The 72,089-nt window shown below is 44.7% G+C and overlaps 1 protein-coding gene, 1 long non-coding RNA gene and 1 pseudogene across 2 annotated transcripts; 1 reads left to right on the top strand and 2 right to left on the bottom strand.

Annotated features, from left to right (window-relative positions):
- Positions 1-819: 819 nt before the first annotated feature.
- LOC115545041 (histone-lysine N-methyltransferase PRDM9-like) lies at positions 820-4,978 on the bottom strand (annotated as a pseudogene).
- A 2,730-nt stretch (positions 4,979-7,708) lies between these two features.
- Positions 7,709-8,898, bottom strand: LOC115545848 (uncharacterized). The gene is made up of 4 exons (XR_003977145.1): positions 8,774-8,898; positions 8,467-8,526; positions 8,023-8,140; positions 7,709-7,795 (listed from the first exon to the last, which is right to left on the bottom strand). It is a non-coding gene; the product is annotated as an uncharacterized LOC115545848 (long non-coding RNA).
- Positions 8,899-27,672: 18,774 nt separating this feature from the next.
- On the top strand, positions 27,673-53,012 carry LOC115545847 (NACHT, LRR and PYD domains-containing protein 3-like). Its single transcript, XM_030359314.1, has 6 exons — positions 27,673-27,723; positions 36,231-36,506; positions 44,493-46,293; positions 48,616-48,789; positions 49,942-50,115; positions 52,227-53,012. The coding sequence occupies exons 1-6, from the start codon at positions 27,702-27,704 to the stop codon at positions 52,537-52,539; spliced, it is 2,760 nt and encodes a 919-aa protein (XP_030215174.1). The 5' UTR covers positions 27,673-27,701; the 3' UTR covers positions 52,540-53,012.
- The last annotated feature ends 19,077 nt before the right edge of the window (positions 53,013-72,089 follow it).

The following is a 72,089-nucleotide window of genomic DNA, read 5'->3' as shown; positions in this document are numbered from 1 at the left end:
AAACTTAGTGGTCAAGCAAAGAAGAGGGAGGGGCTCGTTCTGCATACCTAATAGCCGGAGTGAATAACTAATAGCCGGAGTGAATGACTAATAGCCGGAGTGAATGACTAATAGCCGCGGCTATTAGTCATTCAAAACCGTACGGAATCCGTACGGTTTCCGTACGGAATTCTTGCCAAACCGCACGGAATCCGTACGGTTTCCGTGCGGTTTTGCACTTTTACCGCGCCATTCTAGGGCCGGATTGTGGCCTTCTTGGCTTTCCATGGGCTACCTCCAGGTACCCCCTCCATGCCAGGGCGCCCTGAATTTATGTTTATTAACAGCTCCTCCACCGGGGTCAAGACAATTTGAGGGCCAGATCCAGTCTGCCGACTGTCGGCCTTTTCACGATTGGCTTAAAAAAATGGCTTATTTAAATTTAAACCAATACGATGGTGGGAAAAGCTTACCAGTTTGTATGTTTTTTTTTACTCTTGTAATTTTTCGCAATCATTTGTTCACTGTATTAGCCTACCAAATCCCAGGCCTCTTCAACGGTTTAAATCAGACATCCTTTTTTCTCACTTCCATTGAAGGACGGTGAATAGTAATTATTAATGGAAGATTGAAACATAATTATCAATAATTAATTCAAAATGTCACTGAATCCGGGGAAGGGGAACATCTTCGTGGAGCTGTGGTTCCCTCTGGTGGTCAGTAACGGGACCTCAGCTCATCCTTTGAATTCTACGTTATACCTAACAGCATATAAAATTCATTCACCAATATGTCGGACGGCTTCTATTCTATCCAGACAAAACCAGACTTCTCCACACTGCATATCTGATTTTATTTGAATTTCTACAGGATAAATAAATAAATACATACAAATGAAATAAATATAACAATGACGTCAGAGAATAATTCAGTTAACATTATCTCTCTCAAACTATTTTTCTTCTGAACATTTTTCGGGTAAAAACCTTCACTCATACAGACCTGAATATAAATAAATACATAAAGTTGATAAGATAAACAATTAACCGTCCATGTGCCCTTTTAACATATAACAGCAAGAACCATGTTTGATTAGATTTGAATAACAGATGTCTGGGAACCATTTAGTTTCTTCACATGGTTGTTTTGGTGGAGACTCCTCTGTGAAGTTGTTGGTGACTCTTGAGATGACCAGATTGACTAAATGTTTTCCCACACTGTTTACAGTGGTAGGGTTTCTCTCCTGTGTGGATGCGTTGGTGTTCCTTCAGAGTATCAGATCTACTAAACGTTTTCCCACACTGTTTACAGTGGTATGGTTTCTCTCTCCCGTGTGGATGCGCTGGTGTTTCTTCAGATCACCAGATTGACTAAATGTTTTCCCACACTGTTGACAGTGGTATGGTTTCTCTCCTGTGTGGATGCGCTGGTGTTTCTTCAGATGACCAGACTGACTAAATGTTTTCCCACACTGTTTACAGTGGTATGGCAGAGTTCCCGTTGTCCGGTAATTACCGGTCTTTGACCTGTGATAAGGGGAAAAGCACAAGGTTATTTTTTGTTGCTCATTTTAAATGCATGTTAAAAACTCTAAATTGCAACGCCCAATACCATAAATTAAATTCAAAGCTTACCAACACTGATCAGGTATGCAAACATTCAGTCATGAGGAGATTCAACCTTTTCAATTGAGCAGAAATACTCTTGAATGTGTTCATTTGAGCCAATCCATGTAAAACAATGAGGGTTTTGATTGTAGCGTAGCCTGTGTGATAAAATAAATAAGTTGTTACATTTCGTGTACTCGCTCAAATTGATCGCTATAGACTACCGTAGGTTTATGAACTAAACGGCGGCAAGCTAGCGAAAGCCGGCGGCAAGCTTTGCGGAGTACCGGTATTTAACAACCATGGCGAATCAAAATATGATCACACACTTCTTCTTCTTCTTCTTTATATAGCCTGCCTATCAATTTCTTAAAGTGCAATAAACACGGACAATATCCGACCGATTTTTTTCCAATATGACCGGTAAAATGAAACCTTCCCGGTCACATGACCGGCACCAATTTCTTCTAGCGGAAACACTGTGGTATGGTTTCTCTCCCATGTGGATGCGCTGGTGTCTCTTCAGATGATTAGAGCGACTAAAGGTTTTACTGCACTTCTCACATCTGTGGCGTCCGGCTCCTTCTGCTGGAATTTGGCTCGTGCTTTGGACGGTTCCCGGGGAGGTTCCGATTGGTTCTTGATAGGAGGCTGCGACGTATGGGAGGAGACTAGGCTCCACCTTGATTTCCCCACTCCTCAGCAGTCGGCCGTACAGGTCAACATGGCTCCCCTTCACGTGTTTGTGGAGGAAGATCTGAGACTTGTAGGAGTACGGACACTCGGGACAGGGGAAAGCCTGTGCTGGTGTCAGCTGGGATCTCCCTCCTAGGAGAGAGAGTCATATGTATTTTATTTTTGAGAGTGCTGCTGATGACTGGTTTAAGCAGCCTCACCTGGTCAGAGTCAGGTGCTTTAGGCTTTGGGGCTTGATAAGGCTGCACATCCTAATCAAGCATACCTGAATTTGTATGATTGGATTGTTTTTTTGAAACCTCCATGGTAATGTATATTTCCCATTTAGACATTGTTCCAAGTAAGAATATTTTTCTATTATGTTGTCATCTTTTGTTTACTATTTCCTGCATAATTTCTTAACTGCTTTGTTAATGTAGATGTTTATTGTCCAAGCTCTTTTGAATTAAAATGAGATGTGGTCATGAAGTGCCGCATAGAAACCAAACCCTGATAGAAAGACAGACTTGAAGGTAGACCTTTAGTAGAGCTCTTGTTGTTCCACAGTCTATCAAATCCGATTCCCAGATGTCTGGCGTATTCGTCCCCATACCAGACCAAGAGCTCTGCTCCTGAAGTCACGAGGCCACAGGAGCGATACAGAATCCCTCCTTTGTGCTGAAACGCTATTAGGTTCTGTTCCTCTTCATTACGAGCACAATTGAGGTACCTAACACACAGACAGGTACGTCAACACACCTTTACAGTGTATCTTCTGCATATGTCATAGCAACACAGAAAATATTGTGGATCTAATCAGATAACAGACATGGAGAAATATAAATGTTATCAATCAAGTAATGTAAGTAAGAAAATTGTGAACATTATTCATGCAGTAGATGGTATAAAAGTGAATAGGGTCCTACCTCATCCAGTTAGAAAGTGTCTCTCTCTTTGCATCAATGTAATCATTGTGTCTGCTATTGTAGATCTGGAGAAATGTGTTAATCAGACTCTATGCCATCCAATAAACTCACACAAGCACACATACAAGACTAGATCAAAATAAATGAATACAAACACACTGACCTCCCAGGAGTATCCACTCTCCAGGGCTCCCTCTTCATCGGTCCTGTGTCCTTCGTAGGGTCCAAAGTGTGTTCCAATGGGAAGGCCACCGTCTCCACAGTAAAACACCCCTAGACCGGCCCCAGGGATCCCAGAATCTCTGATCTACCCCACATGAGACAGAGATGGAGAGAGGAGGAGAGTCGTAGAGTGAGAGGAATACATAGAGGGAGGGAGAGGTGGAGGAGGGAGGAGAGATAGAATACAAGAGGTAGAGGAGAGCGAGATGGAGAGGCAGGGAGAAGAGAGATGTAGAGAGATTGAGGCAGGGAGAGACACAGAGAGGTGAGAGGAATGGAGAGAGGAAGAGACGTGGTGAGATGGAGGGGGGGAGAGGAAGATAAGATATGATAAGAAATGAATGGAGATGTGCAGTTGGGAAACAAGTGAGAAAGAGAGAGATTTAGACAGGAAGAGGGAGGGAGGAAAGGAAAGAGGGGGTTGGGACAGGGGGGGGGGGGGGAGTTCAGAGAGGGAGTCACAAAGAGAGGCAGATCGAGGGAAATGGGGGGAGAGAGGGAGAGAGACGGAAAGCACGATTCAGGAAGAAGAACCATTGGGGGAGAGATATATTCATCTGCTTTGGCAATATAACTATAAATATATTTTGGCAATATAACTGTTCACATTACTATTTTTACATACATTAGCTGGGCAATGTATTAAACAATGAATGTTATACCGTCTCATTGGACGGGGAGAACTTTGTTGCGTTAAAGTACGACGTATACCTCAAACCCAGCGGGCAGCGTCTTCTTGGCTCGGTCTTTCTCTCTGACAGCAAAGGGGCGATCAGCCATGAAGACGATAGGACCGTGGACCTCGCACTCTTCGAGGAAGAAAGTCCTACACTCATCACAGACTGGAGAGAGTTCATTTATTTATTACGTCCAAAAGAGCTTCAGCTACAAATCTATATTAAATAGACAGAAACAGGAAGATTAAAAATTGGTTTGTGAATGAAAAAGAGGTGGGGAAAAAGAGGTGGGGAGAGACAGAGACAGAGACAGAGACAGAGACAGAGAGAGCCCTCTTACAGAAGTAGTCGTCATCCTTAGGTACTTCCGGCTCTTGGTAGTTAACTCTGAGAACATTTCTCAGGTTCGTCTCTCTTGAATAAATACTTGAGCCCTGCAAATGTTCATGGAGAACTGATTCTCACACACACACACACACACACACACACACACACACACACACACACACACACACACACACACACACACACACACACACACACACACACACACACACACACACACACACACACACACACACTCACACAGTTACAGACATACGTGCACAAAAAGGTGTTATTGCAGGGAAGCAGTGGTGGGATCAGAGCTAACCCAAGGAGACCTCCTCCTGGACTGCAGAGCCCCTCTCTACTCCTCCTCCGGGGGGGTCGATCTCTGGATGAGAAGGAGTGGTCCCTCCAGAGACATGGGAGTACTCCTTGTTTTATTAATGTGGGTAGGTGCTAGGGCTGTACGGTATGGACTAAAATGTACATCACGGTAGGGCTGGGCGATAACTTGATTACAATTATTAATCGCGATAAATCTCACGTCAATTACGACGATAAGCATTAGACATAAATGCTCGATATGAAAAAAAAAAAATATATATATATATATTTTTTTTTATTAAAAAAAAAAACATTTCTGATATGGATTTACCTGACAGCCAATGCGGCAGAAATAAACAAAATAGTCAGATCGCAGTTTTGCGGTTAATGCCTAAGTACACGCCCATTCCCTGGTGCATGTTTGAGCTTCCGTTACACACACACACACACACACACACACACACACACACACACACACACACACACACACACACACACACACACACACACACACACACACACACACACACACACACACACACACACACACACACATTATATCACGGTATGTTCATTTTATCTTCTAATTTCGATATAAATGCCTCTGAAGGGGGAGAAATACTGGAAAAAAAACAAAAACACTAATGTTTAATAGTATGGATTTGTTTCTCCACTTGCTTGCGGACCTTGCCGTATAGTTTTGGCATCTCAATTTGGCTGGCATGTAACGCGTACCTGGGATCGAGTGTTTTGACCATCTCTTTAAAGCCCTTTCTATCGACATTTTGAAAGGGAACCATGTCCTTAGACAGGTAAACAGTGACAATGTTTGTCATCTCGTTCCACCACTGGCATTTTGTTGTAAGGACTGGCTTTCAAAATGCCTGCGGAAGCAATGTCTGATTGCAGCGACGGCTTCACGCTACCAGCGTCTGTCTCGTACGTTGTGGAATGAGAGCTCGTGAAGGGACTATTGCGCAACGCAGGAGCGCTTGCTGCGCGCCTGCGTGCTTGCGCAATAGCATACGGCCTGAGAAGGCAGAATCGCTGTCAATCTGTCCCTGGGAAAAGTAACGTGGTGCCGAATTGAAAAAGGAACTATGTTTCGTTACCATATTTTCAGTAGTTGATCGTAACTTTACTTTTTACATGAAAAAGTAGTTAGGGAACTGTATTAACGCATTACTTACTTTGTTACGCGGTACACACAACATTGTCTACCGGTCACACCGGTAGACAATGCTGTTTATACCTGTACAGAAACTGCATCTGACGTACTGGGCTGCTGTTGAGACCCCTGTCTGACTGTTGGTGGCTTCCACACTCGAGCACCTGCTGACATAACTGGCTTTAGGTTAGGATGTAACCTGCTAACTATTACCAACTGACTATATGAGTTAGGATGTGACCTATTAACTACAACAAACAGACCATATGTAAGGATGTACTATATTAACTATGACTAACTGACTAAAAGGTAGCTTAGAAGCTATTAACAACCGAGGCAGTATAAAACCTATTACTATTAACTTACTATAAGGTAGTATTTCACTTTCTGACTTACGATAAATTAATATTTAAACAAATAACTACTTATTGACTCTAAGTAAGGAGGTATCCTACTGACTACTAACTGACTAAAAAGGTAGTATAAGCTACTAACAACCAATGAAGGATAAAACCTAACTTACATACTATATCTGACTAACTATAAGTAAGGATGTATGCTACTAACTGACTATTAGGGCTTCGACTTTTGCCCAAAAATCATATTCGAAGTTTGTTTGTTTATTAATATTCAAATATATTTGAATATTTATTAATAATATTTTGACCATTAAATGCCTTCAGTAAGACCTGGGCTGAATCCGAATACTTAGTACATACTATTTCGGTCTACAACTATGCGTAGACCGCCTCTGAACGCTTCCGAACACCGCCGAAACTCCACCGGATGTTTGGAGATGACGTATCTCCCCTCAGATGCCGGCAAGTTTACCTTGATAAGTTACCTGTTTTCCGTCTTGTCATCGTTGCTATTAAATTAAAAATGTCTCTTTTTACTTCATTACTTACTTTACTTTTTTACTCTTTTTAATGACTCTTTTTTTCGCCGCTTTCTACAACGTCTTTCTAAGCCGCTGTTGGCAGCCATCTCTTCTTCGTTCGTTACCAGATTCCGGTTGCATTGTGGGATAGTGTAGTGACCTACCGTTGTATACTGTGGCGGTAGTACACATTCGGAAACTTTTTTCGTACTACACAATGCGTACTGAGCCTTCGGACGCGCTATATTTGTGGTGTACTAGAAATTGCATACTATGAGTATGAGTATTCGGATTCAGCCCTGGATTGGGCTTTGCGAGGTTTGTTTACCGGCGTTGCTATGGTTACCGGTCTTGCGTGTTCCACCGGTTTATTAGGTTTCTAATAAATCGCGGTCTAATCAATGCTTCATTCACTGCCTCTTCCGTGGTCATTACAATATTATGAACAGACTGCGTCGGGTTCTCCGACGTCCCTCCCTCTTGGCCTGCCCATAACAGGTTTGAATATTAAGGGCTGCCTAATATTCGTTCGAATTTTGATTTATTTTTTGATATTCGAAATATATTCGAATAACGAAGTTCGGAGTCAAAACCCTACTGACTATAAAGTAGTATATAAACGACTCACTTCAACTAACTGACTAAAATGGGTAACATAACCTGCTAATTTACTATGATGTACAACCTATTATTAAAAATGTTTATTACAGGTTTTCCTTTTTTCAGATGCAATAAAATCCCTTTAAATCAATAAAACCCCTTTTTGTTGCTATATCTTTGGTCAAATGATTAAGCAGTACTATATGCAGGCTAATGTATCTTCAGGGCTTTGAAAGGGATAATGTTCACTGCACATTACCCCTTCCAGAAATGTTTTGTAAATGTCTTTGTACCGGTCAATCCAGAGGTCCACAGCTGCTCCTCCTCAGAGTCTGTCTCTTCAGGTGAGCAGACTCTCACCTGGCCGGGCATCTCTCTCCTCATGAAGGCTGGAGCCACAAAGGACAGGCCTGACACACACACACACACACACACACACACACACACACACACACACACACACACACACACACACACACACACACACACACACACACACACACACACACACACACACACACACACACACACACACACACACACACGAAAGAAGCAGTGATGTGTACAGCAGCACCACCTGTGTCTGTATGTATAGCAATGTACTCAGTAAAATAGTATTTAAGTACGAGTGGTTTACCAAGAGACGACATAACCAAATGGTTTTCCTTGATCTGCAGGAATCTTTTTTTCTCCGCCATACAGAGGCGGTTCCATTTTGTTGTGGAAAAGTAGGCCCTGATATCCGCAAAGTCCTCCTTCACCACAAACAGACAACATAATGTCCAATACTGTTCATCTACAACCTTACCACTTTGTAGATAAACAACCTTAACTACAACCGTAACACATTCTAGGTAATACTGAATATATCAAAGTCAACAGTTGCTATAGAACAGCCCATTAACTGTTGTAAATCCCACATATTTTGCATAAATAAAGTAATATCGTTCTCCTAAATTGCCATTCTCTCCATGGAGGGTCCCTTTCATGAACACATTGGTCTTATCTGATCGTAGTTAATGGTGATTAACTCACCAATGTTGCATGAACAGATGTTTAAAGTATTGATATGGTGTCTCACCTCCTCCACTGAGTTACTCATCTGACTGGTAGGCCTACAGCTTGAGTCCAGATCAATCGTCTAACAATGAAACATAATCAGAGCATCTGGGGTAAATGTCGACGGCTAACATCCCTTTGCTAAGTTAATAAGAGTTACTTAACGTTGGTTAGTGAAATGGCGCTGACTAGTCAACACGATGATTGGAGGGATTCTGACCATAAATCACTTACGTCCTCCACTTATGCTTAGTTATGTTAGCCATTCAATTATATAATAGCCAAACAAGTTTAGAATATAATACATTTCAGAGCATAATATGCCTTACCACATGCACTTGAATGGCACAAAAATGGAGATCCGAGATTCTATTGTTCAGTTGATTCGGCCCCAAACTGAGAAGAAGCGGGAAAACTTGGGCGAAGTCCCGCCCCTTCTGCCGTGTTCCAATACCCGTACTGTCCGTACTTACTAGCCAACATTTGAGTACGCAGTACGTTCCAATTCAGATCCGGCGAAAATAAGTATACTTCAAGGACCCGGATGCCGTACTCAAAACGGGCTAATCGTGAAGTGTGGATCGAACAGGCCCCCAGGATGAGTAGGGTCTATCTGCAGCCGGAGCCACTTACCAAACACGCCCATTGCTCTGCCAGACACGCCCATTGCTCGTTCAATGGTGGCCATTAAGGATTAGTCGGTCGCGACCGATTCGTTCACAACGAACGAATCCCGAAGGTGAACGACAAAAACTGGTTCCCCAAAACAAGATAACTGGTTATTTGATTCTTTTTTTTAACATAAAACAAAAATATGGTCACGTAAATAAAATATACAAACGAAAAGAGCTTCGTCTCCCCGCAACCTTATATTGATTGAGTCTACAACGTTCTCAAAGATTCAGCCAATGAGAGGTAGCAATGGTGTTGCTGTGGCACCTGGGTAAACAAATGACAAGGTGGTACCGTCCGCCACACACGTTAACTAATGATCGCTGTAGGCTTCAATATCATAAGCACTTCATACGTTTTATTTTTATTTTGTTCTACAACACAATTGCATGCTTTAATAAAGTATTGTTTTACCTACCATTACGAGTCTTGTTTGGTCTAATATTAATAAGCAGTGCTTAGAGCTACTTGGAAGACGTCATTTAATTCTTACTGCACCGCTTTATGTATTAAGGATATTTATGAAAAAAAAGGCACGTATGTGCTTTATATATGCTTAATATTTACACTTAACCTGGGTAATTTCGCCAGAAGATTAGAAAGTCAAAGTAGTAGGCTACATGCATGCATGTTGAACATTTATTCAATCATTTCATTGACCAACAATATCCCGTCACACTTGGTATGGGCCGAGTTGTTCGGCGCCAAACTTAAAGGAGAAAGAGGGGGGGGCCCGGGGGGTCTTGAAGTCTATAACCCAAGCAACCATGTAAATCCTTCCACTGTCAAACATATTTGGATCGAATTTGCGCGCGTTCTCTCTCTGACGTATCTTGGGTCATGCCATTCGACGTGGGGCCACTCATAATATCCCCCTACATTTCCGAAAATTGACTTGACCTGGTTGGCAAAGCAACGGGCGTTTCTGGCAGAGCAATGGGCGTGTTTGGCAAAGCAATGGGCGTGTATGGCAGAGCAATGGGCGTGTTTGGCAAGTGGCTCCGGCTGCAGATAGACCTACTTGCCCAGGATAGGCGCATACTTCCGCAATCCACCAGTGCTCAGAGGCCAAGCCTGGTATTGCAGCTGTTTAAGCTGGCTGTGGACGGGGGTCCCTCATTTCATGTGGCCCAGAAGTAGATATCGCCGTCCACTCCAATACAAGTGGGGAAAAGGAATGTGTCTCCGCAAAAAATGTCTGGACATCAATCAAAGGCTCATAATTATATTTCTACCCTGTTCTAAAAAAATTTAAGTTTTTTCTTTTCAAAACGCCTCCTCAAGCGTTTTATTAGCAGTTTATGTTGGATGGGCAGCTGAAAGGAGTCGTACTGAAACAAACGGCTCCTTGCTATGGACCTATTTTGAAGTGCACTTCTCCATTAACTTCCGAATTTAATTAAATTCCGAATTAACTTCCATTAACTCCATTAACTTCCAAAGTCTGAGATTTGTCCTTTTACTTAACATGAATGGCGTTGAACACGGATATATAACACACATATCATTGAAATAGCTGAAACAGGCACGGACGTATTGATTACCTGAATGATTATGGGAGACCTACGTAATTTTCATAATATTGTTAATTGTCTAATATTAACATTTCAGTTGCGTTGGTAGGTATTTCATTTTCATTTGCTTGTTTAGCTATGTATGACAGGGTTATGGGGCGCCACGGAAAGAAGTTGTTCATCATTGACCTCTCTGGAGGCCGTGAAGGTTGTGTTCTGTTCTGGGTGTCCTGGAGGAGAGCTGGGCGTGGCTGGTGGGATGCTATTGTTATGAGGACGTGACCTGGCACGAGAGTCCTGCCTTGGATGGCTCTGTGGCATGTGGGTTTGACATGAGATGGAAGTGGTACACATGTGAGCATGGCTAGGGTACCACCTGGTGTGGGTGTGTGTGTCTGTGTGTGTGTGGGGGGGGTCCACCTGGCATGGGTTTCTACATGTGTGTGTGGGGGGGTCCAACTGAGAAGTCACACCTCACACGACAGTTGTCAAGGATCAAATCAAATAATGTTTGCTTAAAGGACAGAGTTTCCTGTATTCTCATCAAGGAGAAGAATGCATGAGGGGATTTCTGCTCCCTCGTGCCCGGGATACCCCAGGCACAAAGGTTAACGTTGGCTAACGCTAGGAACAAGTAGAGAGACTCGACAATGCAAGGAATAGCAGATGGAGCTTACACGATGAAGGGGGAACCACATGATAGATTTTTCCATGTGTGGAGCAGAGCTGATCTCAGCCTTTCTGTCACCTGTGTGCCACGGTATAAGAAGTCCTCGCAGTAGACAGTGTGTCGGACTTCAGCTGGCGCAGCTCTTGGGGCAGCGCGGGTTGATCTCCCCTTCAGGGGACTGCACCTTGCGGAGCTCTCTGGAGGAATGCAGGCTGACTTCCATCCATTGGATCATTGTGTGTTATGTTTTATTGTTTGTAGTGTTATTGTTTGTATGTTATTGTACCGTTATTACCCAAATCTAGGACCATAATTGTTATAAGTTAGAATAGAAAATAAAATAAAAAATAAAGAATAAAGATCCTGAAACCCTAAGCGCCCTCTGAATACTGAGTGACATCACGTTACAATGGTTGTAAACTGTGCTGGTTCGATGAGACTCAAGGTTTGTGTTGTTGTATACCTGCCTGTAAAGGGTGCAGCAAGAATCCAACCCAACCAGATAATCACCTACATGAATAGGAGCCATGGAGGGTCTTCTATTAATTTGTGGTGTTGACATCACACTCATGGGACCATAGCAATCTGTTTTTGGTTAAAAAAAACTGTTTCTGCACAAACAGTAGCAGGTGACCCTCACACAATCATGAGAGTATCTCATCCAGATAGAATAATGTGTGTGTGTGCGTGTGTGCGTCTTGCCTTGGCCATTCCATACCTGTCAGTACAGGGTGTAAGTCACACCCAGTAAAGGGTGTGAGGAAGGATAAACACAAGATGAATCCAACCCAACGAGGTGACTCATTTAAGAGGAATGAATGAAGGAAATAGTAAACTAAATACCTTGTCTGTTATAGAATCACACGCCAGTACAACATGCTAACCCTTACTGAGTACTCTGTACTCTGAGTATCTTGTACTGAGTATCGTGTACTCTGACGACACTCTAATCAGTACTCTGCTCTTCTGAAAAGAGAAATTATCCATCTATTGATTCTAGTGATTCATACATAACACTGCCGCAAATAAAGTGTTCATATAAACAAGGTGATGATGTCTTTAAAGGACGGAGGAGGAATGTACATGGAGGTGTTCAGCAGACACAGAGCAGAGGAAGCCTTTTCTACTTAATTTTTTAACATGGTATCTTTGTTCTGTTGGTTCTGCTGTACAGAAGCAGCTGACTCAGTGACTGAGTGTCTCTACATGCTGGTTGAACCATCAAGTGTCTCTTGGGTTTTCTCTGAGCTTCTACACATCACAGCTCTCTGTCCATCGTTCTTATTTTAATAAAGTTATTGTTCTTGGATCAGCCACCTTAGCATGTGAGTTCATGTCTGGGAGGAGTATGAACTGGGAGGGGAACTGGTCCAACTGGTTGGTTCATAGTTTCTTTGTTATGAGTCGGACGGTTTGGTGTGGCTCACTTCATTACAGCAGGAAGACGACTAAGGTACTGTAGTCCACTCTGATCCGTGATGGATCAAAAATATGAATAACTTTGAATCATATAAATAGGGTGATGGTTTGTCTCCTGTGAAACCACATGGTTACAAACCTTATTAAATGTATGACTGCATTGCAATTTGTCAAAATTTCTATTGAATCATTTTGATTCCTGCTGTGTAGAATGCTACGTGTTAGACTGTGGGCTTTGGGGATCGAACCCAGAAAATGATCTCAAGCCGAATCTTGCAGTTAAAATTATATTTCTGATCCCCCTACAACGTCGATGTCTTGTCACCTTAAAATACATATCTGTGTTAATACAGCGGGCAATAGTCCTGTAGCGCTATTGACTAGTATGACTGATGAGACTTTGCTGCCGCCCACACGTTTCGAGGCGATATAGCCTGGCTTTAACAGGCTGTGCGCGCTCCCGCGGCTGAAATCACTTTCTGGCAGCTGATCATTTTTCGGTGTAACACCGTCACTCCCGGAGCAGTGGGCGGCCGCGGGTCAGAGGGACGCATTCGTTGAAGAGCAGCCCGCGGGTTCAGCTGGGATTCAACCCCCCCAGGTTTCTCTTTAAAGCGCTTTGGGCAGAGAGTTCTCAGGGGGAGGGGGCCTCGCTGCGCCCCACGGCGGGCGATACGCTTCCACGGCGTCGTCCTCTGTGTGCGCCACAGCCCGTGGACATCCACAGCCCGTGGACATCCACAGCTCTATCGTCTTTATTGCGAACAAAAAATAAAAAAATAAACAAGTATGACACGTCATACAAATACACATAACATGAAACGGCAATAATTATAAAGTGTCATTAACAATATTTATAAAATAAATGTAGACTGCTTTAGATGTCCGAAAAGGAGTGGAAGGAAGCCGAAGCTTATGTATTCCCCCTCATTCAACTGCTCATAATTATCTGCCATGAATTTATCAGTTCTAAACAACTATTTACATAATATGCATCAAATTATTTTTTATTTATACAATACTCTAATATTATAAAAAAACTATAACAAAGAAGAAAACAAAACCCCAAAATCACCTATCTTAATACAATCAGTGTAGCTAATGTTGTACTCAATTTCACCTACACACCTCCCGATACGTTCAGAAAAAGTGTTTTTGTACCTCCTTCAAAACTGAGTTATGTTTGTGCTAAGCTTACTTCCTGTTCTAAACAATTCCACAAATGAGTCGTTGATTTTTTGCCTTGAACAGGATTTGTCCAGTCTTAAATTGACTTTTTAATTTCTGCTGTGATGACATCCAAAAGCTGCTTCAAATGATCACCGGAACAACAGTGTCTACAGTGGATGTACCGCAGCGGGGAGGCGCACACAGCTTTTGGCCGTGTTCTGTAAATATTCTAGAACGCTCGGGGCGCTCGGGAGTCCCGGAGCTCTGTATCTAAATAATATCCTCTGCACCACAGGGCTGACCTCCAGGACCGCCTCCAACGCCCCCCCTCCAGGGGAGCCTGGGGTGGGGGGGGGGCAGTATGGTCGCATACTGAGCTAGTATCCTGTGTACTTATACTCATACTGAGCTAGTATCCTGTGTTCTTATACTCATACTGAGCCAGTACCCTGTGTTTATACTCATACTGAGCTAGTATCCTGTGTACTTATACTCATACTGAGCCAGTACCCTGTGTTTATACTCATACTGAGCTAGTATCCTGTGTACTTATACTCATACTGAGCCAGTATCCTGTGTACTTATACTCATACTGAGCTAGTATCCTGTGTACTTATACTCATACTGAGCCAGTATCCTGTGTACTTATACTCATACTGAGCTAGTATCCTGTGTACTTATACTCATACTGAGCCAGTACCCTGTGTTTATACTCATACTGAGCTAGTATCCTGTGTACTTATACTCATACTGAGCCAGTATCCTGTGTACTTATATTCATACTGAGCTAGTACCCTGTGTACTTATACTCATACTGAGCCAGTACCCTGTGTTTATACTCATACTGAGCCAGTACCCTGTGTACTTATACTCATACTGAGCTAGTATCCTGTGTACTTATACTCATACTCAGCCGGTACCCTGTGTTTATACTCATACTGAGCCAGTACCCTGTGTACTTATACTCATACTGAGCCAGTATCCTGTGTACTTATACTCATACTGAGCTAGTATCCTGTGTACTTATACTCATACTGAGCCAGTATCCTGTGTACTTATACTCATACTGAGCTAGTATCCTGTGTACTTATACTCATACTGAGCCAGTACCCTGTGTTTATACTCATACTGAGCTAGTATCCTGTGTACTTATACTCATACTGAGCCAGTATCCTGTGTACTTATATTCATACTGAGCTAGTACCCTGTGTACTTATACTCATACTGAGCCAGTACCCTGTGTTTATACTCATACTGAGCCAGTACCCTGTGTACTTATACTCATACTGAGCTAGTATCCTGTGTACTTATACTCATACTGAGCCAGTATCCTGTGTACTTATACTCATACTGAGCTAGTATCCTGTGTACTTATACTCATACTGAGCCAGTATCCTGTGTACTTATACTCATACTGAGCTAGTATCCTGTGTACTTATACTCATACTGAGCCAGTACCCTGTGTTTATACTCATACTGAGCTAGTATCCTGTGTACTTATACTCATACTGAGCCAGTATCCTGTGTACTTATATTCATACTGAGCTAGTACCCTGTGTACTTATACTCATACTGAGCCAGTACCCTGTGTTTATACTCATACTGAGCCAGTACCCTGTGTACTTATACTCATACTGAGCTAGTATCCTGTGTACTTATACTCATACTGAGCCAGTACCCTGTGTTTATACTCATACTGAGCCAGTACCCTGTGTACTTATACTCATACTGAGCTAGTACCCTGTGTACTTATACTCATACTGAGCCAGTACCCTGTGTTTATACTCATACTGAGCCAGTTCCCTGTGTACTTATACTCATACTGAGCCAGTATCCGGTGTACTTATTACTGTTAATCTCTCTTTTGCTCTACTTTGACTCTTGAGCTGCTGGAGTGTGTCTGTGTCCGTGTCGGGGCCTGCCCGTAATTCCGACACCTCATTGTTCCGACGTCTCAATGGTCCGAAATATTTCCCATTAGATCGACATGCCACTATGCCGACGGTTCAATGTACCGAAAACGAAACCCATTGCTCCGAAGGTCCGTTTGTCCGACTTTTCAAAAAGGAGGCGCATTAGGCCGACGGTTCAATATGCCGAATAGGCCTACTACATATAAAGAGTTTTATATCTCGCTCATTTTTATTTGTTTTTCACTCACCGTTTGACTTCTTTACGGGAAAAGCATTAGTCCTTGTATAACGTGCGCTTCATCAATTCACCTCTTGTGACCGTTCAAACCCACAGCAACAGTCTGGCTTGGTGAAGTGCACTGCTGGATCTTAGCCTACATCGTCTTTTATTTTTGGTTTCATAATCACACATGTGGAACTGTGCCTTGACCTATTCAGCATATTGAACCGTCGGCCTAAAGGCCTGATTCCACCGGAGGCGTACGCGCCGCGGTCACCGCTGCTGATCGCTGCCACTCTAATCAATGAGACCATTTCCACCGGGCGCGCAGCGGAACGTTTCAGCAGAACCCAGGAGCGGCGTGCCGCGGCGCGGCGCTATCTTTCCGTCGCACTTCTATTTTTGCCGCGAGCCGCTGCTAAACCGCGTCAATTTCGACAGAGCAGGTCGAGCCGGGCAGGAAGTGAAAAGTAAAAGCCATAGAGCATCCTGTCAATATATACTCAGCTCATGTAACTTCACATCAACATTATTACGTCATGACCTTTGGCAACAGGTCAGCCGTCAATCAATCAAAGGGTCTCAGAGGGTCGGCAACATGGACGACGAGACTCATTGTCAAAGTTCAGCAACATGAAGTAATTTATGTACCAAATCATCCTTTTTATAAGGAAAATGTCAGAAAGGACAAAGCGTGGCATTTAATTGCAATAGTTTTGGGAGTGGAAGGTGAGTACATTAGGTTTAGGATTATCGCGTGATCTCGCGTGAATATGGCTGGCTCGCAAGGCAGCGCTACACTGCCGTTACGCGCCCGGTAGGAATGGACGCAGGGCAGAGGACGTATGGCGAGTGGATAGTGCCAGGATTCCCTGGAGAAGGATAACAACGTGTGAAATGCACGTGTGTAGAAGCTACGCCGCCGCCGTGGGGAGAGGATATGCACGCCGCCGCCGTTGGGACTGGGGTTCGATTCCCAATCTATATATATATAATTTTTTTCTTCATTATTTTCTGGTATTAATATATCCAATGACTTGTTGATGAATAAGTTGATGACATTTTATTAAAAAAATTAAAAAAAGACCAAAAAAAAGTTTTGTGTCAAAAAGACCAAAACTGTTTTAAAACGGATCTCCAAAATGTTTTGATGATTGTATGGGCATGATGTCACTTCATAGGGCAGAGGGGTAGGCCTATTCCACAAAGCCGGTTTTATCACATAACCGGGCAAATTAAACCAGGGTTTGCGGCAACCCTAGGTTTTCCGTTCCAAAATGAACACGGTATGTTAGTTACTATAGCAACATATACTCTGAATCAAACCTGGTCGGAGCAGGTTTTCCGCAGGTTAAGTTTGGAACAGAACCCGGTTTTGTAAATCCTAAACTAAGTCATAAAATCACACTGAAGCGCTTTGTGGCCACATACATAGTTCAGGCGTTCTCACGGCGACGTAGGGCAGCAGGCGTCTTAGTGGCGACGAACTTATCCAGACGTCAAGAGTAGACGTACATTTTGTCTGAATTTCCTTATGTACGTCGCCGTGACACCGCCGCCGGTGGGCGGATCTTCCATGCCGTCGCCGTGGCGTCGCTGCTGGTCTCTCGTCTGCAGTCCCAATCAATCCCATTCAAAATTTCACACGTTCCCACGGCGACGTAGGGTAGACTGCTCCTTCGCCTCTTCCAGGGAATCCTTTATGGCGAGTGGATAGTGCCAAACCTAAGGATTCCCTGGAAGAGGCGAAGGAGCAGTCTACCCTACGTCGCCGTGGGAATGTGTGAAATTTTGATTGGGATTGATTGGGACTGCAGACGAGAGACCAGCAGCGACGGCGTGGAAGATCCGCCCATCGGCGGCGGTGTCACGGCGACGTACATGAGGAAATTCAGACAAAATGTACGTCTACTCTAGAGTTGTTCCGATTCCGATACCAGTATCGGAAATGTCTCCGATACTGCCGAAAATGCTGGTATCGGTATCGGCGAGTACTGGAGTCCAGGCACCTCCGATACCACGTAATTTATTAAAATAGAAAGCTATTTACTGGTTAGCTCCGTTAGCGCTGACACAGTTCTTCTTCGCGGCTCTTAAAACAGTTGCGCTGTGCTGCCATCTGCAGCCTGCTGTTTTAGAGGGGCGAAGAAGAATTGATCACCTGTCAATCAAGGAGCTAGCGTTATCATGTCGGCGGTGTGGCAATATTTCACGCTGGATGCTCCCACCAGCAAGACTGCGACATGCAACGTATGCCGTGAAAAGATTTCCAGGGGTGGCACGAGTGTTGCTAATTTCAACAATAGCAACTTAATAAAACACTTGAAGACGCGTCACGCTAAAGAGCACGACGAATTTAAATCAAAGGGGAAAAGGAAGGATGAGCTGCAGCAGCAAACGCTGGAAACTGCCTTCCAGCGACGAGAAAAATTTCCCAAAGACAGCCCAAAAGCCACAAAGATAACAGACAAAATTGTTGAATTTATTGTCTTGGATGATCAACCCCTGTCCGTCGTCGAAAATGTGGGATTTCGCCGCTTAATGGAGCATTTGGAGCCACGGTACTCTTTGCCTGGTCGTAAATACATGGAGCTCCGACGTGTGCCCCATGTCTTTATTGAGTTTAACGTCACACTGGGTGGACAGAGAGACATCATTTACCCCCCGAAGTGCGGTGCTGCACGCCAACGAGTTCCGAGGGTCACATACTGGCAAATTAATTGCCGAAGCAATTGAGGGGATGCTAGTACAATGGAAAATCCCTAAGTCCAGCATTCATGTTGTTTTGCGCGACAATGCTAGCAACATGAAGAAAGCTATGGATGAGATGGATGTACCGAGTTTGGGATGCTTCGCCCACACTCTCCAGCTGGTGGTGCATGAAGGTCTACTGTCACAGAGAAGCGTGAGTGACGCACTGGCGAATGGGAGGAAAATAGTCGGGCATTTTAAACACTCGCCACTGGCTACTACACGCCTAGAGGATCTTCAAAAAGATCTGCAAATGCCCGTCAAACGTCTGCACCAAGACGTAGCAACAAGGTGGAACAGTACTTATTATATGGCAGAGAGTTTACTGGAGCAGAAGCGGTCAATTTCAGCATATGGAGCTGACCACGACCTGCCAGTGACCCTTACTGCTAACCAGTGGGCTTTACTGGAGAAAGCCATCACTGTTCTGGCACCATTTGAAGAACTAACCAGACAGATGAGCTCCTCCACCTCATCTGCAGCTGAAGTCATCCCCTCGGTCACAGTGCTGAAGCGCCTGCTTGCTCGGGAGAACGAGGAGGACACTGGTATAAAAACCATGAAAAAAACCCTTCTTGAGGCTGTCCAGAAAAGATTTAAGACCATCGAGAATGAGCCCTTGTATGCAGTTGCCACTCTTTTAGATCCACGATTCAAAGACAGGTATGTCGTCTTAATATTTTTATTAAATGTCTATATTATAAACACGTTTGAAATGGTGTTTTGGCTAACTACATATTGCATTATTATTTATTACTATTGCATTAATATGTTACTATTAAATGCTACTATGGAGGAGGTTGTTTATTTGCTTATTTTACACATTAAGACATTTAATATTTTTCCTATGCTGTTTCAGATACTTCACAGGTGCAGACAGCATCAAGCATGCCAAGGATGCTCTGACACAAGAGGTGGAGAAGATGGAGGCTTTACAGAGCAGCAGGACCACACCTGAGGGAGCAGAGGCAGTGCCAGGCAACCCCCATAAAGCCCCACGTATGGAAGCACAGCCAGACAGCAGCAGCAGCAGCAGAAAGAGCAGCTTCAAAGGCCTGTTTGAGGAAATCCTACAGGAGCATGGCGAGGAACGTGGGGCAAGCACACAGGTTCAAATACAAACATATTTGACAGAACAAACGGTCCCCACTCAGACAGCCCATACCAGTACTGGGGAGTCAACCAAACTCGGTTTCCCACCCTGGCTGCCACTGCTGAAAAGTTTCTCTGTGCTCCTTGTACCAGTGTTGACAGTGAGAGACTGTTCAGTGTAGCATCCAACATTGTTGATGCAAGAAGGAACAGGTTAGGAGGAGAGAGAGCAGAAATGCTCATCTTCCTGAAGAAGAATCTGCCTTTGCTCTTGAAATTATGAACAATAGTAAATTGCTCAAATGCTACTGCAATGTGTAGCCTACTTGTTAAAGTATTTTTTGTTTACTATGTAGCTGCTGCTCTTTTGATTTGTATTTTTTGAATGTTTACTTTATAGGTTGGTGTTGCACTATAAGTTTTTTTGAAAGAATAGATTTACTTAAGTTGCTGTTGCACTACTGTTTTTTTATACTGTTCTATTTAAATGACTTTTGTATTTAAAGATATTGTGGCTACACTTTATTATTTTTTTAAAATAACTATTATTTAAGTTGCTGTTGCACTACTGTTTTTTATACTGTTCTATTTAAAAATGGCTTTAATTTGCCTTATTCATTCATTCATTTACAAAGGGTTTAACCTGACCCAGGCCTTACCACAATGATAATCATATCACAGTCATTTTTGTAACATACTGGTATCGGTACTCGGTATCGGCCGATACCCACAGCATAAGTATCGGAATCGGTATCGTGAGGGAAAAAATGGTATCGGAACATCTCCTCTCGACGTCTGGATAAGTTCGTCGCCACTAAGACGCCTGCTGCCCTACGTCACCGTGAGAACGCCTGAACTATGTATGTGGCCACAAAGCGCTTCAGTGTGATTTTATGACTTAGTTTAGGATTTACTAGTTGTGAACACATGGAATCTGCGGTGAACGCAGCTTTAAATACTAGGGCTGTAACGATACGCGTATCAAACCGAAAATCGCGTTACTCAAAGCCACGAACCTGTCTCGCGGTGTGAGAAGGCAGAAGCGCGATACGCCCTTTCTAACTCTGCGGTCAAATTGTCCGATTGAAATTTGCTAATAATTTGTCTAAATAATAGTCTGCTGACAGCGCCACCTCCTATCGATGCCGTAAGTATGCGACTGCAATCCTCCGTGGCTACGGAGGATCGCATTTCTCCACAGCCGTCGAAGTGCTCATATGCGATATGAACGACATTTATCCAGAGGGGGCCTGTGTGATCCTGTCTCTAGTGCAGGGGTACTCAAGTAGAAATGATGAGGGGCCACAAAAAAAAATTTCAGTGACTCAAGGGGCCGGTCGGTATACGTGTGACTGAGGCCGATATATGCTCTGTTTTAGACGTCACGCGTAAGCACGTAAGATACATAACCCCCCCTTGCGCGGTAAAATATCCCCCCTTACGTGCGTCGGCCAAAATTCCTGACTATGCGACTGAAACACTACGGCCCTACGCAGCTCGCAAAGACTGTGATTGGCCAGCTAACCACATCCTTTCAGGAGTCTCACATTTCCGGTTTTACAGCATAATAGCGCCATTTTTAAAAGGCCGTGACAGAAGCGAATGAAGAATTTTGAAGAAGGAGAAGAAGATTTCCACTTCCACGCCCACAGATTTCCACTTCCACGCCCACAGATTCGTTCGTTGCTCCCCCTACTGTTCTGGCGGAGAATCCCCTTGCAACACGCGCAATCCTTGAGGAACTTTAAAGGAACCGTAAATCAAAACTTGTCTAAAACAAGTCCCTTGTGTAAATTACGTGCTTACGTCTCTGCGTCTAAAACGACCCTAAATCGGCCTTGACTGCTGCTGAGATGGACTGTCTGCCTCGAGTTTGGGAGGGCTGGAGCGGTCTGTGGGCTGGAGTGCTATCTGTTTATCGTTGCAACCCCCAGCCTCGTATTGAGATCGCGGCGCGCGGTTTCAAAATAAGAGCGCCCAGCACGTTTTTTTTTTTTTTTTAATAATTAAAAAAACTTTTCAAAACAGCTCGAGGGCCATTAATAGACACCCCGCGGGCCACAAAAGGCCCGCGGGCCGCTACTTGAGTATGACTGCTCTAGTGTTTTGTGTGATTTGACTGGCAGTTTGTCTGCTTATAGGTCGGAATGAAGCGGCCACCGATTATTGACAGGATGGGTACTTTATTCTACCGGACTCGTTCGCTTCTTCACTAGACACACGCGCTACCGCTCGCTCTCCTCGCTCGTCCACTCACTCGCTGACGTCACTCACACACGCATACGCACATTGCCATTCTGGCGCACACACATATGCTACTCGTAACGCCTCGTTATTGCGACGTTCATGACATTCAGGTTTTTCTCCATCTATTGAAAGTTAGGCTATTAAACATGTTGCATTCTATACGGCCTGATTATGTCATTATTTAAGCTACATAGCCTAATAAGAAGTGCTAATAAGGATATTTGACTAAACCAACCAAACAGTTGAAAAAAGCAACCTCCCACACGTTATTTCTTTATTCATTTAGCTATACTTTAATAGTATTCTTTCTGTTCAAATCTGTTCAGTGTTCCAAATTATTTGTTATTAAATGTTACATTAAGTTAATTGGTATATAAGTGTTGTTTAAATAAAATGCTTTTTAAATTTCAAAAAATCGTGGGATGTATCGAACCGTGGGTCAAAAATCGAATCGTGAGTTTGTGTATCGTTACAGCCCTATTAAATACCCAAAACCGGGTTTTGTTCCAAACTTAACCTGCGGAAAACCTGCTCCGACCAGGTTTGATTCAGAGTATATGTTGCTATAGTAACTAACATACCGTGTTCATTTTGGAACGGAAAACCTAGGGTTACCGCAAACCCTGGTTTAATTTGCCCGGTTATGTGATAAAACCGGCTTTGTGGAATAGGCCTACCCCTCTGCCCTATGAAGTGACATCATGCCCATACAATCATCAAAACATTTTTTAGATCTGTTTTAAAACAGTTTGTCTTTTTGACACATAGAAACTAACGTTTTTTATAAAATGTCATCAACTTATTCATCAACAAGTCATTGGATATTAATACCAGAAAATAATGAAGAAAAAAATTATATATATATATAGATTGGGAATCGAACCCCAGTCCCAACGGCGGCGGCGTGCATATCCTCTCCCCACGGCGTCGGCGTAGCTTCTCCACACGTGCATTTCACACGTTGTTCATCCTTCTCCAGGGAATCCTGGCACTTATGGCGAGTGGATAGTGCCAGGATTCCCTTGAGAAGGATAACAACGTGTGAAATGAACGTGTGGAGAAGCTACGCCGCCGCCGTGTGGAGAGGATATGCACGCCGCCGCCGTTGGGACTGGGGATCGATTCCCAGTCTCTATATATAATTTTTTCTTCATTATTTTCTGATATTAATATATCCAATGACTTGTTGATGAATAAGTTGATGACATTTTATAAAAAACGTTAGTTTTTATGTGTCAAAAAGACAAACTGTTTTAAAACAGATCTCAAAAATGTTTTGATGATTGATGCAGAGGGGTATTCCACAAAGCCGGTTTTATCACATAACCGGGCAAATTAACCCAGGGTTTGCGGTAACCCTAGGGTTTCCGTTCCAAAATGAACACGGTATGTTAGTTACTATAGCAACATATGCTCTGAATCAAACCTGGTCGGACCAGGTTTTGTGCAGGTTAAGTTTGGAACATAACCCGGTTTTGGGGATTTAAAGCTGCGTTCACCGCAGAGTCCATGTGTTCACAATGGCATGCCCTGTTGATACCGGAGCGCCAATTATTCGTGCAATCCACCGGGAGAGATTTGTAAGACCACGGCTATATTCGGATGACTTTTTGCTGGAGAGATACCGATTCTCACGCAAATCTTTAATATATTTAAATAGCCTTCTCTCTAGTTCAGGCGTTCTCACGGCGACGTAGGGTAGCAGGCGTCTTAGTGGCGACGAACTTATCCACACGTCGAGAGTAGACGTATATTTTGTCACAATTTCCTTATGTACGTCGCCGTGACACCGCCGCCGGTGGGCGGATCTTCCATGCCGTCGCCGTGACGTCGCTGCTGGTCTCTCGTCTGCAGTCCCAATCAATCCCATTCAAAATTTCACACGTTCCCACGGCGACGTAGGGTAGGCTGCTCCTTCGCCTCTTCCAGGGAATCCTAAGGTTTGGCACTTATGGCGAGTGGATAGTGCGACGTCACGGCGACGGCATGGAAGATCCGCCCACCGGCGGCGGTGTCACGGCGACGTACATAAGGAAATTGTGACAAAATATACGTCTACTCTCGACGTGTGGATAAGTTCGTCGCCACTAAGACGCCTGCTACCCTACGTCGCCGTGAGAACGCCTGAACTAGAGAGAAGGCTATTTCAATATATTAAAGATTTGCGTGAGAATCGGTATCTCTCCAGCAAAAAGTCATCCGAATATAGCCGTGGTCTTACAAATCTCTCCCGGTGGATTGCACGAATAATTGGCGCTCCGGTATCAACAGGGCATGCCATTGTGAACACATGGACTCTGCGGTGAACGCAGCTTTAAATCCCCAAAACCGGGTTATGTTCCAAACTTAACCTGCACAAAACCTGGTCCGACCAGGTTTGACTCAGAGCATATGTTGCTATAGTAACTAACATACCGTGTTCATTTTGGAACGGAAACCCTAGGGTTACCGCAAACCCTGGGTTAATTTGCCCGGTTATGTGATAAAACCGGCTTTGTGGAATACCCCTCTGCATCAATCATCAAAACATTTTTGAGATCTGTTTTAAAACAGTTTGTCTTTTTGACACATAAAAACTAACGTTTTTTATAAAATGTCAACTTATTCATCAACAAGTCATTGGATATATTAATATCAGAAAATAATGAAGAAAAAATTATATATAGAGACTGGGAATCGATCCCCAGCCCCAACGCCGGCGGCGTGCATATCCTCTCCACACGGCGGCGGCGTAGCTTCTCCACACGTTCATTTCACACGTTGTTATCCTTCTCCAGGGAATCCTGGCACTATCCACTCGCCATAGGCACTATCCACTCGCCATAGGCACTATCCACTCGCCACAATCCTTAGGTTTGGCACTATCCACTCGCCATAAGGACGCAGCCGTTCCGCGGCGCGTACGCGTCCGGTGGAATCCCGGTGTAATGCGCCTCCTTTTTGAAAAGTCGGACAAACGGACCTTCGGACCAATGGGTTCCGTTTTCGGAACATTGAACCGTCGGCATAGTGGCATGTCGATCTAATGGGAAATATTTAGGACCATTGAGACGTCGGAACAATGAGGCGTCGGAATTACGGCATGGCACCATCTGTGTCTGTGTCTGTGTGCGCGCGCACCTTCTTTTACCCAGAAAACACGTGACACTCACTGAGAGGCGCGGCTCCTTGAACTTCCTCGTCTAACTATTCGTCGTAGCGAGCAGCCTTTCTTCCTCCGCTTTTAAAACCTTTCACCTGATTAACTTGTTTTATGAAAACTTTAACCTCTGTTTCTTCCCTTACATTCATACTTTTACAACTTTATTCCGTATGGACGCATTTTAATCCCGGAGTAGATAAGGTAAGGTAGGGTGACAGTTGACTAGCGTTTATATTGTCTGTGGGTTGCTGGAATATAATGATCAACCAGTGTACTACCCTTTATATTGTTTTTAGGTTACTGGTATATAATAATGATCAACCAGTTTACTACCGTTTATATTGTCTTTAGGTTGCTGGTATATAATAATGATCAACCAGTGTACTGTTTATAATGTCTTTAGGTTACTGGTATATAATAATGAACAACCAGTTTACTACCGTTTATATTGTCTTTAGGTTACTGGTATATAATAATGAGTTTACTGTAGAGAATACAACGTTAGTTCATGTTTCACTGCTTTTCTATTCTGACCCGTGCGGTAAATTGAACGCTGCATGCGTTCAATATTCAAGTGATTCATTTGTCTTGATGCTACTCCAAATCAAAAGAAGGACAGAAGGACATAAGTCATTTGAATGTGCTGATATTTAAGTTAAATATGTGTGCGTAGCGACTGTAGCCTGGTCCTACCAGACTCTCGTACACATTTCATTTGTAGCACTGAAGGGAAATTCAAATTGAAAGGGAGTACTTAGGCTAGCAACTGGGGATCTACAGTTTAATAGATGGGGGTCTAGACTCGATTCCTATGGCTTAAACCACAGCTGGAGCCATAGAGCGAGAGAGAGAATCGTTGGTCATACGAGGATACCATATCGATGTGTTGAGCTTCACCAGTAGATTTACGGTCTATGGGATCTGTGAAGTGTGAAGTGACAGAACTCAGACTTTGTTTCAGTGGAGAAATAGTTCAATAGTTCTGGTCAATAATTTTGACCAATATTTCGATTGCGATTTAATGTGCGATTTTTATAATTTATTAGGTCCCAATGTTGTGTATTATTCAATAAGAAATAAATAAATCATTCGTTAGTATGACCAACACAACATTGAAAGCAGTCAACATAAAAACTGCTCTTTCCTTTAGGCCAGGCCGATGTGTTGAGATTAATTTATATTATAAACTTCTTTATTTAACTATTGAATTGTAAAATAAAAATAAAATGAATGAATCGTACTGATTTCCAGTCAGTAACGGTAACAAATCACTATTTTTTTTTTTATCGCAGCCTTTGCGATTTGCCTACCGCATTCTATTACATTGCGATTTGATTTCGATTAATCGTTCAGCCCTAAATTATAACACGAAGAATTTTTCAAGGCTATTGCATCTACTTTTTTGGGTTTTAGTTTAAGAACTGTTACAGTCTCCAAGGTGTTTAATTCTCATCTCTCAGTTTGCAGCTGCTGTACACATCTGTACTGTGGTGAGGGCAGTGTGGTTATATCATGGGGTTCATATTTATGTTCTATGACGTCCATAATGCTTTACGCCTCGTTTCCACATACGTATGTTTTTCGTATCCGTGCTTCCGTAAATTTACGGAAGGGGGCGCTAGTGTTTTACGCACGGACATGAATTTATTTACGGTCAACCAAAAAGATTGGGGAACGTATGATAATGGCCGTTTTTAGGAGACCGGTACTTTGGAACATGAGGATCGACATATACAGAGATAAAAACAAAACCAACCAGGCTTGGGAAGAGATCGGCGAGGAGTTTGGCCTTCAGGAACAAACATAAAAACTTTCATACGGTATCTCCGTAAAACGACGACGAAAGTTAAATTTTTTGAACGTGTATTACGGACATACCGGACAGAAATTTTACGGAGGGGAGGAGTCTCGGAGGAAAAACTGACATTACGGAGAATCACATCGGAATGAATGGACTTTCTGTCGGAGACGGTTGGATCGCATACGAGAATGTACGTATGTGGAAATGAGGCGTTAGTGTGACGCAGTCACAATGATCTTCTCTCTCAATAAACAGCTAAAGTTCAGAAGGAGTTGTGTTTGTGTCCAGGTCTCCAGTCTACTATGGATGAGGAGAGAGAGGATGGGGGTTCTACCCCTAAAACCACTCTGTCTGGGGAACATGGCCGCCAGAGCAAAGCTACGAGGTAAGAAGAGCATCTCTCTGTCTGTGAATGTTGTCCATCTCAGAGCTCAGCAATGATGACTCCATCATTAGTCTGAGTAACAGCTGTGTGTGTGTGTGTGTGTGTGTGTGTGTGTGTGTGTGTGTGTGTGTGTGTGTGTGTGTGTGTGTGTGTGTGTGTGTGTGTGTGTGTGTGTGTGTGTGTGTGTGTGTGTGTGTGTGTGTGTGTTAAAGCCCAGAGCAGCAGGAGAGAGCAGACTCCCCTGGACCCAGCTGTGTCTCCATGAAGAGTGACCGCTCTATGGGTATACCTCCTGAGCTTAAAGATAGACGCCCCTCCAGAGAGGAGGGGCGTATTGGCTATTATTATTCGTGTTTGTATACGTGTTTGCATTTGTGTTGGTGTTCTTGTTTGTATTCTTGTTTGCATTCATGGTCAAAAAGTGATATCGCTCCAGACTGTATGGCGTGTTCCTAATGCGGCCCCCTAATGGGCTTCACATCCTGTTTACCTATAGTGAGTTCCAGGAGGCAACTCAAACCAACATAAAAGTGCCAGCAGTGGGAGGTAATTTTCAATAAAATAAAACTAAGAATAAATTGGCCCTAACAATAACAGGAGAATTTCTAATTTTAAGAACAGTATGAGACTATTATTTGTTCTGTTCAGACTAAATTCTAACTTTTTTTTTTTTTTTTGATCCAGATGTGTAGGGTTATGTTGGGGTATCAGATTTGTTTGTTAATGTTTTCCACCCGCTTTTAATAGGGGTTACTCCATATAGGGCATGAAGGTAAGTATGCTCCATTGAAAGGGAAACGCTTCTGTGTAGCTATTACCTCACAGGAAAATTGAATAAGAGGTTTGACTATTTTCAAATTGGTTTTTGGGTAATGCCATAAAGCGGTGAGGGAGAAAGATTTGTCTTGGTTGGTTAAAATTGTTTCCTCAACCCATTCCTAACTCACTCTGGCCTGTATAGGTCCACAACAAAGGAAACCTAGCATTATAAACGAGATAAAAAGAATAAATATCTGAGATTCCCAATCCACCTATTTTCCTCGATAGTCTTTTGTAGCTGATTCTTGTTTTTAATTACTCCACAAGAAATCAGAGAATAATTTAATAATTTCTTTGAACCAGTAAAGAGGGGATTTAAGAGGAATTGCTGATGTAAGAAATAATAATCTTGGTAAAATATTAATTTTCACCACTTCTGCTCTTCATAATGAAATGGGAAGAACTGTCCATCTTTTACTGTCCTCCCTAATTGTTTTAAGGGGGAGAGGGCCATTTCAATCAAATATTTCCTCTATGGGAGTCTTAATGTTGATTCCTAGATATCTCATACCTTGTGGCTTCCATTGAATGGGGGCTGGACCAAGGTGTGAAGAGTAGGGCATAGGAATTAATGGGATGGCTTCCCTCTTATTAAAATTCACCTTATACCCTGAAAACTTCCCAAAAACCTCAATTAATTTCATCATTTGCGGGATTGACTTATGTGGTTGTGATAAAGTTAATAACAAATCATCAGCAAATAGATTATCTTTGAAATCATGACCCCCAATCTGGATACCAGTGATTTTCCTCTCTGCTCGAATAGCACATACTAGAGGTTCTAAGGCCAAAATAAAGAGTGATGGCCAGGCGGGACAACCCTGCCTGGTAGAATTTAGGAGTTGGAGAGGTTTGGATATTGTTCCATTAGTTTTAATTGAAGCACTAGGGTTATTATAGAGGGCCTTCACCCAGCTAATAATAACTGGTCCAAAACCAAATTTTGAAATAAGGTAAAACAAAAAATGCCACTCTACCCTGTCAAAGGCTTTCACAGCGTCCAGTGATATGGCTATGGCTGGATGCTGTAGAGTACTGGCTGTCGCCATTACCTGGAAGAGTCTTCTCATATTGTTGGAAGCAAGTCAACCTTTAATAAATCTTACTTGATCAAGATGGATCAATGAGGAAAGGGCGGTCTCCACAGGCATAGCAAGAATTTTAGCAAACAGCTTATAATCGTTATTTAGCATACTTTTAGGGCGGAAATTGGTAATTTGAGAGTGATCCTTACCGGGCTTGGGTAACAGCAAGATAGCTGCTTGGCACATAGTCGGTGGCATTGAGTGGTTAGTTAATATATTGTTGAATAGTAAAGTAAGAAGTTGAGATAAGTTATGTTGGAGGCATTTATAAAGCTCTATGGTAAAGCCATCATTGCCTGGTGCTTTCCCAGATGGGAAAGCTTTCAATGCTGAGAATATGTCCTTTTGTAAGGGGAGCCTCTAAACTTTCTCTCTCCTCTTCTTTTAAAGTTGGAAGGGAGATATAGTGAAAGAAAGAATCCATCTCTTTCTCGTCTATGGAACCTCTGATACATTTTTGAATAATATTCTCTGAACGCTGTATAAATATGTGTTTGTTCATAAATTACCTCACCAGTGCTTTTACATGTATTTGAAATTGAATGCCGATTTCGTAATGGTTTTAATCTTAAGGCTAGCATTTTGCCTGCTTTGTCACCACTTTCAAAGTATTTACGACGAACTCTAAACAGTGCAAATGCTGTCTCCTCATGTATGATTGATTGTAATTCTGCCTTACAGATCATCATTTTATTTTAATTGTATATTCTTAGGATCCCGCATATGCTGTGATTCTAAAGTCTTAGTCTCTAAAATTATACAGTTTTTCTTCATCACCATTCTCTTCTTTTTGGCTGTGGCGTAGCTAATAATCCATCCTCTATAGGTAGCCTTAAATACTGCCCATACTATTTGTAATGAGGGCACTGAAGTTAGATTGATCTGAATTAACTCTTTTGTTTTCTCTTTTAACATGGACACAAATTCTTCATCCTTGAGTAAAGAGTTGTTAAATCTCCACTTTTTATTTGTTTGGTTGATTTGGGAAAGAGAGGAGGACAGACAGAGGGGCGTGGTCTGAAATAATAATATTGTGTATTTTGCTGTCAATCACATTCTCTACTATATTCTGAGATAAAAGTAAGTAATCAATCCTTGAGTATGAGTTACGAGCATGAGGATGATAATAATAATAATATTAATTGATCAGTTTTTTAAAGCGCTTTTCTAAGTACTGTGGCAACCCCTTTCGTCGGCGGCGGGGATTCGGGAATTAAACAAGGAAGCAGGGTTGCGGTCACAAAAAGGGAAATCATACGTCAACTAAGGTTCTTCCGTAATCGGGAATAAGGGTGCGGGACCTCCGGGTCCAGCCCTTCCTCGGGGTCGGCGGGGAACAGCTCCCGACGCCTCCGGCTCACTCCTGGGGGGGAAACGTTCTTTGGTTAACGTGAGGTCGACAACACGTCTCTTCCCGGTCAGCCCTTCTCCCCGTCTGCTCCGTCCCCAGCCCTTAAAGCTCCTCTCTCGTCCCCGTCCCCCAGGTGCCCCCAATATCCTCGATTGCCTGGGCCCGCTTGATGCTCCCTCTAGTGCAGCTGGGTGGAGGGGGAGGTATCTTCCTTCCACCACCCGTCCACGGGGAGGGTGCTGAAGCGGCTGGCCCCTGGCCAACGGCGTGAGGTTGCCACAGTACTCAAAGACGCCTTACAAATAAGAAAGGAATACATACTGTGGCAACCCGGCACGTTGAGCGCACCAACTCCTCCCAAACAGGACACCATTTCGTTGGATAACGCCAAAAAAAGGCATGTTTATTCCCGAACATAAAAGTCTCTCCAAAACACAAATAACGTAAACCTTGGGAGGAATCAACGGTCCCCTCCTTCGTGGGTGGAATCCCGTCACCCACGAGGACCGGTCTCTCCATGCAGGAGCTCCAGGGCTGGGAGAGCCCCGAATGAGTGGAGAAGCGGGCTATTTAAGCCCTGCTTCTCCACTTGTTCTTCAGGTGCTCTCAATATCCTTAATTGGCCTGGGCCGGGTTGCCACAATACAGACAATCCAACAAAAGGCAAAAAGTAAACAAATAAATAAACAACACCACAACAATAGGCAACACATTAAGAGAGTGGAAGATGGCGGAGTATGATTTGTCAAATGTTGTAGGTGGTCCTGAAGAGATCGGTTTTAAGTTGACTTTTGAATGAACAGAGTGTATCAGAGTTTCGGATGGCCAGAGGGAGGGAGTTCCAGAGGGTTGGGGCGGCGATGGCGAAGGCTCTGTCCCCTAGGGTGCGATACTCGGTCTTGGTGATGGAGGTGAGAAGGTTGGCATCAGCGGAGCGTAGGCGGCGAGTGGGGGAGTGGCGATGGAGGAGATCCGTCATGTACGAGGGTGCAAAGTTGTTTAGCGATTTGTAGGTGGTGAGGAGAATCGTGTTCTCTGGAGGGGGAGTTAGTAAGCAGTCGGGCAGCAGAGTTTTGAACATATTGCAATTTTTTAATCAAAGGTGAGGGGAGGCCAGACATAATGCTATTGCAATAGTCAAGTCTGCAAGTGATGATGGTGTGGATTAGTGTTTCGGCAGCTGAGGAGGAAACGGTGGGTCGAAGGCGTGCAATGTTACGGAGGTGGAAGAAGGATGTTTTTCTGACGCTGTTTATGTGTGACTTGAAGGAGAGCGTGGGGTCCATGATGATGCCGAGGTTTCTGCAAGGGGGGAAGGGAGTGACAGAGTGACCATCTGCAAAGTGAGAAGTTCTGGGAGGTGGGGATGATGGTTTTTGGGCTGAAGATGATAACTTCAGTTTTATTGCCGTTGAGTTTGAGGAGGTTGTGGTCCATCCAGGTTTTGATGTCCGTGAGACAGTTGGTGAGAGTTGATAGGATGGCAGGAGTAATGGCTCTGGTGGTGATGTATAGTTGAGTATCGTCGGCCTAACAGAATATAATTTATATACACAAGGGTTCAAAACACGCCATATGTCAGACATTGCCAAAGATTTGTTTAATTCTTTAAATGCTACAGAGAGAGACCTAGGGAGTGTGGGGATAGATCTATCTAGATCTATCTACTGCAGGATCGCTAACCAGGTTAAAGTCTCCCCCAATAACAATTGGATCTGCAGAAAAGTCTAGAAAGAAATTTAGTCTGGGAAGAAATTTGGCCTGCCCTATGTTAGGAGCATTAACATTCACCAAAGTGCACTTTATTTTGTGTAAGAAACCCGGTATAATAATATATCTTCCATCTTTGTCCACTGTTTCTTGGGTTAACCTAAAAGATAAGCGTTTAGCTATTAAAGTACGGACACCTCTAGAGGCCCCTGTACCTGGTGCTGAAAAAACCTGACCGACACATCTCTTTCTTAACTTAACAGCTTCTGTATTCTTCAAATATGTCTCCTGTAACATTGCCACATCACTTTCCAGGGATTTCAAATGTGTTATTATTTTATATCTCTTTGTTTTATTGGAAATTCCTTTTACATTCCAACGTAGTAGTTCAATTGTGGTCATAATATCCTCTTCTACCTTGAAAAACTTTACCCATTAATTTGTTGACAGGAGCAGACAAGAATTAAGAATATAAGCAACAATAATTTGCCCTGGAATTATAAAGGGTCTGCACGCACATGGATGGGGGATAAGCAACTAACATACAAAGAGATTGCTGAAAGGCAGATACACGCATAACAAAAAGGAGAACGAATTTTAGTCCATTCCCTGTCCGTGAACTAATATTAAGGCACAGCTGACCTTGCTGCAGTGATCAGACCCCCACCTAACAATAGATTGTAATGATGATAATGATAATCGCTCTAAATAAAAATACAAGAAGGGTACGTCTCTGGCATCATTATGCACGGAAATTCTCATGACGCACGCTCATGGTCTAACCAGAGCAATTTAAACGCTTTAGAAAAGACAAAAAGACAATGGTATTACAGAATGGCTGTTGAAAGGTATTCAAAGGTGAGCCTACATTTTGCTGATGTAATCATACCTCATCTCTCAGCGGACGTTAACGAAAAATAGTAGGAAGTCTGCTACTCAGGTCGTTGGCTGCGTCTGTGGGGTTATCGTAGATGTGGTTATTCCCAGTGTTGTGCCTGAACGCGTTCATTGAACGATAGTTCATGAACTTGTTCATATTTTGGGCGAACGTGAACTGAACGTACTGTATTACTGCCTGATGAACGTTACTGTGAACCCGTTCATTCCGGTGTCTGTGAACGGCACGCTCACTTGTTTTAACTTCGTTCAATATGAGGGTTATTTGTTTATCAACACGGTGGATGCGCGCCTTGCGCGTGCAGAACACCGTATTGTTTGACCGGTTGCCATGGTAATCTCCTTGTGGTTAATTTGCAGTTGCAGTGTTGTCAGCTTACTGTTACATTAAACTGTGATCAGAAAACGCGGTAATATGCTATAGACCCTATAGTATCCGTCGTATAAAGGCTGGGACGAATTTCAAATGATAAATATGTACACTTTATGTTGAAATTATAGACCGTCGCGATTCCCATTGAAACGAATGCCGCGGTGATTATTCTTCGAACGAGAGCTGGTAAATTTTGGAAAATGAATTAAACTGTAATCAGACAACCCGGTATGGGGTTTCTGTGGTATACAGGCTGAGACGAATTTCGAATTATAAATATGAACAATCCATAACGTTAGCTCCCTAGCTCTTAGCTCAGCAGACTAGAATACCTTCTAGAATCATTACTTGTTGGCCGGAAACAGAAAGGGGGGCTGTTTATGTTTGGTTGTAGTCTTTTCGCTCGGTTCTCCGTCTCAACAGTAGTGGTAGAACCCCCCCCCCCTTTCCGTTTCCGGCCAACGAGCAATGAGTCTTCAAACAGAAATCAATGGGATTTACAAAATACCAGAAGTAACTAATAGCTCACAGCAACATATTGAAAAAAATAACTATGAACTAATTCATTTTTTGGAAGTGTGAACTTAGTTCAAAATTTAGAATTATGATTGTTTAACTGAACTATTTCATTTAAAAAAATTTGAACTGAACTTTGAACTAGTTCCCGTAGAAATTGAACTTTCCCAACACTTGCTTATTCCCTTCGATGGTGATAATCAGCCTTAAAGGATACAACAGGCCATATCGTAGGTCAGTTCCCTGCCGTTTCTTCTTGATGTCAGCAAAAATGTCTCGCTGCTTCTTGACAGGTAGATCCTGAAATGCTTGGAGGCATCTTCCTCTCCAGCTCAGCTCCTTCTTCTGTCCCACAGCTTTCAGAATAGCCTGTCTGTCATTCCACCTAAGCATCCGCATTAGTTAAGGGCGAGGAGGTTCGGATGGGGCGGGGCGGGGACGGAGACTCCGATGATGTCTTTCAACTTCTGGGACCCTGTCATCAACTTTTTAGTCCAAAATATATCTCAGAATGCCCTTGACCATCTTGTCTGGATCGCCAGCTTCCGCCCCCTCCTCAAGGCCAACCAACACTATGTTGTTTATTTAACTGTGAGCTTCGAATGTGGTTAATTGGTTTTTCAATAAATCCATTTATTTTGTCATGTCGTTTAAAGTTGTGCTCTCTCAGGCCATCTGATCCTCTATAGCGCTGGTGCGCTTCTCTGCGTTAGTTACTCTGCTTAAGGTGGCCCGTGTTTCTTTTTTCAGTCCTTGGATCAATTCGTTCAGTTCATCAAAACTTTGTTTAAACGATTCTCTAATGCCAGTGACCTACGTGATCATGTGGACAGCCCAGCCTGTTGTGTCTTTGTCTGCCATGATTCGTTTGGTAGCTTGCCAACTGGTATCAAGCGGCTTTACAGTTTGCCTACTCTCTTTGCGATTTCCAACACCTGACATTAACGCGTCCTTATCTTAGGCACCTTTTCCGTTACTTTGAAGTGTGTTTACAAATATTTAGAGCAACAATAAAGGTGTTAATGTCTATCACTTGCGGAGGAAGTTACCGTGCCACGCCTCGCAGTCACGTGACCTCAAGTTGAAATATTGATCTGAATTAGAAACCAGATTTAAATGAATTATCAATGTTGTTCGCTTTAAGGACACTTGTGAGTTGTGAGTGAACAAGTTGGTGCAACGAACGGTTTACCTGACTAACCTGACCGACCCATCTCTGTCTTAACTTAACAGCTTCTGTATTCTTTAAATGTGTCTCCTGTAACATTGCCACATCACTTTCCATGGATTTCAAATGTGTTATTATTTTATATCTCTTTGTTTTATTGGAAATCCCTTTTACATTCCAACGCAGTAGTTCAATAGTGGTCATAATATCCTCTTCTACATTGAAAAACTTTACACATTAATTTGTTTACAGGAGCAGATAATAATTAAGAATAGAATTAACAAAAATTTGCCCTGGAATTATAAAGGGTCTGCATGCACATGGATGGGGGATAAGCAACTAACATACAAAGAGATTGCCAAAAGGCAGATACACACATAACATGAAGGATCTTAGGATCTTAGTCCATTCCCTGTCCGTGAACTAATATTAAGGCACAGCTGGGTGTGTCTTTGTCTGCCATGATTTGATTGGTAGCTCGCCAACTGGTATCACGCTGCTTTACAGTTTGCCTAGTCTCTTTGCGATTTCCAACACCTGACATTAACGCGTCCTTATCTTAGGCACCTTTTCCGTTACTTTGAAGTTTGTTTGCAAATATTTAGAGCAACAATAAAGGTGTTAAGGTTACCTTGCAGAGGAAGTTACCGTGCCACGCCTCGTGGTCACGTGACCTCAAGTTGAATTATTGATCTGAATTAGAAAAAATGAACTATCAGAGTTGTTCTTTTTAAGGATTTTTTTTATGTTGTGAGTGAACAAGTTGGTGCAACAAACGGTTTTATCTTTACCCCAATAAAGATGAGTTTAATGAATCCAGTATCGTGTTTGCTCATTGTCATTTCATATTGCCTTTTGATTTATCTTCCAGGGGAACTTCGAAGGATCCGTTCTGAATTTGTGAAGGGAGTTTCAGAACCAGCTATCAAAGGTCTCCTGGATGACCTTTGGCAGCAGAAGGTGTTCAGTTCTGAGGAAAAGGACTACGTGATGGCCGAGAGGACCAAAGCAGACCAAGCACGTCGTCTGATCGACATGGTGATCGGTAAAGGGGAGAGAGCAAGTCAAGCGATGATTGATAGTATGAAGAAGAGGGACCAACACTTATGCTCCACCCTGGGTCTGATCTCTTCTCTTGCTGGTGTGGGTGAGTTGTTACCATGATTCTACTTTTTAAAGAAACGATCTCTGCCAGCTTTGTTTTAACAAGAGGGGAGCTTCTTTGTCCTTTAATCCACTGGGATCCAGTGATTCATTATCATCCACTCGGGATTGCATTCGTGTGGAATACAACCTACTTTTTTTGAGAGGTAGAGGTTTTACTTAGTGCTGCTGTATTCCTTGGCTCAATGGTGTTATTACTAGCTTAACAGGATACCTTTTATAGTTTGGTAACCCTTACCTTAACCCCTCACACCCATTTCTAAAGGGTTACAACTAAATCTATATTTTTGTTGAGTGGTACATCGTCAGAGGTGGAACTTGACCTGCCGGTGTGTGGATGGTCTTTGTCTCTTTATAAAACCCGCTCTGCAGGGCGGGATCTGTCTGATGATCGAGGGAATAAATATTAATATTAATATATAATATATAAATATTACACTGATTGGCCCAAAGGTGGCGCTATAGCAACAGTCCAAAAATGCAAACTTTGAACAATAACCGCTTTTTCTTAGAGTCATGATAGTTTGTTAACACATGCATATCCTCATGGTGAACAAATATGCCCTATGACTAAATTCCTTAAGGATCCTACGTTATTTCACTTAGACAAAAATCCTTTAGCACCTATTTTATATGGACCAATGTCTTCAATCTGACATAAAGCAAAGTCTGTAGAATAAAAAAACTAAAGCGCCCAGGAGCCATTGACTTCTAAAAAGGGTGTTGTTTAAAACGCGTAAAGACTTAAAGGCTTATATCTACATCAAAATGGACTGCTATGATCTTTGTATATATATTTTTTATTTTACATAATGAACAACAAAGATAACAAACAGGAACAGCAACAAAAACAACAACAACAGCAAGAAAAACAAAAACAAAACAAAGACAAAAAACAAAACATGAATGAAAGTTCATGAATACATTCATGAGTCACCCCACACACACACACACACACACACACACACACACACACACACACACACACACACACACACACACACACACACACACACACACACACACACACACACACACACACACACACACACACACACACATTTTTTTCCCCTCTTTCTTTGGAGTAATATGACAGGTACCACCAAAGAACCAATAACAACAACAATAATAGTGAATAACTAAATAAAAATTCAATAAAAATTCAATAAACAAGAGTGAACAAAATGGCTCATCATTGTCAGTGTTGTATCAGGATATATCCTCATCAATTTGATTTTCTTTCAAGAGTGACATGATTTGACTCAGAGAATCTGTGTGGTCGCTGCCCAAATCTTGCAAGACAGAAGCTGCTTGTTCCATAGAAACAAGTTCCAGAAAGTCCTTCTGCCAGTTAACTATATCAAAACAATTTGGTTTCTTCACTTTCCAGTTCATAAGGATTAACCGTTTAGCTGAAAGGAAGGCTAGGTCTAATAAATATTGAATTTTTTTTGTGGTTGCTCCCTCTATTTGTTTTCCTAGAAGACCCACTGCTGGTTCTAAAGGAAAGTTGATTTTAAATAATTTACATAGATAATCTCTGATTTTTAACCAAAATGTCTGTTTCTGGGTAGTGCCACAGTAAGTGGATAAGAGTTCCATTCATTCCACACCCATGCCAACATTTATCTGTAACACTATTATTCATTTTCTTAAGTTTATGTGGAGTGATATAGGATCTGAACAGAATCTTAATTTGTATGATTTTATACCTGACACATTTTGAAAGATTATTTGAGCGTCTCAAGATAGTTTCCCATTGTTCTGATGTTAAATTTATGCCCAAATCTTTCTCCCATTGTGCTTTTATAACTTTAGAAGAGATGCAAGAAGAAGTACAACATAACAGTTTATAGATTTTAGATACCTTTCCACTGCCAGAGACTGCATCCCTGAACTTAATATCAAAAGAATCATTATCTGCTAACATGATATTTGCAAAGCTTTGCATGATGGACTTAATTTGAAGGTACTGGAATGTATCCGAGTTATTCAAACCAAATTTCTTCTTGAGTTCATTGAAGGAGAGCATTTTTCCGTTGCTTCCCAGGATATGACCTAGGTTGGTGATGTTTTTTTCTTGCCATGATTCATTACTAATAGGTTTCCCACCGGCCTTTAGTGCTAGGTTGTTCCATATGGGGCATGAAGGTAAAAATAAACCATTCATTTTGAGTTGTTTGTGTATTTCATTGACAATTCTACACGCGAATGAAATTATGGGATTTTTTATGATTTTATTACATTTGGTGTGATACCAGAGTGAGGCTAAGGAGACATTCTTATAATTCACCTCGACAAGTTTCTGCTCCAGCCATCTCCAGCTACCCATAGCTGCCTGCTCCTTCTCATACGCCCAGGATAGGGGATAAATACCATTGTACGCCAAATAATAAGTATGAATGTCTGGTATCCCTAGTCCACCCTTTTTCCTGTGGATAGATAATTTTTTCAGACTTATTCTAGGTTTTTTACCTTTCCATAAAAATAAAGAAAATAGTGTGTTAATTTCTCTGAACCATCTCTGGGGGACTTCTAATGGGATGGCGGTAAACAGAGAAGCTAATCGTGGGAGCACATTCATTTTGAGCACTTCTGCCCTCCCCATTAGTGATAAAGGTAGGTTTGTCCATCTGTTCAAATCGTCCTTCACAGTTTTCAATAATTTGGGGCCATTTAACTCAAAAATGTTATCAATCGGGGATGTAATATTAACACCAAGATATCGCATACCATCGGTTTTCCAAACAATAGGTGTTGAACTCAAATGACCAAATGAGTGTGTGAGACGATTCAGGGCGATGGCCTCGCTCTTTAACCAGTTGATCTTGTAACCACTAAACACACCAAAATCACTGATTAGTTTAAGCAGATGGGGCACAGAAAGAGCAGGTCTAGACAATGTCAATAAAATGTCATCCGCGTAGAGATTAGCTTTAAAGTCATAATTCAAAAGTTTGATACCTGTTATACTCTGATTTTCCCTGATAGCACAGGCAAGAGGCTCAAGTGTTAGAGTGAAGATAACTGGGGAGGCTGGGCAGCCTTGTCTGGTGGATCTAAAAAGGTGAAAAGGGGGTGAGATTAAACCATTGGTTTTGACACATGCGACCGGATTGTGGTAGAGGGCCTTAATCCATTGTATGCATACTGGTCCAAAGCCATACTTAGTCAGAATATGGAACAGATTAGACCACTCTATCCGGTCGAATGCTTTCTCAGCATCAAGAGAAATTGCAACTGCAGGATGTTGAAGAGATGCAGCCTCTGACATTACATGGAACAGTCTTCGCATATTATGGGCAGAATAACGACCAGCAATAAAACCAACTTGGTCCAGATGGATTAATGATGAGATGACTTTCTCCAGACGCATTGCAAGAGTTTTAGCGAAGATTTTATAATCGTTATTTAACAAACTAAGGGGGCGGAAATTTTCCATTTTCGTGTGATCTTTGCCCGGCTTTGGCAATAGCGAGATAACAGCCATATTCATACTTTGGGGCATGGATTGAGTTGCAATAATATCCCTGTACAACAAGGTCAAGAATGGAGATAATACTTCCTGAAAACACTTATAGAAATCAACACTAAACCCATCTTGACCTGGAGTTTTACCAGCAGCAAGAGCTTTAATGGCTGCCTTAACCTCCAGTTCCTGGACATGTTTGTCCAGATATGTCCTATCGTCCTCTTTCAACTGGGGGAGAGATGCACTTCTAAGAAAGTCATCAATCGTATCAGGATTAAATCTACATTCTGATTCATACAACTTTGAGTAATATTCTTGGAATGCCTGGTTTATTTCTTTCTGCTCACATACTAAAGATCCATTCTGGTCATCTATAGCCGTTATGGATGAGTTACTCTCAATTTGTTTTAATCTTAGTGCGAGCATTCTGCCAGCTTTGTCGCCTGTTTCAAAATGTTTCCTCTTCAGTTTATATAATGCAGTAGAGGTTTCTTCATGTATAATTGACTGTAGCTCTGTTCTCGTGAGTAACACCATTGTTTTTAATTTCTGATCATTAGGATCTCTCATATGCTGCATTTCCAGGTTCTTTAGCTCTAACATCAATTCATTTTTTCTTTGACTTCTTTCTCTGTGTTTTGCAGAGTTATAACTAATACACCAACCTCTACATGTGGCTTTAAATGCCTCCCAAACTGTCTGAACAGATTCAACAGAGTTCATATTCATCTAAAAAAAATCAGATATTCTTACATTAATCATAGCAACGAATTTCTTGTCCCATAGAAGCATGTTATTAAACTTCCATTGTTTTGTTTTATGCACATTAAAGCAAGGTGAAAATGTAACAGAGATGGGAGCATGATCTGAGATTAAGATGGTGTGAATCTCTGAATTTATCACATTTTCTGTTGAGTTTGACAGGAGCAGGTAATCTATTCTAGAGTATGAATTATGTACTTTAGAATAAAACGTATATTCACGAGAGAGTGGGTTTACACAGACTGCTATGATCTTGAGTTCAATAAAAAAGTTCTTCAGAATCAAATTCTGAACCAGACAGAGTCAACATATTTTCAATTAGGGCGAGGCATCGAAACAGGCGTGGCCTGTGTCTAAAAATCACCACATTTCATAGAAGGAATGTTTGTTTAGAGTGGAACCAACCTAGAGGCTGTTGGGGACCAAAGTTCCAACTGTTCGAGTAAATTGAAGTTGATAGACAAAACAACATGGTCGCCAGAGGCTGAAAATCGTCCAAAATTAACTCAACGCCAAAAGGAAGGTTAACTTAAACCAATGCTCATCCAACTTGGTGCACTCAAAGGCACATGGGTCAAGATGAACCCCTCGGAATTGTATCCATGTCGGGCTATTGGGAGCGGTAAAACAATTAACTGATAATGTAAACTCTCCAAATTGTACCCAGAACGGGCGATAGGGGGAGCTATATCAATTAACTGAATATGCAGACTTCGGACTGACATATTATCTGACCTTTTTCTTCTACTGTCATGAAATCCTGTAGACATTTGTATCTCCTCGTGTTCAGCAAATGATCCAAGGAAACCCAGAACCTGTATCAAAATAGCGGCTGGACGTCCAAATTAGCCCAATGAAAGATAGGTGACTAAAGGCGGGGTTAACTTGAGTCAATCATCACCAAACTTGGTGCATTTAAAGAAGCACAGATCAAGGTTACCCAGGCTAAAGTTCATCAAAATAGGACTATAGGGGGTGCTAAAACGATCAATTGAAAACTTTAATGAAGCATAACTACTCAGCCTTTTGACGTACGGTCATGACATTTTGTTTGCCCATCAACAGATCCAAGCTGATGCTATTCCAGCGTTGTCAACCGTATGCAAACAAAACAGGTCTTTCTTGTCTTCGGCAGGGTCTTAATGGTCTGCGTCACAGTCTTATTGGTCTGACAGGGTCTTCATGGTCTGCTTCAGAGTCTTAATGGTCTGACAGGGTCTTATTGGTCGGCTTTAGGCTTGGCACCCGAAAATGCTGCTTGCAGCTTTAATTGTTATTATTATTATTATTATTATTATTATTATTTTAATGCATGGAATAGCCTTCTACAGTATTCATTCATGAAGCCCCTATGGATTAATTTATTTTCAAAATCGACTTGCTATTTCTATGCTGTTTCACACATATAAACAATCTTCATTATATCATAATCATAATATTTAAATTAGGTTAATTGCATTTTTGTGGTGTATAGCCTACGTGTGTGCAAGCTAATGTTACAGTTCCGACCTGCCTAGGCACGTCAAAATAGCAACACCAACTGCCCTATCCGCTAGGGCACTTAAACCAGGATTTGTGTAGGGTTATAGTTGGGGTATTAGGTTTAATGGTTTGATCCAGATATTTAGGGTTATTGTGGTGTATCAGGTTAAAGAATGTTAAACATCATCATTACCAGCACCAATTCACCCGACCACATCTCCCCCGTTCTCATCCAACCACACTGGCTCCCTGTCCAATACTGGATTGACCTTAAAACCCTTCTGCTCACCGACAAAGCCCCCCACAACGTTGCCCCCACCTATTTCCCCGACCTCCTCCAGGAGGACCGCTCCCTTCGTCATCCTCAGCTGGTCTTCACCGTCCCGATCCTCTGCCTCAGCAACATGGGTGCTAGGGCTCTCCGCACCGTGGGTGCTAGGGCTCTGAGCAACGTGGGTGCTAGGGCTCTGAGCAACGTGGGTGCTAGGGCTCTCCGCACCGTGGGTGCTAGGCAGGCACGTGCACAGATAGACCCCAAGTGGTGCTCAAGCACCAGCCCTTGTGCCCTGGTTGAGAAAAAGTGCCCTTTTTTTCTTGAGCCCAATTTTTTTTTTCATTCATCAATATTTTTAGAATACAAATTAGTTTCTCTGTCATCAATTTCCCCAAATGTGTTTTGATATCTGAGGGGTTATTTAATTGAGTTCTTGTGAGAATTTCGCCCCGACATGCTCCGCGGCATAGACGTAGAATACGTATTCTATGCCTATGCTCCCGGGTGCTCACAAGCCCCCGCCGCGCCTCTCCCTCCTCATCCCCCACATCAGTGCTGAGCGCAAGGCCACACCGGTGCAGACTACGTCTTCACTGACCTGCAGCATCAGACTAACAGGTAATGACAGTGTTTGTGCAATCCCCCAACGTTGTTTTTTATAAATTAACAACAACATTAGTGCCGCTGAAAACAATGCCGTTATTTAAGATAACTTTCAGGAAAACAACTTCCGCCTGCTTTTCTGGCCATTTGCTATCGAATAAGTGCGGACATAAGACACTCCTCTCAACATATCAAAACGTTGCTATGGCTGGTTGGAATTACCACGTGGAATTTCCCAAGTGAGAAATGACATATCTCCTTTCAAAGAGGCTTGCCCTCTCCCAAACTATGCTTGTTCAAACAACAAGAAGTGCACTGTGTCGGACTTGACGTTGTGGGAACTTGACTAATTTTTGACTAGTTCCGGCGGATGTTCTCAAGTCTCGTGCATGCATGCGCGCAAATGCAGACGATTTGAAACTCGCCTATTAATTGATTCTAACACTTCTCATTCGTGTAGTAGAAACGTATGAAGGAAGGGGGAGGAGATATCAGCTGTTTATAGTTTCCTTTATCTTGCTCAACTTGTGCTCTTTTCTGCTCTCCAATCGTACCTTCAGCAACTTTAGGCCCATCCGATGTGAGGAGCGCATACATAATGACTTCATCCCAACATCCATAAATAATTTTGGCGATAGGTGCCCTTTTTTTTTTTTTGAGCACCTGCCCCCCAAAATGTCTGTGCACGTGCCTGGTGCTAGGGCTCTCCGCACCGTGGGTGCGGAACTGAAAGAGACACCCTGACAAGATTCAGATCTTCTCAAAACATCAGTGTTCCCACTGGCCGGCTCGCTGTGATGACCCCCTACCGTGGGTTCCCCCTCGTATCCCCGTTGCGCTGCTGTTCTTACCCCCTCCTACATGGGTTTCTTCACTGCTGTTCTTACCCCCTCCTACATGGGTTTCTTCACTGCTGTTCTTACCCCCTCCTACCTGGGTCTCCTCACTGTTCTTACCCACTCCTCCCTGGGTCTCCTCACTGTTCTTACCCCTCCTACCTGGGTCTCCTCACTGTTCTTACCCCCTCCAACCTGGGTCTCCTCACTGTTCTTACCCACTCCTACCTGGGTCTCCTCACTGTTCTTACCCCTCCTACCTGGGTCTCCTCACTGTTCTTACCCACTCCAACCTGGGTCTCCTCACTGCTGATCTTACCCCCTCCTATGCATGTCACAGCCAATCATATTGCTGAGGAAAAACGAAATAGCCGTGAACATTTGAATCTGTAACATGCAGTCTTTGTCACAACCAGCTTCTCTGACCACAAGTTATGAAGCCGCTAAATATTATGAAATTGATAATTTAACAGGAAATATTGACATATTCCCATTGTCACCATCCACTAACTGATGTCTTCTGTTGTTCTTTTCATTCAGGATCTGCTGCTGAGGAGTGCCAACGTGAAATCAAGTCTCATTTGAAGGACAAGTTATGGTGTGTGTTTGAGGGAATCGCTAAAGCAGGACATTCAACACCTCTGAATGACTTCTACACAGAGCTCTACATCACAGAGAGAGGCAGTGGAGAGGTCAACAAGGGACATGAGGTCAGACTGATTGAAACAGCTTCCAGGAAACCAGTCAAGGAGGAAACATCAATAAAATGTGGAGACATCTTCAAACCCTTACCTGAAAAATGTAAACCAATCAGGAAAATAATGACAACTGGAGTGGCTGGCATTGGTAAAACCATCTTAACACACAAGTTCACTCTGGACTGGGCTGAAGGCAACGCCAACCAAGACATACACTTCACGTTTCTCTTCACTTTCAGAGAGCTGAATTTACTAAAAGGGACAGAGTTTAGCTTGGTGGAACTTCTTCATCATTTCTTTATTCAGACCAAAGAAGCAGGAATCTACAGATATGACCCGTTCCAAGTTGTCTTCATCTTGGATGGTCTGGACGAGTGTCGACTTCCTCTGAACTTCCAGAACAACCAAATCTGGACTGATGTCACAAAGTCCACCTCGGTGGACGTGCTGCTGACAAACCTCATCAGGGGCAACCTGCTTCCCTCTGCTCGCATCTGGATAACCACACGCCCTGCGGCAGCCAATCGGATCCCTGCTGAGTGTGTTGACAGGGTGACAGAGGTGAGGGGTTTCACCGACTCACAGAAGGAGGAGTACTTCAGGAAGAGATTCAGAGAGGAGACACTGGCCAACACAATCATCGCCCACATCAAGAAATCACGAAGCCTCCACATCATGTGTCACATCCCAGTCTTCTGTTGGATCACTGTTAAAGTTCTGAACGACTTCTTCAAATCATCCCAGCTAGGAGAAGAGATGCCCAAGACCATGACTCAGATGTACAGCCACTTCCTGAGGTTTCAGTCCATGCAGGGGGGCAGGAAGTATCATGGGAGAGCTGAAACAGATCAACACTGGAGTCCAGAGAGCAGGAAGATTATTGTTTCTCTGGGAAAACTGGCTTTTAAGCAACTTGAGAACGGCAACCTGATCTTCTACGAGGAAGACCTTGCAAAGTGTGACATCAAAATCAAAGAAGCCTCAGAGTACTCAGGAGTGTTCAACCAGGTCTTTAAAGAGGAGTATGGGCTGTACCAGGATAATGTGTTCTGCTTTGTCCACCTGAGCATCCAGGAGTTTCTGGCTGCCCTTTATGTCTTTATGTCATTCATCGACACTGGGATCAATCTGCTCTCAGGACAACCACAATTCCACTGGTCTATTTTTCCTAGAAACAAAGGAAATGTCAAACTCTACCAGAGTGCTGTGAACAAGGCCTTAAAAAGTGAGGACGGACGCCTGGACTTGTTCCTCCGCTTCCTCCTGGGCCTCTCTCTGGAGACCAATCAGAACGTCCTAAAATGTCTGCTGGGAAAGACAGTAAGTAGCTCAGAGACCAGTAAGAAAATGGGCTCTTACATTAAGAAGAAGATAGGTGGAGATCTCTCTACAGAGAAAAAAATCAATCTATTCCACTGTCTGAATGAGCTAAACGACCGTTCTCTAGTGGAGGAGATCCAACAGTACCTCAAATCAGGAAGACTCTCCAAAGAATATCTCTCTCCTGCTCAGTGGTCAGCTCTGGTCTTCATCTTACTGTCATCAGAAGAGGAGCTGGACGTGTTTGACCTGAATAAATACTCTGCTTCAGAGGAGGGTCTTCTGAGGCTGCTGCCAGTGGTGAAAGCCTCAAAAACATCTCTGTAGGTTCACTAATAACATGTATTACAATACACACAACACAATATACATAATGCTACAATATAAACTTTATAATAATCTATAAAACATCTCTGTAGGTTCGCTTATATCATTTATTATAATACAAACAACCCAATATACCTCATAGTAGAATATTCAAATTATAATAACATGCTTTTTTTTGTATCGCAATACACACATTTCTTTGTAACCAGGGTGAAAAGTCTAATTCAAAAGCTCTATTTATTTGGAAATAATAATTAAGGAAAGCCAAGAATTAATAAAAAAACAAAAATTAGTTAAATACAGCTTTATTCAAATATCTAGCTATGAGTATAAATACGTTTTTATTGATAAGGATAAATTAAATATAGATACATTCATTATTAATTAAAGGTTGGGTATGGAATTCGCTTTATTGGCCATTTTTGCAAAATTACTTGAAATCCTTATCATAACCCGCTTACAGCCACTGAGTTAGAAGTACTGACATGAAAATTAAACAAGTCAATCATCTGTGGAACGGGCAGGGCTCGAAAAACTCCAGCCAATGATTTCCAGTGCCACCGAGTTGCATTGGACAGTAAGTACGTCAATCAAACGGTCGTACTGCACTCCCCCTCCCCCGCGCCCCGCGCACGACCCCAGGTACTTGGAATGGGTGGAGTCAGAGTCAGCGTTGAAGGAGAGGGGGTAGGACCATTTGAGTTGTGTATTTTCAAAATCTGATGGCGTTTCGCAAATCCCATACCCAACCTTTAAAGATAACACATTTGGACCTTGTTCAGTACGTTTGCTTACATGGACGCGTTGGAGCAATTGCTCCGTCGCTGGCGTAGCCACTTTTTAGAGGTTAACACAGTTTTAAACTCAAGAAGTCAGGTGACGTCTTAAACTCCATTGCTGTGTAACATGTACTTGTGGTTTAAACTGCCTCAGTGTTTTACCTTGATCTCCATTGCTGTGTCTTCAGAGAAATTCACATCAGACACTAGAGGGCGTATTTTGTGGGTGTTAGTCTAATCTTGAAACTGACGTGGTTTTAGAGGAGACTAAACCAGTTTGCAGGATGAAACAAGGCTCCATCATAACCGACACACACACAGAATTAGTTTTATGAATTATTATTAATAGGTATGATACATACCACTTATTACACCAGATAGGCCTTCAGTACAATGCGGGGTCTTGATCGCGCTGCTCAGCAAGAGCTTTACGCGCTTCTACTTTCAAGCGCTTCCATCGATTTTTTAAATGTGCCGGGCTGCTCGGTCTTCTGCTTGGAAATTTACAGTTGAATGTGTTTGACAGATTATCCCAAACAGCCTTTCTTCAGAGTGTGGTGGTGGTGTCTTTCCTTGGATTTTCCACCGTGTCCACAACACCTCGAATGCAGTGCAGCAAATATAATTTTTGTAATCACGTTTGCATACACACACCAAGAGAAAACAATGACAAGTAATTGATTGACGTAGGTGAGGGCAGATTCCAGACTCAGATTTCCACAAAAAGTAGCCTAGACTATTTCATAATATATGTCAACATTATTAGCGTTTTTATTTATTATAGTTTTATAAAGTTCACTTTAAATTCCAATTCAGTTTTTGTTGGTAATTATAGCACAAAATGCATCCACCATTAAGTATACTAGAAATCAGAGTTCTTCCGGTTTCCAAGCAGTTTAAACCGAGTCAACTAGGAATCTGCTGATTCTGTACGAATCAATCACGTTCAACCTTGTGCGCTGCTGCGTGTTAAACTCCAAAGCCTCTGTTTTAAGGAGTACGGTTTTAAAGCGCAGCAATGCTAACTGACAGAGCAATTGGCCCATTGGGTTTAACCAACAGGATGCGTTGAGAAGTAGACTTCAGGGTCTTCTGGGGGAAGGGTGAGAGTTCACGAGTGAGCGGGAAAAAGGAGAGAGAGGGAAGAGACAGTACTTTATTCTCTCTAGAGATCGCCCAGCTAAGTGATATTTAAACTAGGGCTGTCAAATTAACGTGTTCATTTTGATTAATTAATCACAGAAAAAATAACGCATTAAAAAATTAACGCAGATTTATCGCGCTTCTATAGTGCCCTTGGACCCGGTGGAGGCAGACGAGAAGACGCTGCTCGGCCCCGTGAATGGAAAATTCTAGTTTAAACAACTCCTGAGCACACCTCTCCCAAGTGTGCTCATGCCACAGAATTGAATTGGACTTGAGTACGGTTGGCGTGCTCACACTAGCCAAACAATCTAGACTTGAGCACGGTACCGGTGGCCTAGTGTGAGTGCGCCCTTAATTACAGTTCTTTATGTGTTTTGTCTATTGTGTGTTAAGGCTGAATGGCTGCAGTTTGTCAGAGAGATGCTGTGAAGCTCTGGCCTCAGTTCTCAGCTCCACCTCCTCTAGTCTGAGAGAGCTGGACCTGAGTACCAATGATCTGCAGGATTCAGGAGTGAAGCTGCTCTCTGCTGGACTGAGGAGTCCACACTGTACTATGGAAACTCTAAGGTCAGTTTCACTCAAGGGTCAAACATTTACACCACAAGTACCACATCAGAGGACATCAAACAGATTTGCCTCCAGAATGTTAACAAGTCTAAATGAATATGTAAATTATGTTGTCTCGGTAATCAAGACACATTTTCTACTGGCTACTATAATAGAAGGCCAGTCGCACCAGTTACTCGAAGTTACTCATGTGCGCATGTGCCAAGAAGCCTGCAGCACACACGCACGCACGCACACACACACACATACAGCACGCACAAACATATACATATACTGCTAACACGCACATACACACCGCATACACACACGCACATGCGCACGACCATACACGGAAACGCACAGACACAAACACACACACATGCACACAGACACACACACATGCGCACACACTCCATGTCAAGACAAAGGCAGCGACAAATACACAGAAGCACACACACGCAAACACCACAGCGACACTTGCCCTTACACATAACGGCTCCGCCATTGACACACGCACAGGTAAGAACACACACGCACGTGCACACACGCCTCCAATTAGGATTTATTTTCTTCTCTGGGTCATCATGAATAGTGCATTTCTTTACATGCTCTTGAATACACTAGTGCTGCGGTGAAATTTCAACGTAACTTTGCACAAAGTTCAAACGTGTTTTTCTAGTTTTCTGATTAAAGCAGAGTGTCTTCAGGGGAACTTAAGTGGGTCGTGTTTCCCATTAGAGCGATCAAGCTGGTGCTGCAATACAGCCGCTATTTAACCCAGCACTGAAGTAAACCTTGGCAGTTTGCGTGCATCGCAGCGCCATTACAACTCATCTTATCAAACACAAAACCTAAATCTTACTCTATTTGTGTTGCCATGACAGTAAAAGGTGTACCTTAGATTCAGTTTGTTGTGTTTATTTTGTTATATTCCTATTCTATTCATAATCATGTAGTCAGACAGTAAGGTGGACTTTAGAGTAAAGTTAAACAATATTTTATTGACATTTTCTGGAATTTGCTGAATCTTTAGTTATCTGAATTCTAAATTAGTCATATTTTGAGGATCTACTGTATTGACATTTAGCTAAACTAATAAAACATTTCTAATAGCAAATTTCAAATGCAAAATGAATCAAAGTTCCTAATAAGTTCTATTTTTTGTCTGTGCAGCCTCAATGGCTGTAATCTGTCAAAGGAATGCTGTGAAGCTCTGGCCTCAGTTCTCAGCTCCAAGTCCTCTAGTCTGAAAAAGATGGAACTGAGTACCAATGATCTGCAGGATTCAGGAGTGAAGCTGCTCTCTGCTGCACTGGGGAGTCCACACTGTACACTGGAAACTCTCAGGTCAGTTTCACTCAATGGTCAAACAGTTTCACCACAATTTCCACATCAGAGGACCAGTATTGATCTGCTGTGCCCCGGTAAAATCTCACGTCTGAGTTTTAACAAGATCCGTATTTGGCAGGGGATTAATTTTGATTGATATTAACGATAAAACAATGGATTATTTTCTAATCCACAACGTCAAAACAACACAGTTTAACCCAAAATACAAGCTGAGGCGCGCACCTTGCGGTCATGGTCCGTACACCGCGGCGTGCACATTACTGTCGGTGCACGGCAGTGTGCGTGTCTCAGCCGGTGCACCGCGGCGCGCGCGCAGTAATCCATTGATCCTGGTTCATTTGATAGTCCTCATCGTCATCCGCTTATCCGGGGTCGGGTCGCGGAGGGAGCAGCTCAAGCAGGGGGCCCCAGACTTCCCTTTCCCGGGCCACATTGACCAGCTCTGACGGGGGGATCCCGAGGCGTTCCCAGGCCAGTGTTGAGATATAATCTCTCCACCTAGTCCTGGGTCTTCCCCGAGGTCTCCTCCCCACTGGACGTGCCTGAAACACCTCCCAAGGAAGGCGCCCAGTGGGCATCCTTACCAGATGCCCGAACCACCTCAGCTGACTCCTTTCTAAGTAAAGGAGCAGCGGCTCTAATCCGAGTTCCTCACGGATGGCTGAGCTTCTCACCCTATCCCTAAGGGAGACGCCAGCCACCCTTCTGAGAAAACTCATCTCGGCCGCTTGTACCCGCGATCTCGTCCTTTCGGTCATCACCCAGCCCTCATGACCATAGGTGAGGATAGGAACGAAGATCGACCGGTAGATCGAGAGCTTTGCCTTGCGGCTCAGCTCTCTTTTCGTTACAACGGTGCGGTAAAGCGAACGCAATACCGCCCCCGCTGCTCCGATTCTCCGGCCAATCTCACGCTCCATAGTACCCTCACTCGCGAACAAGACCCCGAGGTACTTGAACTCCTTCACCTGGGCTAAGGACTCATTTCCTACCCGGAGTAAGCAATCCACCGGTTTCCTGCTAAGAGTCATGGCCTCAGATTTAGCGGTGCTGATCCTCATCCCAGCCGCTTCATTTGATAGTCTGATGGATAAATGCTGCTTGTTAAATCGATTGTGGCCATGTATTCTTTATTTTACATTTCCAACCCATGCATGTTCTGTAATTAAAATAAACATTTCCCTGATGTTCACACAGCGTTGTTTAGTTTTTTTTAGTCAGAGAAGCTACGTAGGCAGTGTATACCGTTATCAACCCCCGTTTTGAGTCACTGGATCCACCCCCCCTCTGCGCTCCGGGACGTCCCACTTTACAAATTAACGTAAGCACTGATGGGGGGTCTGTTTCTGTTTTTACCACCAGCGCCGCAACATCTCTTTCCTCACCAACCAACTCTTCATCCTCCTCCTCCTCCTCAATCAAATACCTACTTACAATAACCGGCTGCTGATTGGATAAAATGCTCCAATTAGGATTTATTTTCATCTCTTGGTCGTCCAGAATAGTGCAATTCTTCACATGCTCTTGAATAGCGCTAGTGCTGCGGTGACATTTAAATGAAACTTTGCACAAAGTACAAACCAGTGTTTTAGTTTTCTGATCAAAGCAGAGTGTCTTCAGGGGAACTTAAGTGGGTCGTGTTTCCCATTAGAGCGATCAAGCTGGTGCTGCAATACAGCCGCTATTCAACCCAGCACTGAACTAAACCTTGGCAGTCTGCGTGCATCGCAGCGCCATTACCACTCATCTTATCAAACACAAAACCTCAATCACACTATTTGTGTTGCCATGACAGTTAAAGGTGTACCTTGGATTCAGTTTGTAAGGTGTTTGTTTTATTATATTCCTATTCTATTCATAATCATGTAGTTAGATAGTAAGGTGGACTTAAGAGTATAGTTAAATAATTTTTTCATCTTAGAACTGAGTATTTTTATGGACATTTTTTGGAGTTTGCTGAATCTTTAGTTATCTGAATTCTAAATTAGTCATATTTTGAAGATCTACTGTATTGACATTTAGGTAAACTAATAAAACATTTCTAATGACAAATTTCAAATGCAAAATGAATCACAGATCCTAACGTGTTCTATTTATTGTGTGTGCAGCCTCAATGGCTGTCATCTGTCAAAGGAATGCTGTGAAGCTCTGGCCTCAGTTCTCAGCTCCAAGTCCTCTAGTCTGAAAAAGCTGGAACTGAGTACCAATGATCTGCAGGATTCAGGAGTGAAGCTGCTCTCTGCTGCACTGGGGAGTCCTCACTGTACACTGGAAACTCTCAGGTCAGTTTCACTCAATGGTCAAACAGTTCCACCACAATTTCCACATCAGAGGACCAGTATTGATCTGCTGTGCCCCAGTAAAATCTCACTTCTGAGTTTTAACAAGATCCGTATTTGGCAGGGGATTAATTTAGATTGATATTAACGATAAAACAATGGATTATTTTCTAATCCACAACGTCAAAGCAACACAGTTTAACCCAAAATACAAGCTGAGGCGCGCACCTTGCGGTCAGGGTCCGTACACTGCGGCGTGCACATTACTGTAGGTGCACGGCAGTGTGCATGTCTCAGCCGGTGCACCGCGGCGCTCGCGCAGCAATCCGTTGATCCTGGTTCATTTGATAGTCTGATGGATAAATGCTGCTTGTTAAATCGATTGTTGCCATGTATTCTTTATTTTACATTTCCAACCCATGCATGTTCTGTAATTAAAATAAACATTTCCCTGATGTACACACAGCGTTGTTTAGTTTTTTTTAGTCAGAGAAGCTACGTAGGCAGTGTATACCGTATATCAACCCCCGTTTTGAGTCACTGGATCCACCCCCCCTCTGCGCTCCGGGACGTCCCACTTTACAAATTAACGTAAGCACTGATAGGGGGTCTGTTTCTGTTTTTACCACCAGCGCCGCAACATCTCTTTCCTCACCAACCAACTCTTCATCCTCCTCCTCCTCCTCCTCCTCCTCCTCCTCCTCAATCAAATACCTACTAACAATAACCGGCTGCTGATTGGATAATGTACTCCAATTAGGATTAATCTTCTTCTCGGGGTCATCCTGAATAGTGCATTTCTTTACATGCTCTTGAATAGCACTAGTGCTGCGGTGACATTTAAATGAAACTGCACAAAGTACAAACCAGTGTTTTAGTTTTCTGATCAAAGCAGAGTGTCTTCAGGGGAACCTAAGTGGATCGTGTTTCCAAATAGAGCGATCACACCGGCGCCGCAATACAGTCGCGCTTTAAATCAGCACTGAACTAAACCTTGGCAGTCTGCGTGCATCACAGCACCATTACCACTCATCTTATCAAACACAAGACCTCCATCTCACTCTATTTGTGTTGCCATGACAGTAAAAGGTGTACCTTGGATTCAGGTTGTAAATTATGGTATAAGGTGTTTGATTTATTATATTCCTATTCTATTCATAATCTGGAAGAGGGAAATTAAGGTTGTTTTGTAAAGTAGAATAATAGATTATTCTTAGTAGGGGGACCTTTTCTATATTTTGAAGATCTACTGTATTAACATTTAGTTAAACTAATAACACATGTCTCATATCAAATTTCTAATACAACATTAATCACAGTTTTTAACGTGTTCTGTTTATTGTGTGTGAAGTTTGAAAGGCTGTCATCTGTCAGAGAGATGCTGTGAAGCTCTGGCCTCAGTTCTCAGCTCAGACTCCTCTAGTCTGAGAGAGCTGCACCTGAGTACCAATGATCTGCAGGATTCAGGAGTGAAGCTGCTCTCTGCTGGACTGGGGAGTCCAAACTGTACACTGGAAACTCTCAGGTCAGTTTCACTCAACGGTCAAACAGTTCCACTACAAGTTCCAAATCAGAGCAGATTTACCTCCAGAAAAATAATAATTCTCACTGTGTGTGTGTGTGTGTGTGTGTGTGTGTGTGTGTGTGTGTGTGTGTGTGTGTGTGTGTGTGTGTGTGTGTGTGTGTGTGTGTGTGTGTGTGTGTGTAGCTTGTCTGGCTGCCTGGTCACACAGGAAGGCTGTGCTTCTCTGGCCTCAGCTCTGAGCTCCAACCCCTCCCATCTGAGAGAGCTGGACCTGAGCTACAATCACCCAGGAGACTCTGGAGCTGCTCTGCTCTCTGCTGGACTGGAGGATCCACGCTGGAGACTGGACACTCTCAGGTATGGAGAGGACAGCTCACCACTCAGGGACAAAGTCTCCTACAAGGATTCATGTCGCTGCTAGATGAAGTGGTTTAAAAAGGCAGCTGTCACTCATGTTGTGTAGAATGTGACGAGACGGCAGATGATGACGGTGAATGTTTCAACATGCTGCTCTCACTTTGTTTCCCCCCCAGTGTGGAGCACGGTGGAGTGTGGAGGCTGAAACCAGCTTTAAAGAAGTGTAAGTGTCTGTTTGATTCATCACATCACACACTCACTATTGCAGTAGGGCCGAGCTCTTCGAGTGGCCAACGACGTGCGTCGCGACCTAGGTCGCATTGGTCGCGACGTAGGTCGCATTGGTCGCTGTGTTGGTCGCTCGTCTGGCTGCCGTTTTCTCGTCTGGCTCGGTCGCTCTAAGTCTATGGGCGGTCCTTATCAGTCAATTTGCATGTTATTAACGGGTTTTTTGCGACAGTTGAAGTACCAGAAAGCCATGCTCTCTGGCGAAAACTACCTACAGCTCTTTATTGCTAATATTGTTTTAATATTTTTATATTGAAGTAGGCTACAGTTTAAAATGATGAAATCGTTGGTCTATCAGTATCAATAAAATACATAAGTTGTAATTTGGGGCGTATTCAAATAATTTATTTAATTGTATTTTATATCTTATATAGCCTATATATTTGTTTTGTTAAATGTCATTGAGCCTAATAAGGTATATTATGCACAAAGTTCCTCGTTATAGAGCGATAGGCTATACTTTAATATAAGAGGAATAGTTTGAAATCAATGCTACAGTGGCGCAAGCTGTGGTACAAGTGGTAGTGACGCTAAGTTATTGATCCTGAAGGCCGGTGTTCTATTCTCTCCACGGACTGATTCATTTTTGCTCTTTTAGTCAAACTTATTGACGCAATCGGCCTCTTTCATTTAACATTTTTGTATGATTTAGTACGATGGTATGGTATGATAATTATATGACGGGCTGCGACGCTGGCTGGTATCGGCTGGCTAGCTGCGACGACAGGCCAGCCGCGCTGGCTGCCACTGTCCGCGCTGGCTGCCACTGGCCGCGCTGGCTGCCACTTGCCGGCCGCGCTGGCTGCCACTTGCCGGCCGCGCTGGCTGCCACTTGCCGGCCGCGCTGGCTGCCACTTGCCGGCCGCGCTGGCTGCCACTTGCCGGCCGCGCTGGCTGCCACTTGCCGGCCGCGCTGGCTGCCACTTGCCGGCCGCGCTGGCTGCCACTGGCTCTGGCAGGCTGACCGACTAGGTCGCGACCATAAAAGCGTCGCGACCCTTTTGGCGGCAAATAGGTCGCAACCAACCAGAGGTATGGCTGAATGAGCGACCTGTGGCAGCCAGCCATAGCCAGCGTCAATAAGTTTGACTAAAAGAGCAAACATCTATCTGATTGTGAATAAATTCGAACCAACGAACTCTTGAATACTAACCTAGCATCGCTACCACTTACACCACTGTGGCTAACAAGGAAAGCATCGTTACACTTATAATCAATAAGTGTAACTGTGGCTTTTATGATAGACACGTTACACTTTTTATAGAACTATATTACACTATAATTTGCTTCATGGGATATTTCATTAGTCTTTGACATTTAAAAAAGAAAAGGCTATAGGCTACAATATAATCAATACAAATTCATACGCATCACTGTATTACAAAGTTAATTTAAAATTAATTATAGATGGATAGACCAAAAGGCCTATTTATTTTTATATTATAAAAAGGCATATTGGTCTATCAATATCTAAGCTATATATTATTGCATGTACGTTTTTATTACACTGACGCACGTAGCCTATATTTATTCTGTTCAATGAGATGTTAACTGATAACATAGGCTTTTGGTTGTGGTAGCAGCCATGGTGACAATGGCTGGCTGCCACAGGTCGCTCAATCAGCCATACCTCTGGTTGGTTGCGACCTATTTGCCGCCAAAAGGGTCGCGACGCTTTTATGGTCGCGACCTAGTCGGTCAGCCTGCCAGAGCCAGTGGCAGCCAGCGCGGCCAGTGGCAGCCAGCGCGGCCAGTGGCAGCCAGCGCGGCCAGTGGCAGCCAGCGCGGCCAGTGGCAGCCAGCGCGGACAGTGGCAGCCAGCGCGGACAGTGGCAGCCAGCGCGGACAGTGGCAGCCAGCGCGGCAGGCCTGTCGTCGCAGCTAGCCAGCCGATACCAGCCAGGCGTTGCTGCCCGTCATTACGTCGTATGATTATCATACCATCGTACTAAATCATACAAAAATGTTCAAATGAAAGAGACCGATTACGATTACGAGTTTGAGTAAAATGGCAAATATATACCTGATCGTGATGGGTATCGAACAGCCATTGTGATGATTACCAACCTAGGGCCACAACCACTTGTACCACTTAATTATAACTAATATATCACTCTATAACGAAGTGCTTTGTGCATAATATACCTTATTAGGCTTAATGACATTTAACAAATCAAATATATAGGCTATATATAAGATATAAAATTCATTATTTGACTGATAGACTGATAGACCAACGATTTCATCATTTTAAACTGTACTTCAATATAGAAATATTAAAACAATATTAGCAATAAAGAGCTGTAGTAGCTTTCACCCTTTCTGGTACTTCAACTGTCGCAAAAAACCCGTTAATAACATGCAAATTAACTGATTAAGGACCGCCCATAGACTTTGAGCGACCGAGCCAGCCAGCGACCAAAACGGCAGCCAGACGAGAAAACGGCAGCCAGACGTGCGACCAACACAGCGACCAAAGCGACCTACGTCGCGACCAATGCGACCTACGTCGCGACCAATGCGACCTAGGTCGCGACGCACGTCGTTGGCCACTCAGAGAGCTCGGCCCTGCTCCACTATTGAGATGAAAAGTCCATCCACACAGCAGGAAGTGAGGTCACATCCTACTGGGAATGAAGATTATGCCTGACATCATGCATCTTACGTATATTAATACTGTCCACCATCACAGTTAAACCTGCTTGTATAAAATCCAGCAGGTATTACATTGTTACATTGAGGGGAGGTGACGGGGCTGAGGGGGGTCTGAGGGGGAGGACTAGGGGTGAGGGGGGGGGGGGGGGACCGGGCTGAGGGGGGAGGAGTGTGGGGGTAGGGAGGTGAAGGGGCTGAGGGGGAGGACTAGGGGTGAGGGGGGGGGGGGATGAATGGGCTGAGGGGGAGGGGGGGTGACCGGGTTAGGGGCCGGTGAGGGGGAGGTGAAGGGGTGAGAGAGAGGGGGCTGAGGGGCTGTGGGGGAGGACTAGGGGGGAGGGGGAGGGGGGATGTCCGGGCTGAGGGGGGGCTGAGGGTGAGGACTAGGGGTGAAGTGGAGGGGGGCTGACGGGGCTGAGGGGGAGGCCTAGGGGTGAGGGGGAGGGGGGGTGATCGGGCTGAGAGGGGGGTGAGGGGGAGGGGGGAGGGGGTGAAGGGGCTGAGGGAGGAGGGGGAGGGTTGTGACCGGGCAGTGAGGGGAAGGGGAAGGGGGGATGAGAGGGAGGGGGATGAGGGGGGTTGGTGAGGGGGAGGGGGCGTATGGGGAGGGGGCTGAGGAGGGGGGGGGGCTGAGGGGGAGGGGGGGGCTGATGGGGAGGGGGCTGAGGAGGGGGGGGGGGGGGCTGATGGGGAGGGGGCTGAAGAAGAAGAGAGAGGGATCACAAAAAGAAAGAGAATAAAAAGAAGAAGAGCAGCCTGGATCCAAGGAGAGATGTTTGTTGTTGATGTATTCATAATATTGTTGTTGATGTTTTCATAACGTCATTGTTGAGGTGTTGTGGCATCCCGCCACGTGGGCCTCGGCCTGGGCGGGCCCGAGGGACAGTGAGTGACGGGCTGTACCACCCCCGCCCACCAGCCGGCGACGGAGAGCAGCCCTTTCGGCTCCCCAATCAGGGTGATTTGGGGACACCTGGCCGAAAGCCGGGGAGCCATTTTAAAGGAGGTCGGGCACAGCACAGCACGGGACGGCCCGGGAGGAAGAAGGAAGTGCTCGTGGTAGCGAGAGAGCCTAGAGGCCCACGGAGGCCCTAGAGACCGTGTCTCCTTCATAGTTTGTTTAAGTCGATTGTTGAATAAATGCCTGCAATGGCTAAAACCCCAATGCCAAGCGTGTTTTGTCCGTGGAACCCGGCCCAACCGAGCACCGGGTTACCACAGTGTGTGTATCTATGAATGTGTACATATGTATATGTATGTATGTGTTCATATCTATGTATATGTACACAGAGCGCAGGAGAACAGTACTAGTGATGATGATGATGAGGATGAAGAGCGGTTCAGCAGCTCATCATGTCTGGTTGTCCCTCAGATGCCTGTGACCTCACACTGGACCCCAACACGGCCCACAGACTCCTCTCTCTGTCTGAGGACAACAGGAAGGTGACGGTGGATGGAGAGGACCAGTCGTATCCGGATCACCCAGACAGATTTGACTCCCAGCGCCAGGTGTTGGGTAGAGAGGCTCTGACTGGCCGCTGTTACTGGGAGGTAGAGTGGGAAGGACGGGTTTGGATAGGAGTGACATACAGAGGAATCACAAGGAGAGGAGAGGGTGATGACAGCAGGCTTGGATGGAACAACAAGTCCTGGGGTCTTTATTGTTCTGATGTTTGTTACTCTGCCGTGTACAACGGTACAGGGACAGTCCTCCCTCTCCCCCCCGCTGGCTCCACCAGAGTAGGAGTGTATCTGGACCGGCCTGCTGGCTCTCTGTCCTTCTACAGAGTGTCCCCAGGTGGAGGAGGGTCCTCAGACACACTGACACACCTCCACACCTTCTGGTCCATCTTCACCCAGGAGGACCTCCTCCCGGGGGTGAGGGTAGGGTGGTGGCGGCGGACCCCAGGGGGGGGGTGGGAGGGGTCCTCAGCGTCTCTGTGTCGGGTGTAGAAAAACAAAAGGACCTCCTCCCTCAGCGCCTGCACGCCTGTAAATACACACACACACACACACACACACACACACACACACACACACACACACACTCTGCGGGGCCTCTGTGGGGGGGGGGGGCAGACTAAGTGTAGTAAAAAAAAAAAAGTGCAGCCCCCTCCGCCCCGCCGCGCACACAAACGAACACACACACACACACACACACACACACACACACGTTCACACACACATAAAAAAAACACATACACACACACACACATAGTCTGTCTCCCTCTCTCTCTCTCTCTCTCTCTCTCTCTCTCTCTCTCTCTCTCTCTCTCTCTCTCTCTCTCTCTCTCTCTCTCTCTCTCTCTCTCTCTCCCCCTCTCTCTCCCCCTCTCTCTCCCTCTTTCCCTCTCTCTCCCTCTTTCTCTCTCTCTCTCGCTCTCTCGCTCTCTCTTCTTTAAAGTATAGCATGATAAACCATGAAAAGGCTTTTAAGATCTCCCATAGTTAGATAAGCACATTTATTATTTGAAATGTATATAAAATACCTATTGATGGTCAACCTTTATATATTTTCAGACTTCACCAGTTTAAGTCTTAAGGGCCCTTATATCATCATTTTTGTCATAATCCTGATTTGCGACCTGATTTAAAGCCGATGTTATATTTTATTCATAATAACCAAGAGGTCTGTGGGATAATGTTGCATGTTGTAAATTACTTTAAACTGAATCTTGATTTTTCGTGTTCTGTTGGGAACCAAGCGGCCGCAGAACATGTTCAGTTATTAAAGATACGTGCTCACCTGTTGATGATTTGTAAAGTCTGCTGCTTCTATTGTTTTAGTCCTCGTGTTAATTGTGTACATGTAAGGGACTATTTTTCTGTCTTATTTGTTAATGAAGCATAATTGCAATAAACAACTCATTGGATCCAACTGAATGTTCTCGTGTGTTTAGCCGATGATTTCTCGTTGTATTAGTTAATAATGCTTCCATAAGTGCCTTAAGAAAAATTATTAATAGAACAACAAATGTTTTTCCGAGATTATTCTTGGACCTCCTCCCTGGGTTTTGGTTTGGGGGGGGGTTGTTTTGGGTGGGGTACCCTCTACCTCCAGCGGAGGGTACTACATGGTGCCATCGCCTCAAATACTTTTAATCTCGGTTTTAAATCCTGCTGTTTCAAACACATGTCCGTTCTGTGGCCTACGGGAGACAGTTTTCCATATTTTTACTGAGTGCCCGAGACTCACTGGTTTTTTCTCTCTTTTAACTTTGGTTTTTAGTCTGTTGAATGTGTTTTTTTCTGAAAAAGTTTTTATCTTTGGTGCTGGATACAAAAAAAGTAATATTTTAAGTGGCAGCTAGTAAATTATCTCTTAGGAGATGCGAAAATGGCCGTGTACATCAGCCGGAGAAATAAGGTGGAGGGCAGAGCAGGGCATGAGGCCCCTCCTGTGTTCCTCTGTAACGCCAGAGCCAGAGTCTGGCTGGAGTATACGTTTTATAAGGCGTTTGGGGATGTAGATGCTTTTAAACAGCGCCGGTGTTACAATAATATTATTTGCTTTGTTGAAAATGATGAGTTGCACTTTGCACAGGATTTTGTTGGATAAACCAACAATTTTTAAAGACTGAACAAATAGCACATTTCCTGATGTATTGTACTCTCGGTTGATTGTAAAAAAAAGTATTTTTGAAAAATCTAAATCAAATCTCTCTCTTTCTCCGTGTTTACGAATTGCAAACTGTAATTCGTCGGGCTGTGGCTGTGGTCACATGATGGAGGAGGAGACCGGAGGGGAGGAGGTCCTGGCCGACCCCCCCCCCCCTCCTGGGGGCGCCCCTCTCCGTCCAGGAGTGCTTCGCCCTGCAGGGTACGGGGCTTTGAGTGTCTCTGCGTCCGCCCCCTACATGAGAGGGGTCAATGCTATTGCTTATTAGCCACCGGCTAAAGGGCTGATTATGGTTCCACATCGACGCAACGATGAACCCGCAGACGCTTCCAGGCAGTCGTGAACCTGCTTCGATTCTGCGGCGGGTTTTAGCGAGCGGACCAATCACAGCCCTCGCTGCTGCGTCGCCTCGACGGAGGGTTAACGTATCGGGGAGGCGCGCGTCAGGCCCTTGCTGTGGACGCAAGGAGGGTCCGCGAGGACGTGAGGACTCTTGGGCTGCGTCGACGTGGGACCACGATCAGCCCCTAACAGATCCTTGGTTGGTCCCCCCCCCCCAGACCACGGGGCTGGGGTCCCGGCGCGGGGGGGTGGCGGCGGCCGTCCCGCTGGGGGGCCCCAACACCAGCGAGCTCTGCATGTGGTCTGAGTCCCACCGCCACCTGGACAGCATCCCCCGGAACCCCCACCACCTGGAGAGGGTCCCGGGGGGCAGCTCAGGTCTGTGCACACACTCACACTGCAACATGTTTGCACACACACAAGCCAACACACACATTACAACATGTTTGCATGCACGCACACAAATGCACACACACACACACACACACGCACACGAATGCACGCAAACGAATGCACACACACACACACACACACACACACACACACACACACACACACACACACAATACAACATTTTAGCGCACACACACAAAAATGCTTGAACAGACACAGATACACACACAAATACACACACTCATTCACTCACTCACTCACTCTAAAGCCTAGTCTTGACACACACTAAAGCCTACTCTGGACACACACACAAACACACACTCTAAAGCCTACTTGACACACACACACACACACACACACACACACACACACACACACACACACTAAAGCCTACTCTTGACACACACACACACACACACACACACACACACACTCTAAAGCCTACTTGACAGACACACACACACACACACACACACACACACACACACACACACACACACTCTAAACCCTACTCTTGACACACACACACACACTAAAGCGTACCCCCCTTAAGGGATCCTGCACATGCGTGACCCGGGGATGGAGGCAGCCTGGGCGCTCCTCGACCACTGTTACATGCAGCAGAGATGAAGTCTCCAGTAAGAAGCAGCCCTCCCCTGCGGTGAGTGTCCCCCGTCAGGGGCAGAAGGCAGCCCGCTGGGGGGGTCCGGGCCGTGATCGGGGCGGCCTCGGACCTCGGAGGCAGTATTCGTATGACCTGTTTCTTCAACGGCCGTGAAACGACTTCAGGTAAGGGAGCACACACACACACAAACACACACACACATGCTGTGTGTGTGTGTGTGTAGAAGCTGATTTCATACATCCCCCCCCCCCCCTTATGGGATGTTAAAGTGGCCTTTTAACAGAGCCGGAAACTAAAAAGCACTCTCTTTAAATGTCTTGCACACACACAATCATAAACACATGCTCTAACGTACATGCATGCACGCACACACAAAGAAGCACACACATTTGTTGGATTATTCACACTGCAGTTTCTCTGACTGGACTTTGAAAGGATAACATCGTTATGACATAATCAATGCTGAATGTGTACAATGTCAATGTGTCTATGAGCTCAGCTAATACTCATAATGCAGATCCTAATCCCCTCTTTAAAGTGTACGAATATTAAGGTGGCACCAAACCAAAACATCTACCCACCCGACCTTTGACCCAAAATGTCCACCATCATCCTCCTTAATCAAGTAAAATAAGAATATATATATATATATATATATATATATATATATATATATATATATATACCCACTAAGAGATGTCCACTTCTGACTTTTATTTTATTTTTATTGTATTTTATATATTTATTTATAATCTTATCTTATCTTCTATGCTTGTAGGGTTCGCTTGTAGGGTATTTATATTTATATTTCTATTGTATGGAGCACCTGGAACAACAATTTCCCCCCGGGGATCAATAAAGTATTTCTGATTCTGATTCTGATTCTGATATGTATATATATATATATATATATATATATATATATATATATATATATGTAGATATATATACGGCTTAATGGAGGCGCCGGTGGGAGCGCTTTGATTGGAAGCATGACCGGCTCATTGGGGTTACGACACACCACAACAAAAAGCCTTCGGGGGGGTTTGTATATTGTGCAAAGTTTAAATGGAAGTACACCGCAGTGCTGGCACTACTCACCAGCAACACTGTGTGTGTGTGTGTGTGTGTGTGTGTGTGTGTGTGTGTGTGTGTGTGTGTGTGTGTGTGTGTGTGTGTGTGTGTGTGTGTGTGTGTGTGTGTGTGTGTGTGTGTGTGTGTGTGTGTGTGTGTGTGTGTGTGTGTGTTTGGAGTCGTCAGGTGGCCCCTGCCTGGGAAGTATCACTTAAGAGGCCATAAAAGTATTGGGGAAAGGCTTCTCTCGCTCTCTCGCTCTCTCGTTCTCTCTCGCTCTCTTGCTCTCTTGCTCTCTCTCGCTCTCTCGCTCTCTCACTCTCTCGCTCTCTCGCTCTCTCGCTCTCTCGCTCTCTCTCGCTCTCTCTCTCTCTCATCACAGGTGGGCGTGTCCCCCTAGATGTGTAACGGATAGTTGAGCAGCGTTTCCTACAGTCCGCTGGGTAGGCTGGTAGACTGATCTATCCAGAGCACATATAGGAGGACACGCCCACTTCTGATGTCACTAAAACACAGGAAAAGACAGGTTTTTAAAAAGTTTTTTTATAGAAATGAAAATAAATAGATAGAAAGTCTTTCAGAATGTGAATTACTGTTATTCCATCTTATGAGTGACTTGCTGAGGCTGCACACCTGGGCTGGGTCTGATTGGAATCTGGGGCTGGGGGAGGGTGACCACCTGTTGACCTCCTCAGCGTCTCTGTGTCGGTTGGACACACACACACACACACACACACACACACACACACACACACACACATGAAGGGTGGGCTGGGAGGGTGAGGGGGGGTGACGAGGGGGGGGTGAGGGTGATCGGGTGGGGGTGAGGGGGTGGGGGTGTGATGGAGGGAGGATGAGGGGGGCGACGAGGGGGGGGTGAGGGTGATGGGGTGGGGGTGTGATGGAGGGAGGGTGAGGGGGGGTGATGAGGGGGGGTGAGGGTGATGGGGTGGGGGTGTGATGGAGGGAGGGTGAGGGGGGGTGATGAGGGGGGGTGTGGGTGATGGGGTGGGGGTGTGATGGAGGGAGGGTGAGGGGGGGTGATGAGGGGGGGTGAGGGTGATGGGTGGGGGTGCGGGGGGGAAGGGTGCAGGAGGGGGCTGATGGGGGGGTGTCATGGAGGGAGGGTGACTAATGCCGCGTTTCCACTGCAGGGTGCGGTACGGTTCGGTTCGCCTCAGTCCGGTAGGGAGGGGGCGGTATAGTCCAGCTCAGTTCCGAGGTTGCGTTTCCACCGCCGACAGTACCCTTTGTGGTAGGCCGGATGTCGATCGCTGCGGCAGCTACGTAAACATCGTAAACAACGTCTTCCTCCCCAAGAATGCAGACGAACGTCTCCACTTCCTTGTTCGCCCAAGCAAGCGTTTTACGCGACATGTTAATTGTAAAGAATAATACCTCGAGGCTACTGTTTGTTTGTTTTTATCCCCACATCGCCCGGAAGTGATGATTCTGTCGACCAATCAACGGAGGGGGTATTTAGCTAGAATTTCCCGGGACCCTTTCAGGCGTCTCGTCTCGTTTTCAGTACCCCAACGGTGGAGTACTGAAAACGAGGCCTGAACGGGTACAGCTAAGTCCGGGTCACGCCCACTTTTGGCGGTGGAAACGCAACCCGTGCGGAACCGATCCGTTCCGCACCCTGCAGTGGAAACGCGGCATAAGCATCTCTGTGTCGGTTGTAGACACACAAACACACACACACACACATACACACATACACACTTACACACACACAAACATGAAGGGTGCGTGAGGTGGGCTGGGGGAGGGAGGGGGAGTGAGTGTGAGGGGGGTGAGGTTCAGAGGAGGGTGGGGATTGAGGGGGAGGGGGATGAGGTTGACGGGGGGTAAGGGGGAGGGGGGGGGTGAGGTTTGGTGGGGGTCTGAGGGCGGGGGAAGGGGGGCGGGGGAGGGGGGTGAGGCTGAGGGGGGGTAATCACTGCTCCCCGGTTGTCCCAGGTCTTACAGTTTTCCTCGAAACACACAAAAGATGGAACTATGCACACAATTCTGAAAACTTGAAGCTCATGAATCAACTACAAGACTCACATTTTCGCCAAACTCGAAGCACAAATCTCCTCATTGAGCCCACTTGGTTCACCTGGAGACCACTGGCCTTCAGAACGCCACGCCCAATTACCAATTGGTCTCACTCACTGTACAGACTTATGTACATGTACATCTGTTTCACCTTATTTATATTCTTCTTTATATTTTTTATTGGCCTACAAAAAGCTTTTTTTGCAGTCAGTTCAGCTGAACATTTACTGTATTACAGTAACCAATAAATATTTGCATTGTTACCTTTTTGTACTTGTGCACTGATTTCATCATTACATCCCCCGAAAGACAGTCTAATCATTTTCTTACCGTAGTGTTTTTCATTGTACCTCAGTGCAATTACTGACAATGTTGCAGTATCAACTATAGGTGTACAGTACGACTCTGTGGGATTGTGAGTTTAACCCATTGGAGCTCATTGGATCGACAAATATGCATTGTTTCCTATACTGCTACGATTGTGTCGATGCAATATTTATAAGCACCTCCTCCTCCTCCTCTTCCTCCTCCTCCTCGCCTCCGCCTCCTCCTCTTCCTCCTCCTCCTCCTCCTCCTCCTCCTGTTCCCCCTCCTCCTTCTCCTCCTGCTCCTCTTCCTCCTCCTGCTCCTCCTCCTCCTGCCCCTCCTGCTCCTCCTCCTCCTGCTCCTCCTCCTCCTGCCCCTCCTCTTCCTCCTGCTCCTCCTCCTCCTTCTGCTCCTGCCCCTCCTCCTCCTCCTCCTGCCCTTCTTCCTCCTCCTGCTCCTCCTCCTCCTCCTGCTCCTCCTCCTCCTCCTCCTGCCCTTCTTCCTCCTCCTGCTCCTCCTCCTCCTCCTCTTCCTCCTCTACCTCCTGCTGCTCCTCCTCCTCCACCTCCTCCTCCTCCTGCTGCTCCTCCTCCTCCTCCACCTCCTCCTCCTCCTCCTCCTCCTCCTCCTCCTCCTCCTCCTCCTCCTCCTCCTCCTCCTCCTCCACCTCCTCTTCCTCTTCCTCTTCCTCCTCCCCCTCCTCCTGCTCTCTGTCTAATTATGTCATTACCTTACACACAAATGGCGACGACGTGCCAATGACTCATGGCCACTGCGGAGGTTGATCCAGTTGAAGATAAGTCAGTTCAAACTGATCAACCCTGTCTCATCAAAATTGCGTTCCCAGAGAACTATTCGGCATTCTCAATTACGTTTGGCAAAAAACGTATTTTGTCCGTGATAACGTTTTATTGAACGTATCGCAAATACGTTCGGTCTCAGCCTATTTTTTGCCATTTATTTACTTCTAGGATTATGTTTGCTTGAAACGTATCCCAGATATGTTGAATGTCAACGTATAGCACATTATTGTCATTAAGGCATATTTCCCTTTCGGGGAACGTTTAATTTAACGTAATTAGTCTGAAACACGTATCTTGGCCGTGAATACGTTTTATTGAACAACCAACAAGGTTATAAAATACATAAATTCCTTGTTATATAGCCTACAATACATGAATTATAATTATTTGACAACTTCCCATCACTGCCAGGTGACGGTGATGCAGGGTTGCGAGCTTCACGGGTTGTTTTAAAAACGGATTCGCGGGTGTAAACCTCAAAGGCGTGGGTCAAGGTTTTTTGGGTATTTCAAAACTGTAACGTACTGGCTCTAGGTACGCCACATAGAAGGGGAGACCACGCAAATTTCAATCATAATAAGGACATTTATTAAACAACTAGACAACAACGGCTGCCAACGGCTGCCAGATCATTAACCTTATATAAGTGTGGTGTAAGTCAGTGTAATGGAAGAACTCAAGATGGGGCGTGGATCAGTATAGGAGCATTCTACTAAACACAGCAGAAGCCAAAACCCGCAAGGAGGAGAGAGCCCCCCCATGTTGGATCCGTGTAGCCTTTTATCCTCCAGCCAATCACACGCCCCTGAGCAGAGACAAGGAGAACACCAATAATCCAATCTGCCCATGGGCGGGGTTAGCGGGGCCGTCACAAGCCTACCTGGCCCCGCCCCCTTCTGCCTCCACCACAGACCGGGCCCTCATCATGGTTTTTATCCTCTTCCCCTAGCCCCCATCCTAACCTCTCCCTCACCTGACCCTGACCTTAACCCCGCCCCCCCTGGCCCTTAACCTAACCCCTCCCCCCTCCCACCCTAACCCCAACCCCCTCCCTTACCTAGCCCTCAGGTAAGGGAGGGGTTGCATTCTGCAAATGCAGTTTTTTCATACCACATGTGTGTGTGTTTTTACTCTGGCCCCGCCCCAGCCCCAGGGCCCCCCCTCCGTCCCCCCATTTTTTATTTTTCATAATATGTGTGTTCATTCTGCCCCCCCACCCCAGCCCCAGGGCCCCCCCTCCATCCCCCTATTTTTTATTTTTCATATATATATATATATATATATGTATATTATTATTAATAACAATATTATATTAATATGATCTTCCACTGCACCCACTGTTATTATTTGGTATTTTTTGTTATATTCCCCGTGCCCCCCTTCCCTGTCATCCTTTTATTTACTTATTCCTCATCCCCCACTCACCTGCTGCCCCTCTTCCTTTAATATATCTTTAATGCATTAACCCTGTTTAAACGAACACAATATTGACCTTTATTGTTCGGCGTCACTTTGCACCCCTTGTTGGTGAACCAGATTAACGCCAGCGCCACGGCTTTCCATGCTCCATCTCCTGGATGTTTGGTGGTATTGCAACGTTAAAGTACAATAACATCAAAACGTTTTTATAACGATCTAATTCGACCTTATTATCGGCCCCACTTGTAATTATATTTTCATTCACCCTCCCAGCTCCCCATTGCCCTTTCCCTCGACTCCTCCCTTCATCCAGGCCCTTGCTTTTATTTAATTTCATTAGTTTTCATCCTTTATCCATGTCCCGTGTCCCCCATTCCATTATTGTTTTGCGTCACTTTGCACCCCCTGTCGGTGACCCAGACTAACACCAACGCCACGGCTTTCCATGCTCCATCTCCTGTTTGTTTGGTGGTATTGCAACGGAAAAATACAACATTATCAAAACGGTTTTATAACGGTCTAATTTGACCTTATTTCCGTCCCCACTTGTAATTACAATTTGATTCACCCTCCCGACTCCCCTTTGACCTTTCCCTCGGCTCCTTCTTCCATCCAGGCCCATATTTTTATTTATTTTTATCCTTTATCAGTGTCCCGTGCCCCCCATTCCATGCCTCCTTCTCACTTATCTCCTTTCCCCCACTTACCTGCTGCTCCCTCTTCTTTTATGTTTAGATACATTTTTTCAAATGCATATATACATGTAAAAATCAATGTTTTTAACGTATTAACCCGCATCACGGTCGCATTAATGTACAGTTTGCCTTTTATGTTTTTGTATATTTTTTTACCCTTGGTTTGTATCACCTTGACCCCCACACTGCAATAATTCGATACAACGGTATTATTTTATTGTGTTTTTAATTATTTCCAGGGTGCGATTTGCCGGTGGGGATGGTGGGGATTATCCCCCCCTCTGGTTTACACGTCCTACCCTCTGCTGAATTATTTTTATCCTCGGTGGGGATAAAAATTATCCCCCCCACCCAAAGTATTTTCACCATTACATCGTAATAATTAACAACCAAAATACACAGGGTCCGTCTTCATTTTGATTGTGCTGTGATTTTGATCTACCGGGAGCGAGTCAGAGGCGTCGCGCGTGAGCGCAGGCTGGATGACAACGGGATAATCTCTGCCGCCGCCGCTCTAAATCCATCAAACTGGCCATCTGATGAAGACGAGCGCATCCTCTACGGCAATGAAAAACTTCTCGCCATACACACAACTCTTGCTGTTGAGGCCGCAACCAGTCCCATACTCCTGAAGGAGTTCGATGAGTTTAAATGTCACGGTGTCACAGGAGAGAGCATGCGCAAAGTTCTCACCGCTGTCTCCACGCTCCTAGTGTCCACAGCCGAGTGTGAAAGAGGTTTCAGCGCCATGAACCACATTCTTACAGATGACAGAAACAGAATGAATGTGTCCACACTGCACAATCTGCTTTTCATCTCTGTAAATGCACCAGATGTTGCTTCCTTCCCGGCCCGCAGATTTGCAGAGATGTGGTTGAAGCAGGGTCACCACGCTGCTATCGATCCGCCAACAGGAAAGCAAAAAAAAGAGGCTGAAGTGCGTCATCAGAGCGGACTGTTTTCGTAGTCTGACCTAATAGTCTACCCGATTAACCCATAAAAAAAAAAAAAAACGTCTTGACAGCACATTGTGGTATTTCATATTTTCTGTTGAACTGATATCGGGAAAAAAAAAATATTTTTTTTTATTTGGCACATTTAAAAACAATATTAGCTATGAGAAAATATTTCTGCAAATGCAGTATATTTTCACGTTCAAAATAGGCCTACCGCCTACGTTATGAAGCCTAAGTGTAAGGTTTAGATACACAAGGTCACAAGATCAACTGTTTTCATAAGTTTTCACACTGTTGTGTGGTTATTTTTCCTGAATAAAATGTCTCTCAAAATTATCCCCCCCTCTGGTTTTTTCACAAATCGCACCCTGATTATTTCTATTACGGCCGTCATCTCTGCTTCCTTAACACCACCCGGTTTAAGGCGACTTAGCAGCCCCTGCTGGCGGCTCCGGTTGGTGCAGACACCACGATCCTCCGGGCTCCACCTGCTGGTGACCTGGAGAAACACAGCAAAAGTGATATAATGTTGCATTCTTTCAGCATTACTTTTGAAATTCGACCCCCTGATTGGCCCAAATTCAAACTTTAAAGTTGTTTACCCTCCTGACCTCTCATTTGCTCTTCACCTGACCCCCCCATTGGCTTTTCATGTTTAAATTTGAAATTGTTTTGATGCCCTGGCCCCCTATTGGATGTCTCTGCCCCAGACCTCAAGTCCCCCCTCCCTCCTACATGTCTGTATAAAAGTATTTGTTTTCGTTGTCTCTCATTTGTGCTCTGTATTGAAACTCAGCATTGAAAACGAGGATTACAAAGCCTCGACCTCCGGAAACGCACCCGCACTGTGACCCTGCCTGCCATGGCTGACACGGGGTGCCAGAGCTGCCTGATCGGCGTCAAGTTCGCCCAACAGATGGGACTGAGCACAGACGACCTCATTCCTGTATCCATGACCATGAAGGCCGCGAATAATGAAGGCATACGGATCCTCGGGGCCGCCGTCGTCAGGTTCGCTTGTAACAGCAGCGACGCCCGGAGATTGGAGACGCGCCAGATCGTGACTGACCCCTCAGACCGTATATTCCTGTCTCGTACAGCCTGTGTGGACCTGGGCATGATCTCAGACAGGTTCCCAACACTCGGGGAGGTCAACCTTGCGACCTCAGACCCATGTGACTGCCCGCGGCGTGCGGAACCTCCGACCAAGCCAACCACGCTCCCCATGCCGGCCACGGAGGCTAACAGGGGAGCTCTACGGAAACACTTACTTGGACTATACGCTCAGAGCACATTCAATACATGTCCCCACCAGCCCTTGCCGAGAATGTCTGGTCCACCTCTTTGTCTCATGCTCAATGAGAATGCAACGCCGGTCGCCTGCCACACCCCCATCCCAGTCGCCATACACTGGCAAGGTGAGGTGAAGGCGGGCCTTGACCAGGACGTTCGTCTTGGCGTGCTGGAAGAAGTGCCCATTGGCACGCCAGTGACGTGGTGTCACCGCATGGTGATCTGCGCAAAGAAGAACGGCAAGCCACGACGTACCGTCGATTTCCAAGCACTGAACAAGCATGCGCTCCGTGAGACCCACCACACGCAATCTCCCTTCCACCAGGCGAGACAGGTGCCCAGTGGGAAGTGCAAGACTGTATTCAACGCCTGGAATGGCTACCACAGCGTCCCACTGCATGAAGATGACCGCCACAAGACGACGTTCATTACACCATGGGGGCGCTACCGGTACCTTTCGGCGCCACAGGGGTACATAGCGTCGGGAGACGGTTACTCACGGCGCTATGATGAGGTGGTTGCGGACATCTGCAACAAGACCAAGTGTGTGGACGACACACTCCTGTGGGCTGATACAGTTGAGGAGAGTTACTTCCAGGCGGCACAATGGCTGGACGTTTGTGGCAGGAACGGAATCATCCTCAACCCGGAAAAATTTGTCTTCGCCGCACCCTCGGTGGACTTCGCGGGCTTCACAATCACCATGTCCGACGTACGGCCATGCAGCCGTTACCTGGAGGCTATCCGAGACTTCCCACGACCGTGCAACGTCACCGATGTCAGGTCCTGGTTCGGACTGGTCAACCAGGTGGCCTACGCCTTCAGTATGGCCGAACGCATGCAACCGTTCCAGAAACTCCTACTGCATGGGGTACGCTTCGAGTGGTCTCCGGAATTAGAGAACGTTTTCCGCGAATCAAAGGAAGAGATCGTCCAGGAGATCGAGCGCGGCGTCCGCATCATTGACAAGTCCAATCCAACATGCCTCGCCACGGACTGGTCAAAGGAGGGCGTCGGCTTCTGGCTGTTCCAGAAGCACTGTCAGTGCACGCCGGTCAGGCCCTTCTGCTGCGCTGATGGATGGAAGGTGACCCTGGTTGGCAGCAGGTTCACACACGCGGCCGAGTCCAGGTACGCGCCTGTAGAGGGCGAGGCGCTTGCGGTCGCTGACGCCTTGGACAAAGCGCGCTACTTCGTGTTGGGCTGCAGGGACCTGATTGTGGCAGTCGACCACAAGCCGTTACTCAAACTCCTTGGCGACAGAGCACTCGACGACATACCCAACCCCCGTCTCAGGAA

The sequence above is a fragment of the Gadus morhua genome, chromosome 6, assembly GCF_902167405.1.
Source record: "Gadus morhua chromosome 6, gadMor3.0, whole genome shotgun sequence".
In the NCBI taxonomy this organism is placed as follows: domain Eukaryota; kingdom Metazoa; phylum Chordata; class Actinopteri; order Gadiformes; family Gadidae; genus Gadus; species Gadus morhua.
The sequence above is the reverse complement of the archived record's forward strand: the minus strand, read 5'-3'. Positions and strand labels throughout refer to the sequence as shown.

What these genes read in the sequence shown, in the direction of transcription:
- LOC115545847 (XM_030359314.1), top strand. Translation starts at nt 27,702, where the DNA reads ATGAAGAGTGACCGCTCTATGG. An exon ending in CTCTTCTCTTGCTGGTGTGG is followed by an intron (nt 36,507 to 44,492) that starts GTGAGTTGTTAC and finishes CTTTTCATTCAG; the next exon opens with GATCTGCTGCTGAGGAGTGC. An exon ending in TGTACACTGGAAACTCTCAG is followed by an intron (nt 50,116 to 52,226) that starts GTCAGTTTCACT and finishes TTGTGTGTGCAG; the next exon opens with CCTCAATGGCTGTCATCTGT.